We start from the raw sequence: 72,089 nt of genomic DNA on the forward strand, positions 1-72,089 counted from the left end.
ATAGACGGCTGATCATGCACATGCAACAAGGAATAATATGGATATAAAAGATAAAAACAATTATTAGTGAGGCGGGGAATTCATTTTAATCAAGCTTGCACAATATCATCACCAAGGAACTAATTCTACCGAATTGAGAAATTCAGCTTTAGAAAATCGAACCACAACCAGAACATCCAATTAGTATACCATGAGCACTTCTGTCTTCACCAAAAAGTATCAAATGGATAAGGCATGACAAGGTCAACCCTCAAAGCATTTAGGCATTACAACAAATTATAATACAAACAAATAGCATCAAAATTAATGCAAGACCCACACTTGTCACTCTTAGAGTCTTAGTTTAATCACATTACACACTCTGAACTCTTAATCTCCTTCATTTAATGAAAGTTTTGAAAACCATACATCTTTAAGTGCTTTGTGTGAATACCTATAGGTTAGTAACTCCTTGTTTCGCTCCCTTATTAAGTCCTTAGGCAAACCTGCCACAACATTAAGAACAAAAAATAATTAAAAACTCAAATTCAAGATATAGTTTAGACCACCTGCCGAGAAGCTTAACCAAATGTGAGAAAATCGTGAAAGTAAGTGGAAAGATAATCCAAAACAAGCATGTTGCCTCGACTGCTTCACTATTAGTTTTGATTGCTTGAAGCTCTTTCATTTTCAGCTCTGACTCATGTATAGCATGTTCGCCTTTCCCTATTGCCACATAAGGATAGTATATTACTATACCCTTTCAAATTTGTTATTACCATAGTCTAGTGGTAGCAACATTTACCTGCAGATTAATCGGGTTATTCAAGCTCTTTTGCCCTTTCCAAATCTCTCATCAGCTCAACCTCGATTTGTTGCATCATATGTGAGGATATATCATGAATTCGATGCTGCAATATAATAGAACATAATCAAGGCTTCCATCCACTGTGATGGAATATTAATCAACACTTGATTCACCCCATTCCCTGAAGAACCTCAGAAAGCATAAAACCAAAGTCAGGCTCTTAAGATTTAAAGTTTGGTAGCAAGATTAGCTTATACATAAACACATTTCCTACCCTTTAACATGGTAGCAACATTAGCTTAATTCAACACATCAACCTGGTCAAGGCAATCAACTTTTTAAGTGAGTGAGGAACAACACTACGACCAACTCTTCCCAAATACATATGCTAAGGAGGATAAATGAATAATATAGGCAAACAATCCGAACAACATTCAAAACAAGTGCCAAACCAAGCTGATTCAGTAGTTTCATGTTTTATAACAATAAATAAACAGAAAGACTTTTTGGGTCAAACTAACAACCTTCCCGCAATGTTATCCATTCACTTATAATGAAAATTTTATTTTTCATAAATCAGGTGATCAAGTTGATGTACTATTTCCAACAATCAACTGATTAAGAAGTCAAAATAGTATATGTTAAATGACTTCAGTGTCTATAGAATGAAAAAAAAAAGTAAAAAAAAAAAAAAAGGCAAATAAAAATCAAAGTCCATCTAATCCTCATATCAAGTATTTGGTACCCTTTTGATATATAGGGGAAAATTCATTTTCTTTAAAGCATTGAATCAAACACATCGAGTAATGCTAGAGAGAACTGTTAAAGCTCATATTTACAAAATAAAATACAACATATCAACTACCAAGAGAGAGACAAATAGGGATGTCAGTCATGCCCAAGAAACCCTATATAACTTCTGTTCCACAACCTTCATAAAAGTTTAAAAGGAGCTGCAACATATCTTATTTTTAGGTGCTAAGAGCTTCTCATTGTGCAGATATATATGCTCATACAAATAGACAATTATTTTATAAATACACAACAGACAGGGGAAAATCAAAACTCTAATATTTCATTATCGTACCAGATGACGGCCGGAATGGATATGAATCAGAACAGATTCGCTATCATCCACGAAATAAGGATGGGCATATTCTGCGACATGCCACTAAAAAAAAACAAAACAAAACAAAACAAAACAAAACAAAACAAAAACAAAACAAAACAAAATCCTCCCGACTAATTTTGAAGTTGCGACATGCCATTTCCTAGTTTTATTTCTTGGAAGAACAACAAGTAAATACAGACAGACCAAAGCAGCTAGTACTTGAACAGAAGCTTGAAACTCATAAAGTGACCATCATATTACACTATGCTTTGTGTTCCTAATTTATCAACCAAGTACCTTATGAATCCAAAAGCCTAACAAAAATGAATTTAATATGGGGTTCTTACAAGGGACTAAAGTGATAACCTCCAATTGCACCAAATTTTTGTACCAATAAAGGAAATCACTAAGATAATAAACAAAAGTTGCCATTGTGTTTGTGAAAAATTGTAGATAGCAAAACCATACCCCATATCATGTAGAATGTTCCAAAATTCAAGGAAGAGTAGACTGTAGAGTGAACATATACCTGTTGAAACAAACGACTACTTCACTTCTCAACAGACTGAAAAGAAAAATTGAAAAAAAAAATGAATGAGAAAATATAGAGAAAATTTTGACCTTGCAGTAACACATCAAGAAATTGGAAGAATACCCATGAATCAAATTTAAATACAGTAAGAAAAGGTAGCGAAAAACAAAAAAAAAAAAAAAAAACAAAACTAGAGCGGAAACCACAAAAATCAAAATTGAAACCCTCAGAGGAGAGAGAATAAAGAGTGATGGAGATGGATTGTAACGACGGTGAAGGAGGTGATTCAGTGGTGAGGTGTTAATCAGTGGTGGAAATAAGAAGAAAGGTTGTTTTTTTCCTTCCGAGGGAGAATGAGAGAGTGTGTGGGTAGCGAAGGTCATTCCATTCTTTTTCCTTTTTGTTTTTCTCTCTTTCTGTGGTTCTTTTACCAAAAACTTAAAACCATGGGTGGTAGAAATCAAAACAAAAAATGAAAAATGGGGGGGGGGGGGGAATGACGAAATTTTCAGCAGGGCTAGAAATTGTTTTTGCCCCAAAAAGTTTTGTTAGTATGTCGTGGTGGAAATACTACGTCCCTGTGATGCTAGTAACGTCGCCAATTATGCTTATAATTTTTACTTCAAAACAATATGATTTGCCTATAATAAAAAGTGTTGCAAAAGACATAATATCTAGAGATGATTTTGTTAAACGTCGAAGATATATTATCATCACCCACAAATAATTCATCAGTGATGATAAAAAGATATTTTCGACATTCTTTTCGTCACCAATTTTTTTTTTTTTTCTAATTTTAACATTTTCAAAAAATTTGAGTGTGGTTTTTAACAACATAAAAAGCGTCGCTAAAAGCTTATTATTAATTGTAAAACAATGTAGATATGGCGATGATAAGAATGTCATTGAAAATGATCATTAGCTACGTTTTTCCATCGTCACTAAACGTTTTGTAGCTAAAAAACCAATCTGTTGTAGTGTTGAAGCCTTGGAGTGTTTCCTGAGTTTTTGAGTTTTTGGACCTTTGAGTTGACTTTGACTGTTGACTGTTGACTCTGACCATTGACTTTTTGACACTTTTTTCTAGTTGTTCCATAAGGTCCTTTTTAGTCTCCTTTGTCTCCTTTTTGGCTCTAGAACACTTCTTTTAAGATATTTGGTCCAGAATAGACTTGTATCCTGAAAAGGCAATAAGAATATGAGTTTTCTATATTATTTATTATAAAATTTGACTAAATTGAAACATTATAAGAGAATAAAAATGCATATTTAGGGACTGATCAGTTGTCTACACATTATTTTTAGTTATGGTTTGTTCCAAAGCGTTTACTAGGTTTAATAGAGGGATTTGGTTGAATAAAAGAGAGATGAAAATCAAGAGTTGGGTATTATACGTATTATTCATGGTATGTTCTCAGACACTTCTCCTTTTTTATTATATGTATTTTTCTTTTTTCTTTTTTAATTTTATTTTTCTTTGCTTATTATCCATGCAGATTTATGTTTGAGTGCTCTCTTTCTTGTCTATTGTTCAACTTGCAACTATATGTATATTTGTTTGAAGGAAGCTGATATTGCATGGTACGTACTTCAAGAAAAATGCCAAGGAACCAGCGATCTTTATGACATGCAGCTCAAGGGAGAGGAAAGAATTGGTTGAATTCATGCCACAATCACAAGTTTAATTTGCTAGGGAAAGTTGTATAGGACACTAGAGCTAAAGCTTCGGGTGATGCAAATTGAAGCATTGGTGAGGATGCTAGCCAACAGAGAAAATCTATAGTCATGGTTATGCAATATTAATGTAATATTTTGAACTGTGAAATTTGATTCGTGGTTGGCCAATGTTTACGGTGACCATGATGCCTGATCAGAGAGTAGTATGGTGAACTGTGAAATAATAGTTATTACAAACTCACAATATACCGATGGATGCATGTATTTCTCAATCCTGTGACCATGATGCTTGATCAGAGTGTGGTGCCTTGGAAATCATAGTGAATTCACTGTTGCTTCAGCACATGAGGATATTTGATCCAAGAGAAACAAGATAGCATGGCATAAAACCCTATGGAGTAAACATATTCATCCAAAAACTGTAGCTATTTTATGGAAACTAATGCACAACTGTGCAGATACAGGAGAGAAAATGCAAATAATTGGTTTACCAACTGTGAGGAGGTGTTGTGTCTATTTAGATCCATGTGAAAGCTTGCAACATCTGTTACGGGAGAGTGCCCATTTGCTCAACAATTGTGGAGTTGGTTGGCAGAAAAATTTCAGTTAAGTAATAACTACAACTCTCTAAATCAAGCTATTAAAATGACTAGAAGTAGAAGCTCATTTATGAAACACATTTGGGAAGCAACTGTTTGTGGTGGAGGACGTCTATGGTTACACATGAACATGATTTACTTTGAAGACTCCAAGGCCAGCTTGAGGTTTTGTAAAGTATATATGTTTTCTTGCAGATTAAATGTGCAGCTCACTTGTCAAAGGGTTTATTGAGGGATTCGGACCCAGACAAAAGGCTACTCAATTCATAGGGGCTCAACTATAAACTTGGGTGTGCACCACATATAAAGCCTTGCAAACGGTTAATTAGTCTGTCTCCCACATATGATGAAAGCAAATACCGATGGTTCTAGTCTTGGAAATCTGGGTCGAGCAGGGTGGGGAACTACATTCAGAGATGCAGAAGGAGTTTTCAAACTGGTATATAGCAAAGGCCTTGGTCTAAATGACAACTACTTTACAGAGTGCTCAACTATACTGGGTAGCATGGAATTGACAATCGAGAGGAATTGGCGATATCTATGGATAGAATTTGACTCTCAAGCTGCCATCAAAACATTCACGTCAGATAACATCCCATGGCAAATGCAAAACAGATGGAGGAGATCCAAGGGGATGTTTATACAACTTCTTCTATCTCACACTTGGCGAGAAGCTAATTTTGTTACAGATTCAGTGGCAAAAATAGGAGCATCTTTAGGAATGAATGAGATATTAATGTATGAAGGTATCCCCCCATATTTGCATAAATGGGAGAACCCAAATGTGGTGTATTTTCGCTTTGAATAGAATGTGATATGTTGCACTAAAGGAAGTTCTAGTGAATAGAGCACAAACCATGTAATTCTTTATTCTTATAATATATTCTGCTTATCTTACCTGGCAAAAAAAAATTGTGACCACTTAAAGCGCCAACCAACTGCATCTGGTGGGTGTTGCAAACCTCAAGTCACATTACACCCAAAAAAAAGGTGAAAATTGAGGTTAACTGTACATTCATCAAATTTAGATGGCACATTAAAAAGCTAAGCTATCAATTGCACGACACAAACCAGAAATAGGGGTGTCAAAGGTCCAGTTCTAGTCCGGTTCTTAGTGTTGTAAGAATAAAAAACTATTTAATTTTATGATTTTGGTTCTGGTTTTAGTTCTGGTTCTCCGCGGTTGTTAAAATTGTGGAACCATACCCATATCTATCGGTTCCTAATGGATATTTCCGATTCCAATTCTTCATTTAGGTTCTTAAAAGATTCACTATTTACGCACACTTTTTATTGGTCTTATTAAAAATTGTGTACTAAAAACATAAAAATACCAAACGAACAAGTTGTTTTTAAAATATTAATATAAATAATTATGTCATTCAATAATAAGTTAAATAAAATCATATATTTAAAATTGTAAGCTATATTTTTATATTATTTATAACATTAAATACTATAAAAACTTTATATTATACTAATAAATAAAATTTAGTAATATATAAATGAACTTTCGAGTTTCTATATTCTTTATTTCAATATATTTTATGTTAAAAGTACGATAATGTTTGGTTCCGGTTCTAGTAGGGTTTTTTTGTTTAAAAAACTATTGGTTCTAGTTCTATATGATACGGTTTTTTTTAGTATTTATTTTTTAAAGATTTCTAAAAATAAGAACGGAAACCATAATTTTTTCTACGGTTTGGTTAAACGGGTACCCATCCACACCCTTAACCAGAAGTAGGTTCTACATATCCTATCACTTCCCTTCATAACATGTAAGCGGCACCGATTTGTGTAAACAATACAACAAATGAACAGAAGAGTTGTTTTCCTTCACTAAATCGCACCAAACAAAAGTTAGAAGTATAGAACAATAGATCAATATTAACCACACACGTTGCCACGTGCATTCTGCTTAAGAAATTGGTTGGCATATGTAAAAGAATCTTCCATTCTTTCACTTTCAGCCCCGTTGGGCAAAAGAGTAGATCTTACGCTCTTTTTTTCGTTTCTTTTTTTTTTGGGTAAGTAGTAGATCTTACGCTCAGCATTGCCAATTATGTGTGGGGCTACAATCATTGTGTACCGTAAGCTGTACTCATTTCTCTACATGTATTTCACGTGAGTTGTACAGAAAACTGTGTCAGCTAAAAACAGAAGGGTATACAGTTGGGTATCTGTTTTGATAACATTTCCAAATGCAACCAGACCTGGAATTCTTGCTGTCACTATGAGTTCCAAAACGAGTGAATCTGAAACCAGATTTTCGGATCCATGTCCAATATCTATCTCATTTTTTGTTCAATGAGATCAAATGACTCCAAATTGAGTAATCCTAGAGATTATACAATCATATAAAGACGATCATTTTCGATTTAATAGTAGTTTTTTTTAAATATAACCTAAAGTAGACCATGGATAAACGTAGTACTACTTTGATTGTAGTTCGCCTTACGAAATCAAGAATGTTGCATGTTATTCCTACTCCGTATGCCGACGAAAATTGCATCAAGTTCCTTGTGTCCATCGTCATATTTGATATTTCTGACAGATTCTCGAGAAATGTTTGGAACTCCTCATAGATGAATCTAAGAGGAACTCGATAAATAATAAGAAATACGAACAGTGACACCTGAACAGTGACCAATACTTTAATAGTGATAGTGAAATCACAACAATGGACGACTGTTTTTCCTTTAAGGAGTCGTATATATAAAATTTAGAATAATCATGTAAAGCTAATTTACTTTATTACATATATATGGTCAATCTTATATTCAAGTATTCAGTTTCATGCTCATGTAAAATTCCTTTGATTAAACCGATTGACGCCCTGCAAAAGTAATATATTGCCAGTATGAAGAATCAATCGAGATCTTTCAATCAAAGTTAACTGATGTAAACTGTCAAACCAATTCTGTATAAAAGGGCAGCTTTATCCCTAAATCAAGAAAGACAACACTGAGAAATTTCAGACTTTGTGTCAATGCACCAGTGCACCACTGTACATAATAATGTGCGTGGAAGAAAAAATAAAGCTCTTCAATGATGAGATGAGATTGGAGTTTTGGACTCTATTGGACTCTTCCCTTCTTGTAACTCTTCCCTTTTTGAAATAGAAAACTCTGCTCTCTAACACTGATCCAACAATCTGTATAGCACCAGTTTGGCTTCTTATTTCCAATCCCCAAATGCCGAATTCGATCAGCTGGAGAACTAGTATTGGACACTGGAGAATCCCATTTATCGATTTCGCTTTTATAACAATTATAAGACCTTGAAGAACAAGACTGAGTCGAACTCCAATCAGGAAAATCGTAAGGACTTCTTGGTGATGGAGATGGTTGTTCACAATTAGGCAATGTAACAGTTTCAACATCAACAAATGGATGATTCAATAGCATATCAGCACTCCATCTCATTTTTGGATCTCTAACAAAACATTTTCTCAAAAAATCTTTCCCGTCTTCACATAACACTTCAGGAATCTCAGGCAACTCTTCACCAAACCCAATCTTAAACAACAAAGCACTAACATTAGCATCAAGCCTACACTTCCAGGCTGGATTACCTGTAACCATCTCCACAACAACACACCCAAGTGCCCAAATATCCGAAGGCGCTTCTTGTTCGTTTCGAGTAATCGATTCTGGTGACATATAAAGAGGAGTACCCTCCAAATTCTTCTTCTCCCCAGCTTTTTTTGCCAATCCAAAATCCGCAATTTTAACTTCAGTACATCCATTGCATAGTAAAATGTTCTGTAACTTGATATCACAGTGAACATAATCTTTCTTATGTATACTTTTTAAACCTTGAAGTATCGATTTCGTGTAATATCTGACATCGGATTGCGATAAACCACCTCCAGAACTCCTCACCAACTGGTGTAAATTACCTCTTGGCGCAAACTCAAGAAGCAGATTATAAAATCCATCTCCATTTTCAATAGTATAATCTTCTCCGAAGCAATGAAGAATTTGAGGACAATCTAAGAACTGGGACAGAATCTCTTTCTCTCTTTGAAGTAAAGATGATTTCGAAACTGAAGCAGATTTCACAGCCATTAATGGATGACTTTCATTGAAATCTTTACTTGGGGTTGCTAGATATACAGAACTAAAACTTCCTTTACCAATTATCTCTCCTCTTACCCACTCCATCAATACAAATGATTCAAGCTTTTTCAGCTCTCTGGATGGTTTTTAAAACAGAACTAACTCAAATGTGAACTGTTCCAAGAAGTTTGGTGTATGTTTTTTTTAAGCACGTGAGATTGAAGGATATTTTCTCACATTGTTCCTAAAAAGTAGCTTCTCACATTGCGAAACGTGGTGGATTTATTCATATATGTTTAGAAATTTGATGATGTAGTTTGAGAGAATTTACTATGTGACATAATAAACAGAAACACAATTAAAGAAGTTGAGTTGAAACTCAAGCGTTGATTAAAGGAATTATTGCTAATTAGTAACATAACTCAACCGCTTTATCAACCGTTCGGTATGTTTCTAAAATTGGTAGAAAGGAAATAATTAGGTTTCTATTAGAAAATGCATTTGCTCAACGTGGCTCAACTTTGTTCATTTATTTGGGACTGTCTTGAGAATAAGTGTTTGAGTTTATAAGGATTTGTCGGTTTGAATTCTATTTTGGAATTAATTCTACTCCTATGTACTTCTAACACTTCTAAGTTCTTCATGGCAGACCGTTTTAGGAGTTAAATTCTAACAAAAATTGTAGAAAAAAAAAAAAAACATATAAGGTGGTAGTATCACCTTTCAAATTCTTCAAATTTGTTTTCAAAACTCGGAATTTTACGGAATTCCAACTTTAGGTGGAAGCAAATTCGGTCGCATAATCTGTCCAGCCGCATTCTTATTCGCAAATTTGGCATTTCGGATGCGGATGCGGAGCAACAGTGGTAATGTCTCGTGCCATTACAAATGTCGCCACAATTTTTTTATTTTTTTTACTTTGACCAAGGCGCCAGTAGTACTGTCGCGAGCAATTGCTAATGTCGCGCGAGTTATTTTTTTTTTACTTTTTCAATTTGGTGCGATAGTGGAAATGTCGCGCGATTTTTTTTTTTTTCAACTTGGGGCGACAGTATCAATGTTGCACAAGGTACCCCTATTCACCACTTAGAGTTTGTCAAAATTTGCGTCCAATTTCTCCAAATTTTGCCTTCAAATTTGAAAGAAATAGTTCTAAGATTTCAAGAGAATGTGGAATCAAACCTAAAAATGTAGAGACCAGAATTGAGGTGTAATAAAACACAATGTAATTCATCTAAAACAATCAAATTTAGGACATACAGACTAATTCCATAACCAGAAGTAAACTGGCATTTCCACCCTATATAAGTAAACTCTATTTAATTTACATATGCTCATTTGATGGACAAAGAAATCTATCTTCAGTTTGCCAATACCTTTACTGCTTTACAGTACGGAATATAGATTGTATATTGATGCAAGAAATGAAATACTGTATTTGAATAAAATTTGTAATCAGTATTCAGTACCTCAGGGGATACGGCATAAGACTAAATGATGAGGAATAGGTATTTCAATTGCACATGTTGATTAAATTAATTTTACCGAAAGAAAAATGCCGATTAAACTAATACATACATCTAGTTACCAAAAAAAAAAAAAAAACTAATACATACATCTATAGTTGGATATAGGGATCTAACCCGGTATGTACTTTTCTCACCGCATAAGTGTAGAACACTAATGAATGACCGATTTGATCAACCAATTTTTTGAGGATGTGGCACATTTGATGACCACCTAGAGATACTCTAGAAAATGTCTTGTGTCAATTGGGCGGACCGATAATCATTAGTTTTCCAAGTATATAATACTCAAGCAGAACAACAATGCTATTATTATTATTATTATTATCGGGAAAAAACAATGATGTGAGATGTAAGAAGAGAATAAATAAATATTACTAAGTTTTTTTTATTCTATTAATGGTGGTTTACACTGTTTACCTTTTCTGTCTCTGTTTACATAGAAAAATAGAAAAAGTCAAAGTGTGTGAATATGAATGTCTCCTCTTTCTTTTGTCTCCAATCTTTTTATAGTTGTTCTATGTGTCTATTCTTATCTCTTTTCTTTATACCTGAAATTTATCATGAATATATTGCCTCTCATGCTGATATTATATTAAAATTTGAGGCCAGATCTTCTCCGCCCGGGTGTAAAAGTGGCCCTTTTACACCTTACAAAAATATAGTGACACCTGTTCACCTGTTTAACACCCATAACAAAGAGGTCTAACGGTGTTAGATAGAAGATACCAAAAAAATCAAAACAAAATCGCTACAAATAAGGAAGAATAAGACAAGATTCTGTACGTGGAAAATAGGGGGGAGGGAAATCTCCACAATCTCGCCCTCTTCTTCAACTCTCTATCCGAAAAAAAAAAAAAAAAAGGTTTTATTCATACTCCCTCCAAAGAAAAGAAAATCTCTTTAACTAACAATGGAAGATTTGTTATATGAGGGATTGATTTTTCAATCTAAGGAAGAGGCATATGCAAGTTATAATTCCTACGCTCGTAAAATCGGTTTTAGTATTAGGAAGGACAAAATATATTATAGAGCAGATAGAACAGTGAGGAGGCGGTTCTTTGTATGTTTCAAGGAAGGTGTGCGTAAAAAGGATAAGCGGAATGAAAATGTGAAAAATGATCGTAACGAAACAAGAATTGGTTGCAAAGCTCGCATGGCTGTTTTGAATGTAAAAAACGAATGGGTTGTTATTGAGGTGGTACATGAACATAACCATGAGTTGGCAACCCCATCCAAGACGTATCTGTTGAGGTCTCAAAGGCGTGTTAAAGAGCCACAAGGAGCAGAAATTAGTAGTTTAGATGCTGCAGGAATTGCGCCTATTGATGGTTATAAATATATAACGCATCAAGCTGGAGGACTAGAAAATGTTGGTTTTACATACATCGATTATAAAAATTATCTCCGTAAGAAGCGTGAGCAAGAACTTGGCAAGCACGGAGATGGGAATGCAATTATAGAATATTTTAAAAGGAAGAAAGCCGAGAATCCATCTTTCTTTTATGATGAGTTGCGTGATGATGAAAATCAACTATCAAATATGTTCTGGACAGATGCAATGTCAGTGATGGATTATAATTACTTTGGAGATGTTGTTGTTTTTTATACGACTTACAGAACAAACAAGTATGGACGACCGTTTAGCCATTTGTTGGTGTCAATCATCATATCGCGATCTATTATATTTGGGGTGCGCTTTTGATAGATGAAAGTGCCGAAGTCTTTTAAATGGTTGTTTGAAACCTTTTTACAAGCAATGTCGAAAACCACCAAAGACTATTCTTACCGACCGGTGTCCAAAGAATGGCGAAGGCTATCCCAATTGTTTTTCCCAAACACAAAGATCGCCTTTGTTTGTGGCATATATATCTAAATGCTGGAAAGCACCTCCACCATGTATACAGAGTTCCTGGGTTTCTAAACGACTTCAATAAGTGTGTATACAATTGTGAGACAGAAGATATTTTTTTATCAAGATGGGACAAGATGCTGTGTGATTATGATCTTTTGGAAAATAAGTGGTTGGTTGAATTGATCAAAATAAAGAAGAAATGGGCATTAGTGTATGGGAGAGACATTTTTTGTGCAGACATGACCACTACTCAGCGTGGAGAAAGTACCAATAGTCTCTTGAAAAATTATGTGAAGAGAAAGTATAGTTTGACTAAGTTTGTTCATCGTTTTGAGTGTCTACTTCAGTCTCGACGACAGGCAGAAATTGAAGCTGATTTCAATTCATCTCAGATGTCCCAAAGGTTATTTGTCTCTACACCCATGCTAAAGCAAGCGTCTGATATGTACACACATGCTGTTTTTGAAATATTTGAAGTTGAGTATAAGGAACATCTTATGTATAACATCAAGGAATGCAAAGGTTGATAGTACAACATACACATATGAAGTTACTAGAGAAGTGCGTAAGAAAGGTCGCAATTGATATGTCTAACTTTCGTGACCGAAAGTGTAGTCACTGCAAAAATTTGAGTCCCTTGGCCTTATTTATCGTCACATATTGAAGGTATTTTATCATAATAATATACATACGATTCCTAATCAATATATACTACAGAGGTGGACTAAAGCAGTGAAAGTCGGAGTTGTAAGAGACAATGGTAGCAAACCAAATTTGTCAAATTGCAATGCAGTTCAATCTTTGCGATACAATGAGTTATGTCATTTGGCAATGAAGCTTGTGACAAAGGGCGCAGTCAATGAAAATGGATATCTAAAAGCTAAAGATGCACTCCAAAAAGGGATTAGAAGAAGTTGAGCAGGTTGTACCAATGAAAGAAATATATCTAAGACAATGTTTGAAGTCCAAAAGATTTGGTGTTGCCACAAATGTTGAAGAAAATGATGACGAAGTATTAGTTGTTGCATCCGGATCTGAAAAAGGGAGACCAATGAACGGGACTCGACTGAAAAGCGTATTGGAGCTTAAAAAGAAAAAGAAACAAACGAACACAACACAAGTGCCTTCAAAAAAGATAAAGAGAAACAAGAAAGGTTTGTCATAATTCACGTACATTTTTATTTTGCCCATGTGATTGCATATATTGTCTCATTTATTTCTCATCTAACATTTTAACTTGTCTCATCTTATTTTTTTAAGAACAAGGTGATATAAATATTACTCAAGGACTACCTGATTTAAATGAAAGTGTTCATCCTGAAGAGAATACTATTGGAACTCAATACAGTCAAGTATGTTTATTTTTATATCATTTTATTTATTGTTGCTGAAATGTTTTACGTGCCAATACTTATATTTTGGTTTTGTAGCAATGTAGTTTATACCAAATTGGAGGGCAATCACAATCAACCAATATGTGGGGACTACCTGATTTAAATGAATGTGTTCATCCTAAAGATAATACTATTGGAACTCAATACAGTCAGGTATGTTTATCCCGATATCATTTTATTTGTTGTTGGGATATCTCTTTTACGTGCCAATATTTAGATTTTCATTTTGTAGCAATGTAGCTTATATCAATCTCTTTACTAATATAGGCTTTCAAATTTGAAGAATATCAATTACCACCACGTAGAAGGTTGGACTTCAGCAATAATGAATCTGTATTATTGGGGCTGAGTGGATCGCCTAATGACCTTGACTCATTTAGCTTTCAAGAACTCCTTGACGGAAAATTTGATTTGGAAGACTCTCAAATTGTCAGCAATAATGACGACAAGAAAAGAGAAGAGACCAAAAGAAAATTGAAGAGAAACAGAAAAAAAAATATTGGGTCGGAGATAATTCTAAAAAATGAAGACCTCGAGCATAAGTGGGAAAATATTTTGCCCGACTTTAATCCTTTGATCTGCGATATGATTAAAGATTTGGCTGAGGTAACCCCGGATGGGCATTGTGGTTATAGATCCATAGCTACACTGTTAGGATATACAGATGATTTAGCATGGCGATGATAAAGGGATCTTATCTTTGGAAGAGTTGATCACGAGATGCAGATTACTATCTGAGTTGTAATGGTAATGACGGGTTTGAAAACCACAAAAGAAACTTAGAGTGTACCAAGTCTTCTACAATGAATGAGAAAGAATGGCTTGATCTCCCGGACATGGGTTCCTTAGTTGCAAGTGCTTTTAATGTTGTTTTGTCACTATAAGCCACCAAAATTATGTGTTTCACGTATTTCCCGTTGAGGACAGTCCGAAGAAATGTTCGGATAATCAGCTGTTTGCCACATAAATGAAGGAACACATTTTGTGCCAATTGTGCTAAAGGATAATGCTCCTCTACCTCCGGTTTGCCCAGGTTGGCGATCGTTAGATGGCCGTAGCAACAATGTGGGAAACCTGTTCTAAAAGGAAAGTTGGACAAGTGGGTCGGATCGGGCCGACCAATATCACGAAAACTACAATATGTTTATCTAGATTAGTTTTAGTTGTTGGAAAGAAAAAAAAAAAATAGTGCTTGCTTTATATTTCATTTATGTAGGAAGTCTTGATTTGTAGTTAAATGAGAAAACTTACGTACTTACATTTTGTTTTTATTTGTTGTTTGTTTAAAATTCGAACTTGTAAACCGAAAGTGTTTTCACTCTAACTCTTGTGTTCTTGAATTATAACAATGGTATTTTGGACAAATATGACTTGCCGATGATGTTATTATACTGCCTTGGGATGCTACTAGCTAATTAGTGTTTTTACCTAAAAGTGGAGGGCGGGACATGCTCAAGTATCAAATGCAAACGTACTTTTCCACTTACAGTATCTATTTGGTGTTCTCTCCAGCTCATAAGTCTGCAGGCCCTAAAATGGACATTGCTTTGGAAGAAGATGGGTAGCAGACGTGTTTCCTTGCTTCAGATGTCGATGAGTATGCTGATGCTATCCTCCAACTTCTGGGTTGCCAGTAGCAGAGAGACTTAAGATGGCAGCAGCTGCAAGGAAACGTGCCAGCCAGTTTTCTGAGCATCTTCCCAATCGTGTCCTATTCCAAGTGAAGAGTGGGAAAATTGTAAACATATCATATCAACGTTTACATGAAGAGTAGACTAATCTAACTTGTTGCAATTTTTCTAGAAGAATGCGGTATGGCAGTATTTTAGATTCTCAAATGCTTTGCAATCCCCTACTTTCACTATTAAGTGTTCTTATTGGTGGACAATAATCTAAGTTTCTTTATCATTACGTTTGCCTTGTTGAAGAGCACTATATGTACTTGTTCATCTAAATACCTACCAGAAGCGAATTTCTTACAATGAACCTCAAGTCTATACGGTTAGCAGCTTATACATAACTAGAATATCTACAGTAAAATGACTACTAATTAATGATTTGACATTTTGGAATCCTATCATAATGCACGACTCTTATGGAGGAAATCATTTCAAGTTATAGCTTAGCTCATTCACTATCTATGCACACAGCTAATGCTACACAGAAAAAATCCGTGGTCCGCAATCTCATATAGCTTTCCAATTGCGATGATCGAAAATTCCAAGAGCAATGCAAGTTTTCATCATTAAAAAATTACAACACAAATAAGAAGGCAACACGGCTAAACTGAAAACCAAATTTGGAATTTCAGAAAAGGTTTGCATCATTATTTGGACTGCATAGTTCCTAATTTGTCCTCGATTGACATATCAGAAAGTTCCATAGACATCCCTGTTAACTTCCTTATAGGCATGAGCAGCAGCAGTTGTCCAACTGTGCAAGCACAAGCTCCAAAGAATTAAATTTCCACTTTAATTCAGCACCCCCTAACTTACTGAACAACTCTCAAAGAATTAAATTTCCACTTTAATTCTGTCAAGGCTCTCCGTCAGCACATCTCAACACCTATTTTTATTTTTATTTTTATTTTTATTTATTTGATGAAAAAAAACTTTATTGATAAGAACCATATATATAAGCTATAATCAACTAATATAAAAGTGTTTAAACCAGGAAGGACAAAGATAACTTACCTATACCGAAGTCGACATAAAAGGCCAAGTGAGGGAGATTTTCATAAACCCAAGCCAACAGACATAACCCCCTGTAAAGGACCAACTCCTACTTTACAACAATCGCCGAGATTCACTGCGAGGACCCCAAAGCAACACAGAACCACTAACAATTCAACGCGAGCTATCAAGAAGCACAGTCCCTAGCTCCACGCCTTGGCTAGTTAGACAATCTTTCTACAAATCATTGAAGGATCTTGGTGGACTTGAACCACCATCTCTTGAGATACATTGGAGACATGGTCCAATTCTCAAGCGCTTTTTCCATTTAAGCTAAAGATCCATTGCACATAGTTGTTAAGTACATAATTGTAACGCTACTGCGGCATTTACTGTATTTTGTCTCATAGAGGAGTGTGCCACATACTTGACAAGTACAACAGACCATATTATTGCAGCCCTTAAGGAAGATATTGATACTTGAAACATAATTGGCTAAATTACTTACTTAGGCCACGTTTAATTATTGTATCTATCATACTTAAAGACTCCTGCTCCTCTAAATATGAAACACACAAAAGGAACTTGTCTATTTATATAAGATTATAGTCAGCTCACAAATTATAATAGCATAACCGAAAAAAAAAATACACAAGAAAATTGAAAAAGGCTTACAGGATGGAATATCTTTTTATCATCTCAGCAATTGAAAGATCTTTTTGTCTCATAAAAGAGAATTCAGCTTTCAGAATTTGGTTCTTGACTTTCTGACAATCTTCTTCGGCATCTCTCATCTTTTGATTGAGTTCGACAATAGTCTTCTCTCGATGCCTCTTCAAGTCCTGAAGCATGGCAGGCTGATTATGACCAAATAAGTAGACTTTCTCACTAGCATCATTTACCTAAACCAGTTGGGCTCAAATAAAACGACGAGGCAAAACCATTTAAAACCACTGCTACTTACTAAGCATGTTTGTACCCAAAAATAAATAAATAAACATTAATACTTTAGGACATTCAAGAGTTAGTACCTCATAAATTTCTTTGTTTGACTCTACAGCCCTCACCCTCTTTGCGAAAATCAAAGAGCAAGTAGTCTCCCCAACATCTTCTTCACATGGGCTAGTGTGAACAAGCATTAACACTTTTGAACCATCACCTAACAAGTTAGAAGGAAACAAGTAAGAAAACGGGTAACACGAACAACTACATATAAACTCAAAGTTGCAATATCCTACCAAGTGAATCTTTGAGAATTTGAGTTAGCTTATTGTTTCTGCAAACAATGAAATAAACATGTTAAGCTAGACTAGAAGCATCAAAGCAAGAACAGATCATCATCCTCGTAGTAGGAACTCACAACCCAAAGAAAGGAATATAAACAATTAATTTAAGTGATAAAACCCAGTTGAGAACTTGCCTATACGGTACATGACCACGATTTCTTTTTAGAGCAAAGAATAACGCCCCCAAGTCTTGAGAAAAGATTTATGGCTCTTCCTTCATCAAGTATATAAGGCTTACCAATTAAAAATTGATTCAACTGGCAACTTCATAATACAAATGGAGTTTCACATTTCCGCAATTTTTTGGGGACAAATTATAAGGCTTAAGTACAAGTATATAATTGTAGTTAAAAAAGTGAGAATAACATACCAGTAGAGATGATTATTCGTTTTTTCGGAGAAAAAAGTGAAAAACGGAAAGAATATTGTTCTCTGTTCGAGATTATTTTTTTACTTCAAGATCACTTTTCGAAAGAGAGAGTGTGGAGATAAACCACGTATAGAATCTTCCTAATTTGTGGCCGATTTTTTTTTTTTTTTTTGGATTTTATGTAACACCGTTAGTTGCGTAAATTTTTGGGGTTAAATGAGTAGACAGGTGTCACTATAATTTTGTAAGGTGTAAAAGGCCCCTTTTTACACCTGGGCGGAGAAGATCCGGGCCTCTTAAAATTTTATTGAAATAATGGCAATATCTTTATGTACAATATTTGGCCACCACAAATGGTATTTTTCTATTCAAAATTAAAAATACAAAAAATAAAAAATAAAAAAAAATTATACATAACAATTCGTCTACCGATCCGTACTTTGAAGGTGAAAACAATAAAAGAAGGTTATCGTTAGACATTCTTCCAAGTAAAGTGTACTTCTGTTCGAGCATCATAATACATATATAACCAATATGCAAGGGTAGGTTCTAAGCACCTTCCGATATATACATTGAGTGAAGCTACAGATTCCCAAGGGGAAAAAAAATCACGTTTTAAGCTTGTCACTCAATTGAATAACCCACGTTAATTCACAATTTCCTCACAGCAAACAAACACAATAAACTATCAAAACAGCTTCCAACACTCAATAAAAAACAGCGTTTGACACGTTAAGGGTTAAGCATTTCATGTAGGAACTACCTTCGTGGTCTTCATTACGTGTGTTGTAGTTTGATAGCCAGATAGGTTGGGTCGAATAACCAATCGGATCGGAGTATCTATAATGCAACTGATTACCTACCATTTGAATGTGTGTATCAGTTAGGACCTCGTCTAGATTTGAATGGATCTTGTGTTTAATTTATTAAAGCGATGAGTCCCAACCCAACCACTGCACCCAGCTAATTTCTCAAGGGGACACTGAAATTCTTCTTAGGCGCTTTATACATACCATCAATTAAATTGGATTTATTCATTAGTTTTACGGACGAAGAAAAAAATGCGCAGATCACGTAACATGGTTTATCATTAAGGGGGCGGGATTAACTAGACACAGTCGATCAGTTGAGTTTTTCTTTTTTTATCAAGCATTTTTTTCGAATAAAATCGCATAGGTTAAACTGCATTGCTTCTGAGTTAGTGAATGTAAACCAAAGATGCGCATGCACAAGTGCACAACACTTCATAAGGTCGGACTATATAGTGAAAATTGTATCTTTAAATAGAGCATGTTTGGAAAAAAAAAAAAATGTTCTATACCCCATTGGGACTTGAGAGCCTTGTGTACCAGAGTTATTGTTGGATTTAATAAACTTATTTTTTTCACTATTTTTCCGCTTGAAGTTACAAATCGTCACGTTAGAAATAGTTAAGTTGGTGCGTAGTGGCTAGATATTTCCCTTGGGAATGAAAAATCTCAGTCATAGTTAGAAACAACTGGCTGCTTTGTCTATTTGATAGTCGATATTATAGTTAAGTGACAATTTAAGTAGTTCAACAGCTAGAAGTTGCTTTCAATCTTGGGAACCAATGGTGCGTTGCCTAACATATGAACTTCCAAACTTACAGTTCACATATACGGCGGATCAATTGTAGTGTATGTCGTGTCTTCTACACCGTCAGTATTTTTTTTTTCCAGACCTCTGGTATCATCACCCAAAGATTTTACCAACTGTCATAGTTAGAAACAACTGGCTGTTTTGTCTATTTGATAGTCGATACTATAGTTAAGTGACAATTTAAGTAGTTCAACAGCTAGAAGTTGCTTTCAATCTTGGGAACCAATGATGCGTTGCATAACATATGAACTTCCAAACTTACAGTTCACATATACGGCGGATCAATTGTAGTGTATGTCGTGTCTCCCACACGGTCAGTATTTTCGCTGGTGATAACAATTCTTTCGTAGGATCTCTTAGTGGGCTTTTATAATCTCACGTGATTTTTTCCCTTCTCATTTTAAAGTTTGGACCCACTTATTTTTATTCGCCAACCATGATAGGTTATCAGATTATGACATAAGATCTGCTTGAATGCTTGAAGTATCTTTTAACATATTGCAATTCGAGTCCGGTTTTGCTGTCCCAAAGGAAGCAATCCTAGCTGTCCATCCAATAGGAATTAAGCATTTGAAGAGGTCTCAGTAAATTAAACTTCTATATGTTTATCCATAAGTAAAAGTTCCTTATAATATACCAAATCTTGGGAGATTTCCTCTAGATAGCTATCAAAAATAAACAAACTCAACTAAGAAACAACGAGTGAAAGAGGATTCTCACCCAAATACTGATTCCATGTTTGTTAAATTTTCCAAATACACCTCGCTTGCACAAAAAATTGTTTTCTTCCATTATTAGTGGATGGATGTGTTAAGTATCTTTACAAGTATCTTTATTTTCCTTTTGTTCTTCAAAAGAACGTAATCTATAAAAGCAAAGAGAATGAACAATGAACATCTACTCTAAAAGAAATACAGAGACGAGTGTAGACTAAGTACCAACAAATGTGAAAAGTGCGTTTAAAAACGAATAGCGGTGTTCCAACTTCGGATACAATGTTTGATTTATTCAATTCATAATGAAAAAAAAAAAAAAAAAAAAAAAAAAAAAAAAAAAAAAAAAAAAAAAAAAAGTCCACAGCTAGCTTGAGACAGTATGAAACTGTGAATCCTTATTGCTACACAAACCCGGCCACTATTGCTAGCTCGCTAGCTCGCTAGCTCTTCAAGTGTTCCCAACCACGTTTGTAGTAGTCGATCCTTTTGCGCCTATATATTAGATAGAAACAATGTCAAATAAAATGATAATTGTTTACTCACACTTTCACGTATAAGATTTGAAGGACAAATATTCAGATATATAAATTGAAGAATACCTTAGTTTTGAGACTCCGATGGCCTTGGAAATCTACTATCTATATACTAAAACAGAGACTTTTAAATGAGGATTTTCTCTCTCCTATGTGGCACTCTAATATGAGAGTTAGCTATTTCTCTATCCTATGTGGCACTATAATATGAAAGATAGTATTTTCTAATAGCTTACAATCCTACGTACATAGAACCTCTTTGGAGAGTTTGAGTGTATTTTCAATTCTTATATATTTGATCAAATAAAAAAAAATTGCTAAAAAATAGGTGATTTGTAGAATGTAATTTCATATTACGAATCAAACACTTTTATTGTTCTAATTTTTATATATTTGATCAAATAAAAAAAATTACTAAAAAATAGGTGATTTGTATAAACTAATTTCATATTACAAATCATATAATTTTAGTGTCTATGAGACTATGATAAATCACCGACTTATTTCGAATATATCCTTAACACGTAACAATTATACAAAAAATAACATCACAAAATATATAATAGAAAATGAAAAAAAAATAATAATAACGACAAAGCAATAATAACATATTTTAAAATATGTATAATATTGAATGAAACTAACGTAAAAAAACAATCAATGGGGAACCAAAAACTGGATGCAAATGTATCGAACTAACCTCAAATAATATTTAACGGGAAATCGGAAACTGAATGCAAATATAAGCATTAAACTAATCTTATAAAATAATTAATAGAAAATCGGAATATGGATACAACTACATTAAACTAATCTCAAAGAATAATTAACGGAAAATTAAAACTTGGATGTAAATACATCAAACTAACATTAAAAAATAATTGTCAGAAAATCGGAAACTGGATGCAAATGCATTGAGCTAACCCTCAAAGATTAAATTAACAGGAAATCGGAAACTGAATACAACTGCATTGAACTAATCCCAAAGAAAAATTAATTATAAATTTGAAACATAATGCAAATGCGTAGAACTAATCTTAAAAAATAATTAACGGAAAATCGGAAACTATATGCAAATACAACTTTATCAAATAATAAATCAGAAATCAGAAACTAGATGCAAATATATTAAATTAATCTCACAGAATAATTAACGGAAAATAAAAAACTGGATGCAAATGCATCGAACTGACCTTGAAGAATAATTAACAGGAAATTGGAAATTTGATGCAAATATATTAAACTAACCAAAAAGAATAATTAATGAGAAATAAAAAACTGGATGCAACGGCATTGAATTGATCTCAAAAAATAAATAACGATAATTGGAAATTGGATGCAACTGCATTAAACTAACCTCAAAATATAAATAACGGAAAATCAGAAACTAGGTGCAAATGCATTGAACTAACCTCAAAACATAGTTGGATTATATGTTGTGGGAATGTCTCGATAAATATAGTTTTGTATTTAAAATGGTGTTTATCTTATCTCTTTCCGTATTCAAGTGGCTTCAATATATATGAACTTCGTCTTATTAGGCAATCTCACAAAACATCAATCAAACTTCTATTATTAAACAACAAAATGAAGTCGAAGGGTTTTATCAAATGTGAATTTTTTATTTTTAATGGAGAGTGAGGTTTTCACGTTATAAGAAATTTGGTTTATTGATTAATGTAATATTAATATATAATAGTTATGCATATTTGCAAATATTTTTCAGAATAATTAATATAACAACACACGTTTGTACATAATCTTTGAAGATCGATTCTACATAGTGAGTCATGCATAATTTAAATAATAATTAACAGGAAATCGAAAACTGAATAATCTTCGATGATCCCACATAGTAAATTAAGCACTTTTTATGTCATGTTTGCAATGACACTACAGATGGATCAGTAGAAGTTGGTATTACACACCACATTAGATAATTATAAGAAAATCGAAAATTGGATTCAAATACATAACTGAGCTCAAAGAGTAATTAACGAGAAATTGGAAACTTTATGCAAATTGCATTAAACTAACGACAGAGAATAATTAATGGGAATTTAGAAATTGGATGCAAATCTTTGAAAAATTTTAACGAAAAATCGGAAATGGTATGCAAATACATCAAACAAACCTCAAATAATAATTAATGGGAAACCAAAAACTTGATGCAAATGCATTGAACTTAACTCAAAAAATAAAAAACCGAATGCAACTGGATTGAACTAACCTCATAGAATAATTGGTGGGAAATTGGAAACTAAATGCAAATGCATTGAAATAACTTCAAAGAATAGTTAACGGGAAATCAGAAACCGGATATAATTGTATCGAACTAACCTCAAAGTATAAATAATCAGAAACTAGATGCAGATGCATTGAACTAACCTTAAAGAGTTATTAACGGAAAATTGGAAACTGGATCCAAATGCAATGAAGTAATTTCAAAGACTAATTAACGAAACATTGAAAAATGGATGAAACTGCATTGAACTAACTTAAATGAATAATTAACGGGAAATTATAAATTTGATGTAACTGCATTGAACTAACCTCAAAAAATAATTAATGGGAAATCGAAAACTTGATGCAAAATGCATTGAACTAATCTCAAAAAACAATTAACATAAAATCGGAAATCGGATGCAATTGTATTGAACTAACCTCAAAGAATAATTAACGGAAAACCAAAAACTGGATGCAACTGCATTAAACTAAAATCAGAGATTAACTAACAGGAAATCAAAAATTGGATGCAAATGCATTGAAATAACCTCAAAAAATAGTTAACTAGAAATCGGAAGTCGGATGTAACTGCATCGCACTGACCTCAAAGCATAAATGTCCATTTTTTTTAGCCTTCTCACATGAGTAATTACGAGTAATTAGGAACCCAAAATGAAAGTGAGTTTATAAAAATAGACTATTACATGTATGCAAACTGTATAGAAATTGTAAATTATCGAACTAACATAGAAAAACAATTAACGGAAAATCATAAACTGGATGCAGATGTATTAAACTAACCTCAAAGAATAATTAACGGGAGATTGGAACATGGATGTAAATACAATGAACTAATCTCAAAGACTAATTAATGAAACATCGAAAATTGGATGCAACTGTACTGAATTAACCTTAATGAATAACTAACAGGAAATCATAAAGTGGATACAATTGCACTGAACTAACCTCAAATAATAATTAACATAAAATTGGAAACTTGATGCAACTGCATTGAACTAGCCTTAAAGAATAATTAATGAAAAATTAGAAACTGGATGCAACGTACTACATTAAACTAATCTCAAAGAATATATAATTAATGGAAAATAAAAAACTTGATGCAAATGCATTGAACTAATAACCCTAAAATATATTTGTATTATATGTAGGGAGAATAAATGTCTCGACAAATATAGTTTTACATTTTAAATAATATTTATTATAATTTTTTTATTCAAGCAGTTTCAATATTATTTTGGCCACATTGGACATTCTCACAAAACTTTAATCAAACTTATATTATTAAACCTAACAATAAAAAGAAGTCGATGAGTTTTATCAAGGTTTGGTGCTTCCTTTTTATAGAGAGTGGTGCAAGAAATTTAAATGAGTAATTAATATAATTTTCATTTTTTCATAGCTATGCATAGTTGCTAATATTTTTTAGAATAATTTAATATAATGACACCCATTCATAGGACACATTCATATGATAAATCTTTTCAAATGGGAATAGTGTATTTTTTGATGATATGGAAATAATCAATCTGTTTTAGTGATTTGTACACATTATTACGTAAGCTGAACGGTGATGATTTACAGCTAAATCACCATAAATCTAATAAAACTATTATACAACCTAGATTGAGTTTAAGATAATTCCATTTGAAAATTACGGATTAATATTCTAAACCACAAAGTGAAGATGCTATCTCAATTTAATCCCTTAGTTTCCAAGTACTTATGCACCATAATCGCTGCTCATTAACGTATTTCGGTTTATTTTCAATAAAAATATATTATGATTCAAAAATTTGCCGCTAAATCACTATAAATCTAAGAAAACTATTATACAAGCTAGATCGAGTTTAAGATAATTCTATTTAAAAATTACGGATTAATATCCTAAACCACAAAGTGAATAGGATATCTCAATTTGATATTTTAGTTTCTAAGTACTTATGTACTATAATCGCTGCTCATTAACGTATTTTGATTTATTTTCAATAAAAATATATTCTGATTCGAAAATTTGTGTGAAACATTTTGTAAAGCCTTTTCAGCACACAAAATATTTAATAGATTCCGGGCATATGCCCGGGTCCAAAATCTAGTAATAGTCTACAAACAAGGCGCATTTCAAACGGCACATTATTAACACCCTGTACAAAAAAATAATTTCATTTTAAAAGATTGAGTGAATTAGATTTCCACCCCCAGCAACTTTGCCAATTAGACTTCCACCCCCCAGTTCTTTCAATATTAGATTTCCACCCCTAACTTCACACCAAAATACATTCCGCATTTTTTGTCGCATGTGCAAGTACACATCTACCCCTCACACGTAAAATGACAAATAAACCCTTTGACTCCCCAAGACCAAAACTCATCCAATTGCCACGTGGCATCATCACACCCATCTAACTCCATCTAATCCAATGAACCTAAATTTTTTTTCCTAAAATGACGCCCACTACCCCTGCCCCACCTAAAATTCCCAAAAATAACCTCACTCAAGTTTTCTCAATGGCCACGGTCATCATCCTAACGAAATCTATCAATGGTGGAGAACAAAACATACACAACACGTCTCATCAGAGAACATTTTCAGTGGCACATGTTACTCTTCTTAGCTAAGCTAAGCTCAAGAAAAAAATCGTTGAATCATCCTAAGTAAAGCTCCAACATTTTCATTGTGAACTCCAACATGATGTAAAGCTCCATCTTGACAAACCCAACTTTATCTAGTTTACTAGACAAATCCATATGAACAAGAACTCAAAGCAAGTACACTGAAGCAAGTAAGTAGGTGGTAGCTGGTTTACTTACACTTGATCTTACAAAAACTTCAAGGTAAGTTGCTTAAATTTCGCACCTTTAATCAGTTTTAACATGTTTTTAGGTGGTTTAAAGTGTGTCAAGTGAGAAATGTAAAACTTTTAGTCCAGTGTTTAACTTTCATGATAATGTTATTGTTAAAAACCTATGTTTGAGTACAATCTATTTAAGTTTTTGTCATTGTAACATGAGTTATTGTTTATATAGTTGAAAACGTGTATAATGGTGGAATGTTTTGTTTTATAAATATGTTTGATTCATGCTTGTATTGTAAAATTTGGATATTTTGTTTGTTTGGTTGTTATAATAATCGATGGAAAGGGACCGCTTTGGCTAAAAGAAACTTGATCCTTCATTATCATGGGACATTTCAAGAGGCACCTGATGGTTCACTATATTCCCAAGATAATTATCGAGGTGGTGTTATGGAGAAAATGAGGAATGTGGACGGGGATAGGATAAATTTTATGGATTTAGTAGATGATATAAAGGAGAACTATTTGTTTGATATTAGTGTAGGATTTGAAATATTGTACACTTTGAATGGTGAGAAGGTGTATGTTAAGAATGACAATGATTTGATGCAAATGTGGGCTAAAATGGAGGTAGATATAAGGGGGTGGAGTCATGTATTTGTTGAACTTGAAGGGGAACTTATAGAGCTAGTTGAAACTATGATTGTGCCAACTCCACAAGTTAGAACTCCAAAGTGTAGGAAGCCTACCAAAAATGCAAAGAAAATGAGTACAAGGAGAAGAAGTATCACTAAGAATAAGTCTAGCATTAAAGATAATGATGATTTTTACTCAAAGAAGTGTATTGGTGCATTAGATGATTCTAATGGAGAGGATGACTGAATGAGGATTTACCACCAATAGCACCTCTAAGTTCAGGTCCACAAGTTGATATATTAGCTCCACAAGCTGATATATTACCTCCACCACCACATACAACCAATGCATCTACTCCACATATTTCAGGTCCATCCTTTATATCAGATTCCACAACACCCATTTCACATGCACCAACACCTTTTTCACCTCCACCACCACCACCACCAAGACCCATAGATGAGATTGAGGATGATGAGGGGTATAAGAGTACACATTCTTCTGAGGATGAGGAGGACCATGTCATTGCAAACAAAGTAGACTTTGTTGACTTCATTGTAGGGACTGACAGTATTATTGATATAGATGAGGGAAGTAAGCAGTCTGTGAACAAACCATTAATTTGGGAGGTGGGAATGGAGTGGCCTAACATTGATGTTTTGAGAGATGATATACAAGATTTTTGTATAGGAAATAAGTTTGCTGGTGACTTAATCAAGAATGGCCCATTAAGAATTAGAGTGGTTTGTTTAGGGAAAGACAGAAATAAGGTACAATGTCCATGGGTAGCTTATTTCAGGATAGATGAAGATGGATTCACAATGAGATCAATACAATCGGGCCAATACATACTTGTCAGTGATTTGTGATATGTTGCATAGAATGGCCAATGCAAATTGGGTAGTCAGAAAAATTCAAGATCAAATGAAGGTTAGTTAATTATAAGTGTGTGGAGTTTAATTATCTCATATTTGTCTTTTTACATTGTACTAATGTAGTAACTCTTCTATTGTTTTGTCCAAGGTTCATTTCAAAACCATGACTCTCGCTTTCATAAAAAAGAAGAAGTCATGAGGGTTTTTCATGTCAATATAAGTTATTGGACAGCTTTGGAATGCAAGATTCAAGTCTTTACAACAGATTTATGGTGATTATGAGGAAAGCTACAACATGATCCCAGTGTTATGTAACATGGTATACACTTTATAAATGTTTACACTTTGTGATTTCAACCGGCCAAATTGATTGTACTGAATAATTGCATGTTTGTTGCTTGCTTGTAGATTCATGAGAGTAATGGTCTATCAACTATTGCAAAATACTCAAGAGATGTTGACACACTTCAGTTTGAAGGAGTGTGTATTTCATTTGATGCTTGTATTCAGGGTTTTTCAGTTGGTTGTAGGCCATTAGTGGGGTTGGATGGTTGTTTCCTTAAAGGGAAATATGGAGGCCAGGTGCTTAGCATGGTTGCTTTAGATGGAAATAATGGTTTATTTCCATTGGCTATATACATTTGTAGATCTGAGTGTAAGCAATCATGGAGTGAGTTTTTGAGTATCATGGCTGAGAAGCTAGAACTACACCCTTGGCCTGTTACCTTTATTTCCGACAGGCAAAAGGGTTTGATTCAAGCTGTTAAGTGCATATTTCCTAGAGCACAACATAGGTTCTGTTTCAAACACATGTATAAGAACTTCAAAAAGTTGTTCAAGGGTGAGTATATGGAACAACTTGTATGGGCTGCCTCAAAGGCATATAAAAAGGAAGACTTTGAGAGGTGGATGGAAGTGATAAAAAAAGAAAACATTGAAGCACATAAGTGGTTGCAAAAGGAGGAATATGAAACATGGGCTAGGTCTCATTTTGCTGAGGAACTTAAAGCTGAACAAGTAAGTAGTAATTTCTCAGAGTCTTTCAATAGTTGGATCTTGGAACTGAGAGACCTTCCAATTACCTGTTTACTTGACAAATATCACATTTTGTTGATGAGTTTAAGGTACAAGAGAAAACAGGCTTGTAAAGAATGGGATCAAAATGGATTGGTCCCTAGAGTGAATAAATATATATCCAAGATGATTGAAGTATGTCCCCACTACACATTTGAAGGTTCAGATGATCATCTTTTTGTGGTGAAAAATTACCATGGTGATAGGTGGGCTGTCAATATTGTGGACCACACTTGTGAATGTAGGGCATGGCAGATGACTGGGATTGTGTGTGTTCATGCGGTGAGAGTGCTCTTACCAAGGAGAGTTGAGTGGGTTGAGTACTGCAGCTCTTACTTTTGGGTCTCAGAGTACAAGCTAGCTTACACAAGTAATGTCAAACCCATGAAAGATGTCAAAGATTGGCCTAAATCTGTAAGTATGTATTTATATATGAGTTTTATATATTTGCCAAGTTTAATGTTCTTCAAACAAATTTATGTTCTTTAAACAAATTTGTAAAGTGTTCTATTTTCTTAGGATCCAACCAAACATGTGAAACCACCTCCTTTGGTGAGGGGTATTGGAAGGCCTAGAAAGGAGAGAATGAGGGCTGAGGATGAAAATGAAAATGGGCATGTCTATAAAAAGAGGAAAATGACTTGCAGCAAATGTCAAGGAGAAGGGCATAATGCAAGGTCATGTAAGGGTCCTGCTGCATCAAAAGTATCAAGCAATGGAAGTAATGGAAGCAATGCAAAGAAAACAACATCAAGACTGAAACCTAAACCTTGGACAAGGTCTAGAACTGTGACAGGAGAGTCCACTGTCATGGACAGGGAAAAGTAAGTTGTGATTGTACTAGGTTAGTCATTGTTACTAAAATGATACCAAATCTAAATTGTTTTTGTCTTTTTTTGTAGAAAAATTGTGCGGAAGACTCAGAGTGGTATTAAAAAGTCAAAATACAAGGCATTAAGAAATGGCAGTGATGCTCCTGCAAGTGACCCTATAGCAGAACCACCAAACAATGCACCGGCCAGAGTGGCACCACCAAGACATGAATACCCAAGGAAGAGCCAAAGCAATGGACATACCTTTTCAAAGCACCGAGAGCACGCATGACATATTATGGGTGACTTGATCATGAAGCAAGGAGAGGGCAAATGAATAGTGTAAGTGTTTTACATGCTGCTATGGGTGACTTGATCATGAAGCAAGGAGAAGGGCAAAGGAATAGCGTAAGTGTTTTACATGCTGCTATGGGTGACTTGATCATGAAGCAAGGAGAGGGGAAAAAGAAGAAAAAGAATAGTGCAAGTGTTTTACATGCTGATCATAAAGAAAACGAATATTGCTAGTGTTAGGGCTCCTTTCAAGGCACCAACAGTTGTGAGAGTAGCTACTAGTGTTAGGGATCCTTTCAAGGCACCACCACATCAAGCCAGGTGGAGAAGCTATCTGTGAAGCCTGTACAACCTAGACCAAAGTTCAAGGTGGTCAGTTTAGTCTTGTTACTTTTGGAGTTACTTTTGGGATACTTTTGGAACAATGCAACAAGAGTACTCTGCAAATCAATGTATAGTTGGATGAATGATACTTTTGTAAGTTAGTATGTTTGCATTTGTTTTGGTTGTTTTTTACTCATTTTGGACAGAAACATGGTGTATCTTGGGTTTTAAAACTCATTTTGGTATGTGTCAATGTATAGCTTATTTTGGTTACAGACTGATGGATTAATGGCGTATCTTGGGTTTTAAAACTCTTTTAAAATTGGCAGTTATGGATTTATACTCTTAAGTTAGCAAGTTAGCATATTAAGAAAGAAAGTTGTGATATTGTGTTTGCTTATATAGGAAGAGACTCATATAGAAATGAGTACTCTATAGAAATAGAAATATTGTGATGAGTTATTGTGATAATTTTACATCTGTTTTCTAGGGAGTTTTCTAGGTCAAGAAGTCAATGCCTCGTGAATAAACATTGTTCATCTCTGTTCTATAAAGGCATAGCCACCCCCAAGCACAACTCACATCACCAATCACATCTTTCATCTCCTCACACAAAAATGCAAACAAAACAAACTCAACAAACAATGGTGAAAGCAGGAACAATGAATAAATTTGAGTTAGATAGCAAACAAATTGAACAATCTTTTGAGCAAATCAAGTCATTGCTCAAAGACAAGAAAGATCAGAGGGTGTTCTTGGAGATGATGGAGAACGATGGTAGGTTAAGTCTCAAAGTCTGTAAGCACTGCAATTGCATGTGCTATTTACAGTTGGACTCTTATTTTGGTCGATGTGAAGATGAATTAGGATCATATCCTCCACCTGGCTTTGCTCCAAAACCAGGGTTTGCTCCTCCACCACCAGCCAAGGGATTTGATTTGAAATTTGCATCACAACCAGAACCACCACAACCAACACCACCACCAACAAAAGCACATCCTCTTCTTCTCAGGCGATCATCAAGAGTAGGTGGTCCAGGACCATCACAATCACCTGGTCCATCACAATCACCTGCACGTCAAGCTAAAGAAATTGTCTTGGCACTAGAATTTGGAGTCTGCATGAGCAAGAAGAAGTCCAAATACAAGAAGAAGTAATCTCAAGTTTGTCCTGTTTCATGGTGTGCTCTATGGTTGAAGTTCAAGCATTCTATGTTTGAAGATCTATGTTTAGAGTCAAGTTAGGAGTTCAAGTCAGTGTTAAGTGTCCTATGGTGAGTACTCTCCTATGGTAGTTCCAATGTTTTGTCCTATTAGTTAGTTTCAAGAGTCAAGAGTACTCTAATTTCAATGTTTAGAGTCAGTGTTAGTTTTCTTTGGTTTTTTCTCGAGTCTATTTTCTCTGCAATACTGTTTTACTCTTTTTGTTACTACTTTCCTCTGTTTTCAAACATACACTAATTGATTGAAGACTGACAAACATACTCTCCTCTGCAATACTGTTTTGCATACAGTTCAACATATTTGAGAAGACTGATTGATTGAAGAGTACTCTTGATTGAAATTGAATGAACATTTACAACATAACTAAAACTTGAGTAAAACTTCAGAGTACTCAAAACTCAAACTTCATTAACAAACTAAAACTTCATTAACAAACTAAAACTTCATGAGTACTTCATTACCAAACTAAAACTACACTTCAACATTTAAAACTAACGGCAAAACTAAAACCTTAAACTTGGCAGGATTACAAGATGACTCTTACAAGATTATAACTAAAACATCCAAAACAAAACAACAATATCGATAAAACTAAGAGTACTCTAACAAACTAGAGTACTCAACAAACTACAAACTTAACCCTTCTCTTTCCCTTTCACAAATACATTTGCCTCGAACCCATCACACAAATTATCCATTTCTATTTCAATTGAAACTCTCCACTTCCCATTAGAACTCCCTACGTAAGAGCTCCCCCATCTACGATAACAACTTACTAGGTTGTTGCCGAGTTTGTTGCTCGATTGACTCCTTCGAGCATCCTTCATCCATTGAAAGCCTCGCACTTTGGGTTTGGGGCAACTCAAAAACTTTTCACCAAATGAATGAGGTTGTTGTTGTGAAGTTCTCACAACACGACCAACATCGCATCTCTTGCAAGGAGAGCTGCTCCAGGGACAATTCTGAATCCAATGATCAAGCTTTCCACATGAGAAGCAACCACGATCCTAAAATTAACAAAAGAGTACTCTTAACAAATAAGTAACAAGAACTAATAAGTAGCAGTACTCTAAGTAACAAGAACTAATAATCTAACACGCAAGTGTACAAAGTGGAAAAACCTTCTCCAACGTTGCTTTTGACGCGACTATTTCTCCACCACCTCCCATTTTTTTCAGTTTTCTTTCTTCCAGCTTCTTCCCTTTGAGTTTCTTCCATTCGTAACCATTGTTCTAAGTGAACAATGAACAATGGTCACGTTTTTAGAACCAAACGGCTATTTTTGCCACGTGGCCATTGAGAAAACTTGAGTGAGGTTATTTTGGGAATTTTAGGTGGGCAGGGGTAGTGGACGTCATTTAGGGAAAAAATTTAGGTTCATTGGATTAGATGGAGTTAGATGGGTGTGATGATGCCACGTGGCAATTGGATGAGTTTTGGTCTTGGGGGAGTCAAAGGGTTTTATTTGTCATTTTACCCCGGTGAGGGTAGATGTGTACTTGCACATGCAAAAGCATGCACGGAATGTATTTTGGTGTGAAGTTAGGGGTGGAAGTCTAATATTGAAAGAACTGGGGGTGGAAGTCTAATTGGCAAAGTTGCTGGGGGTGGAAATCTAATTCACTCTAAAAGATTCAATTACTTTTATTCCCATCCCGTAATGACTATGAAAAACGCATACGTTGTAGATGTTGTTGAATTGCATTGAGGACAAGGGAGAAGGTGCATATTGATGAATTGGGTGACTTTGATTGACTAAAACTCTTGGTTGTTCAACACCATTCATTGCAAGAAAAGATCGAAGCCGTGCTCTTCCATTATTTAAAACCTTGTTGACACCAAACATCATTTGTATAAGCTTTTTCAGTATATTACTAGTACATAAATAAAATAAAATTTACCAGTATATAAACCTGATTTTTAAGGACCATATTGTTGATAGGGTTATATACTAAAAACAATACTTTTGTATTAACTCTAATTCTTTATATTTTGAATGAGAATCATATGGGCAAATGTTATGCATATTATATATGTTATTAGTTATATGCATGTGTCTGATACTTTATGTTGTAGATGATATGGTGTGTGGTGACACACAGAAGATCATATCATCAGTACCTTGTAAAGTATAAGTAAACGTTCACAACCTAGATGGATTTGGACAAACCATTGGTACGGTTGTAGTATAATCTAGTATTAGTCTATCTTGACTACAGGATTACATTAGTACATTTTGTGTATATTGAACAAGACCAAGTGAGGTTATTTCTCTTTATACTTACTATATAATAGAACAAACACCTATGTTATTATGGATAATTGTCCTCTTAATCCGGATATAATAACGGGCACTTACGTGCATTATACATTGCTTTAAATCATCAATGAGTTAGATTCATTTGTGAATCAACAAACTCGATGGATTGGGTATAGTAATGACATTGTATGTAAGGTGTACTGTTGATTATAGAAGGAATCTGTGACCCGCAAGAAGTCGGGTTGATGACGTCCCCTTGAGGAGCTCATAAGGATTGTCATATAAACCCTGCAGATGAATTTAATCCGACATGACAATGATGTTTAGTGATACTACTCAAGGACATAAGAAGTTAATTAATGTAGTTGTCAGTAACTTGACTTAATCAACAAGCATTTGATATCTTAAACACGGGGAGATCAACGAGGATATAATATGGAGCCCATAAACGTAACACGTAATTTGGGATTAGGGTGGTAGTGCAACAATGGCCTTTAGTGGAATAAACCATTTGTTGACGGACTTGGGCCATGTGTTCTGGGCGAACATGGAAAGCCCAAGCCCGTCAGGGGGCCCAACCCGAATTTCTCCTCATGGTCCCTATTGTAGCCTATAAATAGAAACCCTTCTCTCCTGGCTGAATTCACTATTCATTTGATTGGAAAAGAGAGACAAGGAAAGAGAAAAAGAAAGGGTTGGTAGATTGTTGCCCACACAACGTCCATTCTAAAGATAGGAATACAACAGAAGATCAAGAGGTTGCTGATTCATAGAGCTTGGATTCTCAGAGTTATCACAGCTGATCTAAATGTATGATTCTAACCAAACCGTGAACACCTTTTATTCTGCTACGCATGGTGTTTCGCTGTTCTTATTCATTCGATGCGACCATAACGGTTCCTACAATTGTTTCTAGACTTGTCACCATGAAGTGGCACAAATGCATCTTTAGGCGGTAAATCCGGTTGTGTCCCTTCCTTTCTAGTCTATGTTCTAATAACTGCATCGTATAAATGAAAAGTTGGAATAATTAACAAAATATATAAAGAAAATTAGAGTATGCAAATTATTATAAAATAGAACTAACCTTTGTTTGATTGCGGTGTAGGTTGAGTGCTTCTCTTCTTCCTTATACTTTCGACACAACTCTTTTTTCTCTTGCTAGTTTGACCTTTTGGCTTCTTACGAACAGGATCTCGTATAGTGATAGGGGCTGAGGGTTCTTCAATTCAAAGCTCTCTCTAACTGTATTTCCATAATTTCGAGAGCTGCTTTGTTTATGCCTACTCATATTAGGACCAGGAGTGGACTCTATTCTCCTCCTCATTTATTGAAGTTCTTCTTTGCCTGTTTCAGTCAACTCTGGAGTTCTTGCACACTTGATGGCCACAGCTAAAGCAAGACAAGAAAGGTCACTATATCTTGTTGTAAAAAATGGATCCAAATCTACTATAATTGGTTCTCTCTGTGAACCACAAATTTCACTAATCTCTCTCTCTCTTTTCTTTCTCTATTTTCTTTTTTCCTCCTCTTTTTTTTCTCTACTGTTCTTTTTATACCCTCTTCCACTCTCCTCCTATCCATTGATCCCCCATCTCATCCCCTGGCCACTATCTTCCCACCTGTCTCTTTAGGGTTACTGCGGCCTTGCTACTGTGTTTCCTTTCTTTCTTTCCTTATCTCGCGTCCGGTCTCACTTGGGGATCCTCTTGACGTCATTACCTGCTAACGTCACTTTAGGGTTCCGCGGACGTGATTCCCTGTATTGCGCTCCTATTTCCTTACTCTGCTCTGGGCCAGGTCACCTGCCACCTTACTAGTCATAAAATGGGTTGATACAGATGCCCCCTCTCAGCCCTCAGATAGATATAGGTCCGTGGGTCGAGACCTAACAACTGGCTACTCGTAGAGTTGTCTTGTCTGTGACTCTTTGTTCCAATACAAATCATTATCTTCTCTGACAGCCATGTTCTACCCCCTGTCTTGACCTTTAAGCCCTTGCCACATGTCCCACGACGCACACCTCACTGTCCTTGCCAGCCTCTTCGATTCTCGCGAAGACACGCGTCCACATTTGGGTGGTCAGTGTCTTTACTTATGTGTTTTTCTATGCCTGTTTTACCCTTGCCTCATCAAATCCCACCCAAACGCCTTTTCATGCACTCTTTCATTTCCCAAACTCTACCTTTCTTCTTTTCACGCACTGCCCCTTCATTTTCCCTTACCTTCTTCTCCCATTTTCTCAACTTTTCCAACCTTTCTCCATACTCCCACCGGTGAAGCTATCTCTGCACATCGCTTCTACTCCTCCCTCGTTCCTTGCTTGGCGACTACTCTACCCTGATCAGGTTTGTGTCTTTCCCTCTCGTTTCAATTTTGGTACACATTAGTTGATCGCGTTTATTTTTCTGTTTTCATTGTTCGTTCACCTTTTTCCTCACCGGGTGCCATACACCTGTCTTGCTTCTCTTCTCCTCCAACTGCTGGCTCTTACCATGTCTTACTCTGATTCTAGTGGCTCATCCACTACCAGATCTGCCAGATCTGTGTCCTCGTCCCCCAAATCTGTGTCCTCACCCCTCAGATCTGCTGACTCCTCCCCCAAATTTGGATCTTCTAGCCCCGCTGCTGACCAATCGGAGTCCCCTTCTCTTGAGCCCACTCATCCGTCCACTGCCCCTTCCACCTCTGGGAGACAATCTGCGCTTCCTCCCCCACCATCCTATTATTGCTGACCTAACCTAGCTGCGGTCCAAGCGACTTACGACATTCCTGATGATGTGGTCTTAGAACACGTGCCTGTGGTCTTAGAACACGTGCCTGGTGTCACCCATTTTCCTCATCTAATCCCACCGCGGCCAGGTTATCTAGTAGTCACCGTGGGGCAGATAGCCGTCGGGTTACGTTTCCCCCTATCTCTATTAGATGTTGAGGTTTGCAACCACTTCAATATCCCGCCCTACCAGGGCATCGACAACTTCTGGCAGATCATGTATGCCGCTAACTACTACAACAAGTCGCACACTCTGCAGATTCACCACCATGATATCACAGCCCACTACTTCCTAAAGAAAAGCACCAAGTTTGGGAGCATAGGATACCAATCCTTCTGTGTACGTCCGCGGAAAAAATCTTTCGTCCTCCGCGTGACCACTTATGATAAAGTCTGACACCACTACCCACTATACGTTTTGGGGAGCTTCCTTTATGTGGACCTTCCCCCTGAAGTATCCCTGAGGCAATTCCACTTCCTTAGAAGCGGTGAGTGTGGCTAGTTGTTCTGCTTGTTCTCCTGAGAACCCCACTGTACTAATGTGTATCCTCTTTTATGTGTCCCAGGTTGGATTCCAGATTCGCTGTCTCGGATATACGTCGGTGTCTCTTATGATATTTTCTCTAAGCTCCGCGACCTAGGGAGTGGCCAGTGCAACGTTCTTGGCATCCACCCGGATAAAGGCAGCCCACTCCTCCTTGATCCTTCCCTTAAAGACAGTGGTAAGTACTAGGGCCCTCTTTACAGATTGCCGCCACCTAAAGAAAGGAAACCCAAGCCTTCTCTGCCCAAACCGTGCAAAACTAAGCGCACAGCTCATCGATCCTTTGGGTTCACAACTAAGATCTCTCATTCCAAAGCGCTTGCCCAGAAGGCCGCCGCCAGAGCTTCGACAAACGCGCCCAATAACATCCCAAAGTCGTACTCCTCCCTCGTTAACTGGGAAGATGATTTTGCCAACCCCCCAACCAGCTCTGCTGCCATGGATGTTTCCAATCTCAAGCTTTGGGATAGTGATTCTGATGGTGAAGTGCCCACCGATTCCGCTGCCAAAGGTCCTCCCGCTAAAAAGGCTAAGGTCACTGCCTCTACCTCCTCTGCCAGGGACTCTCGGCCGGCTTCACCGCGGCCTACAGCTCCAACACACCACTCTGGGAAAGAGGCAATTCCTATTGGTCCCCTACCTGCTGGGCCCGTGGAAATCTGGCATCCGCAATTCAAAGCTAGGGACCGGGACGTCACCACTCGCGACTCTGCTCTGGACAATCCGGCGGTGGCCGTGTCTCTGTTATTCAGCTCCCACCTACCTAGGGATCAAGCTTATGGGGATTCCGGCTCCTTTGCCTCCCATCGGGCTGCGATCTATATAGGTTGGGAAAGGGTACGTCCTTCCCCTCTTTCTTTTTCTTTTCTTACAGCTACTTTTCTCTAGCTAACTTTTACCCTCCCCTCCAGCTGAGCCTTGATGTTGGTTACGACATCCGTGGCCTTACCAATACCTTGGACGCTTTGGAGTCTGTAAAGGCTGAGATCCATGGTCTAGATGGGTGGAGGGCGAAGTATGCACAACTGGAAAAGGAGCGAGATGACATCCGCCTTGCCGCGCTTAAGCACCATAGGGAACTCCAGCGCGTTGAGCAAGCTTACGAGGACTATGTGGTCGGTATCACCTCCAAGATGGAAAGCCAAAGGGAGGCATATAGGGTTGCTACTCAGGCCGCTCTAGACAAATCTTTGAAGGAGGCCGCAAAGCATTTCAAGACGCTGGTCTCCAAGAAAATAGCCAGGGAGCTGAAGCAACAACTAGACGCCTTTGCTGCAGCAGGATGTCTACTCCCTACCCCGTCTCCAGTCCCTGTCATTCCAGACTCTGTGGCCCCCTCCACAACCCCTGATCTAGAAGCCGCTATCCATCCCGGTGAGGTGACCTCCCCTATAGATGTGGATGAAACCGCCACTGAGGGGGACGGGGGCCATCAACAAGGAGATGCGTCCGAGGGTCCACAGTGAACATCGCTTGTGTCAATGGCTTGTATATGTTTCATGGGCTGCCTTGCTTTGGTCAGCGCCTTCTTGTGTTGTTATCATACAATTTTGCCTGTATTTCTGGGTACTCCTAGTAGGTTGTACTAGACATGGTTTTTCTTGTCGACCGACAGTTCTGATTATGTTCTCTTATCTATGCATTACTTTGCTTATCGCATTGCCACTTAATATCATTTCATATGTTCATCATGCACGCATGTGGCCGCGGAAATGCTGAGAGCCACCCAATTTGCTCCCAAGTTGACTAGGGAGATGGTGGGGGCTGATCAGTTTAGCCCCCAAGTGGAATTCGGACATCATTGTCCGCGAAGGACTAATCCACTTCGTTGCCATGGAGCTGTTGGGGGCAACTCAGCTTGTCCCCAAGTTGAATATGAAGATGTTGGGGGCAGATCAGTTTAGCCTCCAGGTTGACCATGGAGATGTTGGGGGTAGCACTATACCAAAACAGGACATTCCTAACGGTAAAAAACCGTTACTAAAAATATTTGTAACGATTTTTTTGCGTCACAGTTTTGACGTTTTTAATGCGTTATTAATATTCATAACGGTTTAAAACCGTTACATAATTATTTATTGTAACGGTTTTTTCCGTAACTAAAAATATTTGCTAACGGTTTTATTTGCTTAATTGTGTTACTCTTTTCTAACATTAGTAATGCTTTTATAGAGTTCGTAACGCTTTTTGACCGTTACTATTTTTTAACAACAGTAACAATTTTATAGTATTAGTAACACTTTTTTGTGTTACTCTTTTCCAACAACAGTAACGGTTTTAGAAAGTTAGTAACGTTTATTTATGTAATTGATTTATAGAATTTGTAATATTTTGGCAACAGTTTTGTTGCTTCGTAAGTGTTACTTATTACAAAGCTTAGTTACGGTTTTCCACCGTTACAAAACTATTTCATATGTAAAAAAAATAATTTCTCCCAAAACCACTTTTTTTGGGAGACTACTAACCTGCATAAAGATGTCCCCACTTATTGGGTATTCTACATCGTCCATAACATAAACAAGAAATCTCACAAGTACATCTAATCACATAATCTTTTATTAAAATAACTGTAACTACAAGAATTACACCCTCTGGAATTACTAGTCTCTTCTCTTCTTTTTTCTTTCTTTTCTCCCTATCTTCTTTCACTCCCTTTTGTCCTTATACTTTTCTTCTTTCTAACCGCTCTCTCTCGTCCGTCCATCCACCATGATCCTACGTGCATCAGCTTGCCACCTGTCCCACAACATACACCATAGTTCTCGGCAGTTAGGGTTCCTCGGCTCCTATCCGATGCACCATGTAGTACCTTCATTACTCAGACTACTACCCACTCACCACCCCTGCCATGCCCCGCAGTTCTCGGCCAATATGATGCTGCGGCTCCGATCCGCTGCACCCGGTCTTCTCATCAATATTCTGCATACGGACCCTTAGCCACCATCGATGTCATAAGTCACGAATTTGACCCCTACAATAACATCACCAAAACGTCTTTTCATAAATAGAACTTGTCACGAATGAAATATACATTGTTTTCCAAATCAATGGGACTTGTCCCTAAACTCAAGCTCTCACGTCATTTGTACAGAACTCCCACTTTCAATAGTTGCAAGTATCAGGGGATGACTTTGGGATGGTATCATCAGAAAAGTCCTTTTCATCATATACACCAATAGAAATAAATAAAAAGGAGTCAGGCAGTAGAAAACAAATATGTATAGATATATACTTATATCATTATATCTTATTCTTAAGTAGTAGCTCCTTATACTCAAACTACAAAATTCAGAAAAGAGAGTATGGTAATAGACTAGTAGCAATAGAAGCATAGTATTGAAAGTTTATGTAACGCCCCAAAACCCTATAACTTTGTCAGACACCTTGACGAAAGACATAAAAATTTCGGCAAAATCTCCTTTGTATTTTCAACATTTCATAGACATAAATCTCGTCATAACTTGAAAATCAAATAATATACTTTCATAACATATATTAAAACCTCAGACCTCGGTCGTAAACCTAACAACTCAAATATATATTGATTCGTAGAACCAGCTACTTAACCATCTCAACCAATGCCAGTTAAGTCAAATAACTAATCCTCGAATCAAAATGACACTATATACACTAATATACTGCATTGCAGTGGGGGCATGAGCGGAGCGGGGAAGATTTTTTTTTAGGGGTGGGGGGTTTCAAGAATATGAAATGTCCATCTTACTTAGGTTTAAATGGTTTTTATGCTTTCATACATAGCTTGACTGGATGGGATTGGAATATCAATAAGCTACAAAGAAATCATGAACATACCTTAAGGAGTTTTCCAGCACCCATAACAAAACCGGCATCAGTGTTTCCAATTCCACTGGCGAACTAGCCAAATGCACCAGCATTGCATATGTGTAAATCAATACAAAGCAAGACCTGCAGGCAAATTAAATAAAGTCATAAAAGGGACCACAAAAATAAAAGAAGCCTATTGGGAGAGGGAGAGAGAGAGAGAGAGAGAGGCACCTCCCCAGGCCTACAATGATGACATACCTTTATAATCCGGGTTAGCCTGCAATACGATTGAACAAATACTTGATAAATATCAGCAGAATATTAAATTTACTTAGTTGGAAAGATACAAGCACTTTCATACTTAATGCATAAACATCCTTTTAATTTCTAAATGCAAAAAAGGGTAAGAACTTGGCCTATGTGGCTTGTGTGTGGGCTGTTAGTGGTTTGCAGTGGCTTTTTTGTGGCATGTCAGTAGTATACGCTTCAGCAGTAAAATGTTAGCTCATAACTCAACAAGACTTCACAATCTAAATTATGTATACTTCCTACAATTTGTGGACACCTTTCTAAATGCAAAATATATATACTTTTGACCTTGCACGTGTGGCACTAAGAGTACAAAGCAATATCTATATATTAAGCACTTGGAAAGTCCGAAACATATATCACTTGGGAACTTATAGTGCAATGAACACTGCTATGCTTGGAAAAGGCTGAGGCATAATCTCCTGGAAAACCATGTCTTTATCTTTTATGGTGGTTGTTTCAAGCTTGAGGCATAATCTCTGCAAAACCATGTCTTTCTCTGCAAATATGTTTTAAGTCGAGATCAAGAGCTTCTTAAGGTAAAATTTGAGTTTCAAGCAAAAAACATGTATATATATAGCCAACTGTACACGCAATAAGCATATAATAGGAAAAGGAATAACAACGAGCACACAAACCTTTTTAAGTGATTCAACAAGTTTTTTTTTTTTTTTCCTGTTAAGAACCACATCATCAGGCACATCAGTTCCTCAAGTAGCAAGATTTTTGTTTTCTACATGTGTAAGATCCTCTGTAAGATTTAAGACATGTTAGGCTACACATTGCAAGTATTTTTAAAAACGTCAAAGAAGACAAACAAAAAAAACAATTTTCAATGGAGATTCCTTCAAATTTTATATTCACAATAGTTTAACATCAAACGACAATATTCAATGTTCGGTGAAATTATAAATACAAAAAGAATGCAATTACCGACCAGATAAAGATTAGATATGGTTCATGACAATTCTGACCACACTTGTAAAATCAATTTATCATGACAAACCCTTTGGTTTTTAATTCTTTGATTTTATAATTTTAGCAACTTAAAAGCATGTCTATCTTTTATAGAGCGTAGACTCACCTTGAGTGGCCTCTTTACGAGCAATGTTAGCTTTCAAAGATCTCAGAGTCGCTTCGCGCCTCAATTCCAAATTGCTCCAGGCAAGAGTCGCTCTCGATTATTTGCTTGCAGCATTTGTAACCCCACTAATGATCTTTCCACCAAGAACCCCATACACATGTATGGTTGTTAATATAGACATTCTCCTCATACTTCTTGTAAGTGCTGTCTTCAGCAAATACCATATATATGTGAGAACAGCTACATCTCAAAATCATCAAAATTTAGAAAAAAACCGAAATACGAGAAATATCAGAGTTGTTACAAATGATAGACTGATAGCCCTAAAATAGATTAAGGGGCATTAATCCATAAAAGGATTTAAAATCACTAAATATAGAGCCAGGATCATAATCTGACTGCACATCATATTTAAGGCAAGCGAATCTAAAAGGGACCAAAAAACCTGGAAACCATAGATCACCTAAGTAGACAACTGAGAACTCAATTAAGTTGACCATTTCAACTATTTCATACTGTCCAATGAATGGAACTTGAGAGTTGAGACCCATCAGACTACATTGACCGCAGAGTGCCAACAGCTCTGCTAGTCTGCAGCTTAAGTGAATAAGTGAACTAAGACAGATATACCCATCCATAGAAGTTTAATTTGCAAAAAAGGATGCCATCCAAATTGAAGCGGGAATGAAAAGTGTTGTTGAAGACTAAAAGGGGTTTCCAAACACTAAGGCTCGGCAATCAAACAAGGGAACCAATGAACATATACATGAATAAATGTTAAACAACTTACCTGGCCTTTAATCACTCTACCAGCACGACCAATTATACTGCTTCTTCAAGTTATGGAGGTCCACAGCTGCTGAAAGGGTTGTGACACGAGCCTCACATGAGGGGTATAATTTTTCTTCTGCTTTTTTCTTATATTCATTGTACCTCTTACCCAAATCAGGTTCTAGAAAAATAGGTGGTTCAACATCTTCGGCTTGACTTCCATCGCCTCCACTCAAATCATCCACTAATTCTTCATGCATGTCATAAGCAACATCAACAAAATTCCTTATCCCTAGTCCTTCCTCACTATTTTCTTCTTCAACTCGGTTTACCATTCGATCCTTATATGGGTTCTCACCATGTAAAACCCATACACGATATGTTGATTCTATACCGTTATGAATCAAATGTTTTCTAACTATATCATACGCAAACCTTTTCCTATTTCGACATTTGTTACATGGGCAAGGACACGGGTCGACGCTTTAGCCTTTTGCCACTAGCTTAATAGAATAAAATCGAAAACCCCCGCCTATACACACTCCCAAGTCTGTCATTTTCATTCATCCAATCTTTTGAATCGGTTAAGACATTCTCAAGTAGCACATCAAGTAAACACAAGGAACAAGTGATAGGGTCAATGTCATTTCCTACTAGCCCGGCTTTTAGCACTATCCGCTTATGAAAATTTGATGCATAACGCTCTATAAATATTGAACTATCTCGGTAAACAAGCTAAACGGTGCCTACATTTTAACCATTAAATTGCTAAACATGATCAGATGTACTTCAATTGGTAAACACAATTAGATACGACCTACTTGGCACTGGAAGGATTAAGTGTGGACTGATTTCAAACGCTTTACTTTGAAGGCATTATAACATATAAGCATAGAATGCAAGACAAAATAAAAGACTTCTCATTCCCCCCAACATGCGTACACTCTACTCAAGATAATTGCCTGAAATTCAGTCTTAAAAAAATATAAATATATGCTATCGGTTTGCACGTATATACAAACTCATGTAGTTCATTGTAGATTTTATTCCAAAGGCTCGGCCAATAGAATGCAAACTGTCAAATCACTTCGATATAAGTTTGAAAATTTTGAAGCTGCTTCAAATATGAGTCTGAACTTCAAAAAGAGATACTTTGTGTGCCAGTTCAGATTTTATCTATTAAAACCCACAGTTACCAGAAACAAGACATGGGTTATTCTTTGTTTAAATATTTCAACCTATTCCAGCATGAACTCTAGAAAACCCTATCCACGCTATCTAACTAAAAAAAAAGGGAGTTAGATACTACTAACAATCTAACAATCCACAAACCAATGCTGACAATGGGTAGCTTTAATCCTGTTATATGGGATGATAACTGGACGGTTGTTACATCAGATGGGAGTCTGTCAGCTCAGTTCGAGCATACCTTGTTAATCACTCAAGACAGAGCTGAGATATTGACCCAATGTTAGAATCATTCAACCAGTGAAGGGGAGGACACTAACAGATGATACCCTTTTATTCAGAAATTTGTCATCAATAGGATTGGTGGCCTAATAAAGTACCCTGTCTAATAGGCACCAATGGTATTCATTATACAGACCGTGTGTGTGTTTGCTAGCATGAATATTAATCTAACAATCCACAAACCAAGAAAAATATAAATCATAACATAACTAAAATAAGTAATTACTAATTACATATAGAAGAGCAAAATCAAACCACAAAAATCAAATTTTTTAATGAATAACACAAGTAATAAAAATCGCACCTTTGGTTATAACTGTAGCCAACTAACACCCAAGTTAATTTCAGTTGTGATATCACCTAGTAGTAGTGTGAAAAATTGAAAAAGAGATATGAAATGATGAAAAATTGAAAACCATAGAAGAAGAAGGCGAAGGAAGTACGTTACCTGATAGCGGCAGCAGCGGCGATCGGTGCTGACTCCCAAAACTTGTTGAACGATGAAAAATATGAGAAAGGCGATGAAAAGAGCATACAATATAAAGTTGTTCATTAGTAATCTTAAATAGGAGAGAAGAACGCGATAATTTTGGTCTTTCCCTCTCACCGAAAATTCTTCCCTCTCACCAAAAATTCTTATTTAGAAATCTTAAATTTTAATTTAGCTATTATTTTAATATTATATTTAATATTCACGATTTATTTACGCTTTTTGGTCCAAACAAACAATTTAAAAATGTAACAAATTAATTCTCAGATTTGGCAAAATTAACGTAACACTTTATATATAATTGTAACGCTTATAAAACGTTAGGAACCTAGTTACACTTTAAAACCGTTACTAAGCAAAAAAACTAGAGCGTTACTAATATCCTGTTTTGGTGTAGTGTAGATTAGTTTAGTCCCCCAACTTGAATTCGGGCCTCATTATCCGCGAAGGGCTCGCCTCCTCTGCCGCCATGGAGATGTTGGGGGAAACTCAACTTGCCCCCAAGTTGAATATGGAGATGTTGGGGGCAGGTCAGTTTAGCCCCCAAGTTGATTATGGCGATGTCAAGGGCATATCAGTTTAGCCCCCAAGTTGCACGCGGACCTCCTCGTCCGATGCCTCTGGCCTACGCCAAATATAAACATATAAACAAAGATCAGATGGAGAACATTTGCTATCATTTTCATTGACATACTGAAAGGCTCAAAATATCATTACAACGCTAGATGTTCACATATCATGCAGCAAATAAACTTTCATTTGGTTGACAAACTATACACAAAGTCATTCATGGAACTTTTTCAGCATCCGGACATTCCATGGTCGCTTAACAGTCTCTCCCAGGGGAGTCTGCAACCTGTAGGTCCCGGACGTTCCAGCCTCTACCATGATGTATGGTCCTTCTCAGTTGGGGCCCAACTTTCCATCTGTCTCCTTCTTGGTGGCAGGGGTCACCCGTCGTAGTACACGATCACCCACATTAAATGTGCGTAGCTTCACCCGCTTGTTATATTGTCTTTGCAACCTCCTGTGATACTCTTCTAACCTGAGGTGCACGGTGTCCCTCCTTTCCTCTGTAAGATTCAGCTCCCCAGCCAATATTGTCTCATTAACTCATCCTTAACAACCTTGGTTCTAGTTGTCACAACCATCATTTCCACAGGAATCACCGTCTCTACTCCATAAGCCATAGCGAACGGCGATTCCCCGGTAGAAGTCCGCAGAGTCGTGTGGTATGCCCAAAGTACCTTGTGTAACTCCTCTGTCCAGGATCCTTTGCGCTCCTCCCCCTCCAACTTCTTCTTCAGGTTATTCATTATAGTCTTATTCGAGGACTCTGCCTGCCCATTCCCCTCCGGATTGTTGGGGGCCGAGAACCCCTGCTTTACTCCGAACACTTGGAGAAATGTTTTCACCATTCATCCTGTAAACTGTGTACCATTATCTGCGATGATGGTGTGTGGGAGTCCGAACCGGCATATGATATTCTCCCTTATGAACTTCCTTACCTATTCCTCCTTCACCTGTTGCAGAGCCACGCCCTCAACCCACTTTGTGAAATAATCTATCGCGGCTAGCAAGAACCTTCTTTTGCTGCTCGTCATGGGCAGGGGTCTGACAATGTCCAACGCCCACATAGAAAACGGCCACGGACTATAAACCTAGTGTAAGTCTGCTAGTGCGTGTATCAGCGGTGCAAAGCTCTGGCATTTCTTGCACCTCTTGGCATGTTCTGTTGCATCCCTTTTCATGTGAGACTAAAAGTACCCCTGTGTTAGCAGCCGATGCGCAGTAGCCCTCCCCGCCAAGTGGCTCCCACAATCCCTTTCATGAATTTCTCCTAACACCTCTTGTGCCATCTGCGGTCCCAGACATTTCAGCAATGGTCCACTGACACTTCGCCAGTACAAAACCTCGTCTAGTAATGTGTACCTCTGTGATACCTGTTCCATCCTTCTCTTTTCTTGCTTGTCTTCTATCTCTATCCCCGAAAGAAAACTTTTGACGGGCACCATCCACTCTAGCTCTTGCTCAGTAGTTAGCCATACCCCCTCTTCCTCTGCAGTACTCGGTTTGCTCAGCACCCTGACTTTAATGGATCTACCCTCGGTTCCAGGAAGTACCGCAGCAACATATGCTAATGCATCAACATGTCTATTCTCTCCCCTGCCTAGATGAGCAAATCTGACCTTTTCAAACTTGTCTGCCCTCCTCCTCAGTACCTCCAAATACTTTGCCATCCTTGGACATCATGGTGTGAACCCTCCGTTGACCTGACATACTACCAAGTTCGAATCTGAATATACTACCAGCTCTTTCACCCCTAAATCCTATGCCAAGTCCAAACCTGCTATCACCGCTTTATACTCAGACTCATTGTTCGACGCAGCAAAACCCAGCTTCATTGATAATTCCAAGCTAGTATTCTTAGGTGTGACCAGCACCACCCCAATTCCATTCCCAGTATCGGTAGTAGACCCATATGCAAAGACTCTCCATCCGTTCTGCATGTCCCAAGGATCTAGGGGGTCGTGGTGTTGGTCCACTTCCTGTTCCATAATCATCTCCTCCCCCCAGGTGGGATCCTCGGCCGAAAACTCAGCCAAGAATTCAGCCATGGCTTGTGCCTTTTCCGCGGTCCTAGCTTGGTACTCAATATCATACGAACTCAGTATCACCGCCCATTTCAGCATCCTCCCTGATTTCTCGGCCTTCAGGGCCTACTTCAGCGGCAAATTGGTCACCACTACCACCGAGTAAGCATCAAAATACGGCTTCAGTTTCAGCGCCGAAAAGACCGAAGCCAAGGCAAACTTCTCAATCCTACTGTATCTTGTTTCGAATTCTAACATAGTCTTGCTCTGGAAGTACACTGGCCTCTCTGCCTTGTCCACTACCCTTATCAACACTAAGATAAATGCATACTCTGATACCCCCAGGTACAAATATAGCCTCTCCCCCTGCCCTGGGTGCAACAAGATCGGAGCCTTTCCTAAATACTCTTTCAACTCTTGGAAAGCCCTCTTGCATGCAGCAGTCCACTAAAAGTCGGTCGTCCTCCTCAAGAGTAGGTAAAAAGGTCGGCATTTATCCGAGGACTTTGATATGAACCTATTGAGCGCCGCGACCCTCCCAGCCAATCTCTGCACCTCTTTCACATTTTGTGAAGACAACATTTCCAACAGTGCCCTTATCTGGTCCGGGTTTGCTTCTATTCCGCGGTAGGTGATAATGTATCCCAAGAACTTTCCGAACGTACACTTTTCTGGGTTCAGCCTCAGTTTGTGTCTTTGCAGTATCGAGAATGTTTCCCTTAGCCTTACTAGGTGCTCCTCCTTGGTCATACTCTTCTCTACCATGTCATCTATGTAGATTTCCATTCCTTTCTGATTTTGATTTCAAATATCTTCTCTCCCACTCTCTGAAATGTTGCCCCTGCATTCTTTAACCCAAAAGGCATTCTAGTATAACAGTACATTCCCCCCTCCACTATGAACGCGCTATTCTCATGGTCAGGTTCTTACATCACCACCTGATTGTAACCCATCGTTGCGTCCATGAACGAAAAAATCTTGAACTCCGCGGTTCGGTCCACCAACTCATCTATTTGCGGCATGGGGTAGTAGTCCTTCGGGCACTCCTTGTTGACGTCTGTGAAGTCCACGCACATCCTTCCTTTCCCGTTCTTTTTGGGGACCGCTACCACGTTTGACAACCATTCTGTGAATTTGCATTCGCGGATGATCCCTGCATCCTTCAACTTTTTTACCTCATCCCAAATTCCTTGTGCATACTGCGATTTCACACTTCTCATTTTCTACTGGACTGGTCTGGCCCCTTCCCTCATATGCAATATGTGGCATGCAAACTCTGGATCTAGCCCCGCTAAATCATCAATCTTCCATGCAAACACATCACTATTCTCTATCCAGACTGCAATCAACTTCGCTTTCCAATCCTCTAACAAACTTTTCCCCACATTTACAAACTTCTCCTCATCCGCGACCCCTATATTCACCACCTCAATCTTATCCATTGTCTTGGCCACAACGAGAGACTCATTCCCGTCGACCATGGTCTGTAATTGCTATGCTGAGTTGTCATCCTTGTCTGACGCCTCTTTCTCTGGGGCGCGGACCAAATCTCTCGCTGTCACTTGTTGTATGTTCTAAGCCGCGACCTGATCACCCCTTATCTCATATGTTCCTCCATTAGTCTGGAAGTGGATCACTTGATAATAAGAGGATGGGATGGCCTTCATCTCGTGAATCCATTTTCTGCCCAAGATTGCGTTGTATTGTGAGTTGGTATCTACTATCATAAACCAGGTAAAAACTGTCACCGGTCCTGCCATCACCAGTAGCACCAACTCCCCTAACGGCTCCATCCTGCTGCCGTTGAAGCCGAACAAGTTAGTTTGGGAGGGCTTCATCTGCTTACTTTTTTCAATGCCTATTTCTTCCATCACGCCCTTGAACAACAGGTCCACTGAGCTTCCACAGTCTATCAGGACCCTTTTTACCATGTAATTACCCATCGCGATGGTGATCACCAGTGCATCCTCGTGAGGAGAGGTCACTGACACCAGATCCCTCGGAGTGAACTCTATTCGGTCATTTCCTTTGCCGGCCCTTGGTACTCAGACTACTCAACACCTCATTTATCTGCTGCAGACTGGATGTCCTCCACACCTTGTCTCTATGGGCATTCCTCCCCAGTGTTTCTCAACTGAAAATAACATTAATCGTACCCAGGATCCTGGCCGCGGCTGGAACCCTTTCGACCGGATGCACATCCTTGATAAACTACTTCAACTTTCCTCTCCCAATCATTCTCTCCACTAACCATTGCAACGCAAAGCACTCATTGGTGGCATGATTCCGGACCTGGTGATATGCACAAAATGGCTTTCCTTCTATTTCCCTGGGTGTACTCCGCGGTGCTTCATAATACTGCTTCCCATTGATTAATGGCAATATTTCTTCCAGCGGCTTGTTCAGTGTGGTTAGCTCTGTTTCGTGGTAAGGCTTCCTCTCCCTGTATTCTCTTCTGGCTTGCTCCCTACCTCTTTTTGCTTTCTGTGTTTTCCCCCTATAGGCTCCCCCATCTCAAGCCGCGGTCCTTTCTCAGTCTCTCCTGTCCTCCACTCCCACGACATGTACTAACTTCTCAGGCTTCTTGTGTTCTTTACTATTCCTCTGTAGAATATCCTCATATCTAATATATCTCTCTACCTTCAGATACAAAGCGTGTAAGGTAGTCACCTCAATCTTGGATACTGACTCATGGACTCTGGTTCCTTGTTTCAACCCATGCTGGAATGCTATGACCGCAGTGCGCTCATCCAGGTTCTCCACCTATAGTGTCTCTTCCTTAAATTTGCATAGAAAATCCCCAAGTGTCTCGGTGGTTTTCTGCTTAACATTAAAGAGGTCCGCGACATCTACTACCCTCTTTTTCTGATGGATGAAGTGATTTATGAAGGCCTGCTTCAGCTCCTCAAACCTTCGTATACTCCGCGACTCCAATCGATAGTACCAGTCCGAAGCTCACTTTTTCAAACTGGTAGGAAACATCATATAGCGGAGTCCGTCGTACTTCCCCTCTTGCCATAGTGGCATCTGCTTCCTGAAGTGGTGTAGGTGGTCCACCAAATCTCCCTTTCTATCATACCTCTCGAACTGAGGTTGCGTGAACCTCTTGGGTACCTTTGAATTCCAGACTGAGTCAGCTAGTGGGTTCTGATTTAAGCTAGCCACCACTTTCTTTGCCACACTGTGTTTTTCTTTCTCCGCCGTGCGGTTAGCTTCTCTGTCCCTTTCGATCATCGCTTGCACCATTTCCATGGTAATGCCTCTTGTGTTGTTCGCTCCAGGCTCATGAGGGATCTCCACGCCTTGTCCCTCCACCTCACTAACCACAAGTTCTGCTATTTCCGCTCCCCCTTGAGTGGATTCCCTTTCTGTCCTCAACTCATCATTTTCTTCTCTGAGCAGCTCTATCTCCTCTTGGAGCAACCTGGTTGAGTCCGCCTCCGTATCTTCGACCTCCTCTTCTGGCATCTCCTCATTCTCAATGTTCACCGATTCTTCCTCCCTGGCCTCAACTCTCACTCTTCTGGGTCTTCCCCTTCCTCTTCCTCGTCCTCTCCCTCTTCCCCTCTTAGCTGTAGGAGCCATGCTCTCACCTTTTTTTTTCTTACTAGGTCGTGGACTATCTCGTCCCCACAGACGGCGCCAAATGTGTGAACCACAAATTTAACTAATCTCCCTCTCTCTTTTCTTTTTTCCTCCTCTCTTTTTTCTCTATTGTTCTTTTTATACTCTCTTCCACTCTCCTCCTATCCATTGATCCCCCATCTCATCCCCTGATCACTATCTTCCCACCTGTCTCTTTAGGGTTACCACGGCCTTACTATCATGCTTCCCTTCTTTCTTTCCTTATCTCGCGTCTGGTCTCACTTGGGCATCCTCCTGATGTCATTACCTGCTGACGTCACTTTAGGGTTCCGCAGATGTGATTCCCTGCATCACACTCCTATTTCCTTACTCTGCTTTGGGCCAGGTCACCTGCCACCTTACTAGTCATAAAATGGGTTGATACATTCTCCATGAGCATCAAACACCTCCCCTTTTGTAGCATCTTTTGACCACCTCTTCAAACCGTATTGTGACAGTAAGCTTTTCAAGTTCACGTCATGAAGCACTTTAAGAGCATGTGAACATAATATCCTATCAAATTCAAACTTTTTGCAACTACATATGATGGTGTTATCTGAAAGAACATAAGTAACCTTCCGTTCTCAACCTCATACAAAAGAGGAAATGGTGTACGATTTACTAGTGTCATCAGCTACATCAAGAACTAACCTCAGATCAACAATTTTTAGGTACTCCTGTTGAAATTCTTCAAATATTTTTCTTGGTATATACTTTTGAAGCTTCACGTTTGACTTCCTATCCAGAATGAACATTAGGTATTGTTTGCATTGTCCTATTTTCTTCATATAGTTCATCGTCATTTTGATTTTTTATTGCCTTCTCGTACTGATCTACTATCTCCCATAATATTAAGTCATTCATAAAAAATCTCTTCAAATAATGGTTCACACTTTCACTTATTTGGGTAGTTGTCATTCCAGCACAAAAATGTTATCTACCATAAACTTGTGCCCATTTGTCACTTATTATATACAAAGATAGCAACCATTTATTCTCATGTAGATCATACTCTGTAAGCAACTTGTCCCACCATGACTCAAACTCCTCTACGGTTTCAGGATTGTAAATGCAGTTTCTAAAATCATCTGGGAATTTGATTGGTTGGTGAAAAAATGAGGCAAGTGTTTTTTAGCATTCTGACAGATGTGCCATAAACATAATCTATGATGAATTCCTAGAAATACTGCATAGATCGCATTAATTATGGATTGTGCTTGATTAGTGAAGATTACCTTTGGCTTTTTACCACCCATTGCTTCAAGGAACCTCTCAAACAACCACACAAGGCTACTTGTTTTCTCATTTGACAATAATGCAACACCAAAAAAATATGTTTGATGATGTGAATTAACCCCAACAATTGGCGCAAAAACAAAATCATAACTATTTGTACCAAACGTTGTGTCGAAACAAACAACATCACCAAAAAAAATGGTAATCTGACCTGATTTTGCATCAGCCCAGAAACACGCACAAAGGTGATTATCATCATTGTGTTGCGTATAGTAGAAAAATAATTTGTTCTCTCGTTTCTTCTTGCAAAAAAAATCGAGAAGACAATTAGCATCTCCTTTCTTTAAGAATGTAGTATGCACTTTTGTTACATAATTTTTGACATCTAATCGAATAAAATTTAAGTTTTGAGATTCTATAGCTTCCTTGCGAAAGTAAGAATGAATTTCACCTGTCTTTATCCCTGCAGCGTGTATATTTGACATCAAAGCAGATTGAGTAAGCTTAACACCTCTTTGTGATTTTAATAAATGAACTCTAGTTGGAGGGACCAAGTCGTGATTGTGACCTGGATTGAATTGTGTTATGTGATATTTTCCATTTTCTCCAATCTTAATCTCAAGTATAGCTGGACAACCAGTTCTTGACACTGCTCTATTTTTTTTATTGGAGTTCTTTTTTTACTTGGTTTTCCTTCAAATGAACAACAGAACTGTCTTCGAATCAGCTTGCCATTAGGAAGTTTGTAGAACTTGTGTTGCCTTATACGGAAACCAACGTCGCATCCGTACAAATTGTAAAAGTCATAAACATCTTCTTCTTATTGGAAAATCGTTTCCAATTGAATACTAACATCGTCTCCCATTTTGTCTTCCATATTCTTGTCAAGACCATCTTGTCTACAAAATTCACCCGACTCAATACCATTTTCATCAAACATATGCTCCTCCTCATTAAGATTATATTCTGATTCGTCATCGATTTGTTCCCCACACTACAAGAAAATAAACTTTTGCCCACGGATGCTCGGTATTTTTACCCACGGCCCAGAACCCTTGCTTGTTTATCAACAGATAAGGACCATGGCTAGTTGACCAAGGTCCGTGACAAGTTTCTGGTGCCAATAGCCACTGATGTGCAACGGTTGGAGCCGTGGGGTGTTGCCACGGTCTTTACACTTGGATACTTGTTGGAATGTTTTCCAACATGCTTTAGATCTTTGTAGAGTTGTCTTGAACCGTAGGCAAAAAGTCTTCAACCCAACGAAGATAAACTCCATCAAACTTGATCAAATTAGAAACCCTCGATCGCAACTCTGAACTCCCTTTCTCTCCCAACGTTGACCGCTATCGGTCTGAAGCTTCTCTCACTGATTATTCTTAGTTAAAAAAGGATGAATTCCAGATCTTTTCTCTAATTTTCTCCCCCCTTTTCTTCAAAACCCTAACTTTAGCAAAATTGAAAGTTGGAAGAGCGGTGAAAGCTTGAAATTTTGCCATTGAAGCAAAAAATACAATTCAATATGTTTTTCTTTCCTGAATTGAGATTCTTCTGTGTAAAAGTGTACTAGATAGTTGGAGATATCTTGCATTCATTTCCAATTTGAAGGTAAGAACTTTTGCTTGCTTTGTCCCTTTTGATTTTTGTATCTGTTTATTCTTGCGTATTTACTTCTTTGTTGCATTTTACATTTTGTTGTTGTTAAATTCTATCCAATCATACATTTTGTGTGTGTGTGTCAAATATTTGGGCGTGCCTTAGATCTGTCAAATGAAGTTCGGGTATCATAGATTATTATTGTGGAATATTGAGGAACTACTAAAATTCAGGATGTAACTTCCTCTTCATTTCTATGGATTGACATATATACGGGGATGATTATTTTAAAATATATAGAAAATAATACTTCGAATTTGTCTAGTATATCGATAAGTATGTTGGCCTTAATAGTTACGTAATTAAGCTATAAATCACATATATGGATGAAAAGTTGCCCTTCATAAACAACAAACTACATTTTCTTAGCTTTAGCTTTTAGTTGTCTGGGATTGCATCAAGTTTTCTTATAAGTTGGTCAATGTATATCTTTGTTCTGTTCTCTATGAGCTACTAAGTACTTGCAAAGCATTCTTTACTTGTTCAATGCCTACTCTTATGCAAAAGCATTATTTACTTGTTCAAAGCCTACTTTTATTCCTTTTAGATTGTTTTAGAATAAAGTCAGAAATTAGTGCGCGGGTGATGAGCCCCCAGAAAAGGGGTCAATGCCTGACTTTTGTATATGAGATAGGTATGATTATGTATAATATGGGTTATAGTTGAACTGATTTCCCTGTCAATGTATGCATTTATCTAGGTCATTCACCCGAGAAGGTTTTTATAAATGTCTTAGATATAATGTGATTGAAGGGATGATCAGTATAATCACTTAGTTTGAAAAGCATTGGTTACTGTGTCATGTTGAAATTCAGTGGAGACTAAAGGTTTTAAAAAAAAAGTTGAATTTGAAGACCAAAATTAACTCACTATTTCTAAGTTTTATTGCTTGTTTTCCCTAAAGCGTTGTACAATAATCAAGTGTCCCTATAGTTTATCCTTTACTTATTTTTTTGATTCACGAGTAGTCGCCCAATTTCTAGAAGAATCTTGATATGGTTGAAGATTTAGTTATTGATACAACTATTGTATTCTTGCAAAGACAGATATGTACAAGGTTGTAAAGATCTACAAGGCTATAGTAAAGATGTGAAAAATCATTGATAGTCATTGACCCAATATTTACTCCTTTGGTTGAGATTTGGAGGTAACATATAGCTATTTTGATTAACTACTATTTAATTTAATTACCAATATTGCACATAAGTTTTCCATATTGATAACTCGTAAAAACTAAACTAAATTACTCTAACTTCATTCTTACGGCATCAATTATTTTTTTCTTCTCTCACATATATATTCATTCAATATATAGAGTACGGATTCGTTCCACTCTTAACTCTCAAGACTTAAACAAATTCAATTAAACAAACACAAAGAACAATGGTGAGAGTAATGTGTGATGTGAAATTTCTATACTATCATTCCCAACACAAGAACAATAATAACAAGTCATAATTTAATAACTAATTTAAACTCTATTAATCTATTTGAACAATAACAATAATGATTCAAAATGAATTAAAACTAATTTAGAACTAAGATTATGAATAACTACTTATCAAATTAAAACAAACTAATTAATTGAATGTAAAAACTAGATCTAAACTAAGTTATTTGAACTCCTTAATGGAATCTAACCTCCTTTTCTAATCTAGATCTAGGTATCTTTAAGAGTTAAGTCTTCTCCATACAAATGGAGGAGACCAGATCCACTTTTTCGTGCATGGGCTGAGGAGCCATGTTTTGGGCTAGAAAATCGAGCCCAAAACTCAATCTCTTCAGTCTATAGGGCCCTTTTCAGGTGGATCTGACTTCAGCAGGCTTTTCGTCCACTTTTGCTCCTCTGATTGGGTCAAGGCTTGGGCCATTAGAAAGCGCTTTCCGAGTCGGTCGTTTTGACATAAGGTAGGCCCAATTCCAAGGCCTGAGTCCAAAGATACGGTCTTCAAAAGTTCTGCTGACTTTTGTGTGATGTTTCTGCCCGCATTGACTCTGACTTCTCAGCTTCTAACCGGGCTTTACAAAGGCTTTTTCTCCTTAAATCTTGGCCTTTATTCATAGAACTTCTTAGCAACCAACCCTTGCTCCTTTATATCGCCAAAGTGGCACATTTCTGTACAAAATAGACTTCAATGCCTGAAATATATAAAAACACGTAATCAACATTAACTCTTATTTATTACTCGCATAATTGGTCTAAAAGTATTATTGTTAATGGGTTAAAACTACAATTTTGGGCTCTTATCAAACCACCCCCACACAGCATTTTGCTTGTCCTGAAGCAAATATGAGAAATTAGCATAAGTGACCAAAAATGGAGTTCTAACTAATCTCGTTTCGCCGAGTGCGATTGCATTAACCATATGAAACAAGGCCTTAAACCACTAGGAATACCCTAGTGGACGAGTTATGGCCTCATGAGAGTTTTCCAGTGAAGTTACTCACAAACTTCATCTATACTACAACGACTAAGAAATAAAACTATTGTTTTCTAATTTATGCTCCCAATTATCTATATATCTCACTAGCAATGGATACAGAATAAACAAGTTGAAACCTAAGCTAATATATGCATAATAATCAATCATTTATGAATAAACATATATACAATGAGTAATACTATGAAAAACACTAGTAGGTCCGTTTCTGAAAACTCGGAATAGCGTCCTTAAGTAGGTCCTCACATAAATGTCAAGACAAAAACCACTCTAATTTTTCCGCTCAAATTTCGCTACTCCAGTGTGCAGTGGGCACACTTTACCTTACAATCTCAATGACACGCAAGGAAGCCGGAGTCGATCAAACACATCTGCCACTTTCTATCACACTAACCTATTCCTAATTGAGCTAGAGGTCTTTATTAGGTGTTGCGGGGATTAGGAGATGGTTTAAGAAGGAAGAAAATGGATATTCTAAAAGGAAAAGTCTGAGATAATAGAGTCTTCATATTATGTAACTAGAGAAAACTTGTTCTTTACTTTTGCTTCTATACTTTGTTTCCATCCTTAGCCATATTTTTCTTTTTCTTTGGCTTTTGACTCCTTTGATTATATTTTTGGAGTTCTAACTCTTTATTTTTTTTATTTGGATGGAAACTTTCTTTTCTTATTTGAAGCGACTAACAAATTCTTGATTTCAAAGGTCTTTCTCTTTTCTATTATTCATCTCTATTCTCAGACTCATTCAAAGAATGGGTAGGTTGATTTTTTTTTTTTATTTTGTTTTGTTTGTAACAGAGTAAAGGATTTGCGGTTTATGAAAGGCTAAAGAAAGGCTCAGAGGAGGCGACTAGTGGAAAATAATTTATAAGTTGGAATTCTGGCTATATCGATCAAAAGAGGGCCTAAATTCTCGCTTAGGATATGGTATAGTGATCAATCAAGTGGACGTGTGATTTCTCTATCCGGATTTTACTTCTCCCTTGTGTCATTTCTTAAATGTTTCACTCATATAAAACTTTAGGCTATATTCTCACAGGATTTGTAGAATAAGTACTCTAGCCTAGGTTTCAGAAACTTACTGCCAAACAATCAAAGATACTCATGTAATATATTTATAGATAAATGCAAAGATTATTACCTACGTATTAACCTAAGTTTCTACAAATTATTCTTATGCAAAAGCTACGTGAGACTTCTAGATTATTCGGAGCATAGAGAAAGAAAACAATACCAATATTCCTAAGTGTATAGCATAACTTTTATTTATTTACTTTTTTGAAATTTTTGAATTTTTAACTAGACAACAAGTACATATTATACATATCTATATCCTAACAAATGTCTTAATTACACGTGTTTCTATGCCCCCCCCCCCCCAAACAAGAAGCATGCTTTGTCCTCAAAGTATTTAAATAAATAGGGTAGAGAAATATCATTGAAACGCGTGAAATTTTGGAACATCTGCAAAACAAGGTTATAACATACTAATATAGCAAATAAAACTGACGCAACTCGATATGAGTTCCACCCGTTATGGGGTTAACAAGAATCAAATTGCTTGGGACATAAGCAGACACTAACTGAAATAAAAACTAACCTTAACTCCAGCGTTTAAACGTTGTCAACCTCTTCTATAAAGAAATGAGGTTCCTTCGCATCCTAACTGCAAGATCCTTTCGCGGAACCAATGTTCATAAGTCTCGCTTCCCAACAAGTGTTCGAAAGACTTCTCCGGTATCACTATAGGAGAATTCATCACAAAACTACTCTCTAGAACAGCTGCAACGATCCTGGAACAACCCACAAAAATTTGGAATTTTTCGTGCCCACGGGTCGGTGGGGGGGGCAAACTCAACCTATGCCCGGTAGGTAGCGGGTGCTGGGTGAATTTCTAGTTCCAGGCACTTGGGCGCAGGGCGCGCTCACTTTTTGTCTTGGTAGAGCTGGTCGCTCAAGAAATTTTTTTGAGTTCCAGTGTGCTTGGTAGGTAGTCACGCCAGTTAAATTTTGACCAGACAATGCCTAGGGCGTGAGGTGCGCCCGAGGTCTTTGAAATCTTTTGAAGTGAGAAGGAAAAAGAAAGGAAATTTGGGAGTGAAAGGTGAGAGATGAATGTGATATATGTTAGTTTTGTGTGGACAATGAATGAAGTTTATATAGGTTTGAGTTTCCAAAATGAATTCGGAAGTTTCCAAAACTTTTTAAGGCAATTGCCAGAAATAGAAATTTCCAAAATCGGAAACGAAAACTACCATATTCTTGATTCTAATACAAACCTAATATCCCTTAGACTGAATTTAGAATAGTAACTTCTAAACTCTTATAACTTTTATCCTACCACCATATCTAATCCTAGGCATACCCATATCGGCAATATTCTCAACCATCACTCCAAAACAACTTCTAAAATGGAGGATCATATAACAAATCATGCTAGAGTAAATAATACCACCCCCAAAAAATTCGGGAAGGTGGGATTAACAATAAAAACAATGCACAATTTGAAAAGAACCATATTATATTAAAATTGAAATTCAAACAACATTTAACAACCAAATTCAAATTTAACTACGGAATTCAAAATTAACATCCGAATTAATAAAAACAATAATGCAATACATGCATAATTCACACCATAGAGAAACATTACTCAAAAACTAAGAAAACATGCAAGAGTGGAAGACATGAATTATGTTAACCGTGGACTTAGGATCCGGTACTTCCAGCCACACACTCCCTAGGGAGGGCCCGGTTACCTGAATGGTGCACTTATCAATATATGGAAGTGAAAGGAAGTACACCGAAGAATAAAATGAGTCTTTTATAGTCAGATACTCAAGACTTTATCTAACACATATGTATATAATGAACATGTAGTTTAACATATATCAATAACCGAAATAGTTGTGGATCGTTCCATAAATAATTACCGTGGAATGCACCCCCAAACAGAAACAAGCACTAAGATTTTCGACGACGTAACTTAGGGAAATGAAAGCGAAGTCTGATAGATCTAGAACGTAACCGAGCATACACCTTCTTTTTCCTCCAACGAAGAGGTGGCCAAGTGAATGAGTGTGAAAAATTGGATGGTTGTGGAAGATACTTGGAATGTGGATAAGTGTTAGAAGAAAAGGGTGGGAATAATGATTAGATTCTGTGAGGGATTAGCTCAGGTAGTTGGTGGTAAGGTGGTGCTCTAGGCAATGCTTAAGAGGGTGGATCATCACAGGCTCTTAGAAACTCGTCGAATTCCTCATCTAGGTTGTTCGCATCCATATAATTATGGTATTCATCTCCATCTTTGAGGAATTCATCAATCTCGTCTATTGTGAGGTTTACTCCATCTTTTGTAGTGCCGGAAGGTAGGGTGGAAATTTCTTTCTCTAGTTCAGTTATGTTCAAGGAGTCAAAATTGTGATCTTTATCTTCTTCCATAAAAAGGGTATCTACTAGTGTAGGGACGAGATCGTTGGAAGCACCAATGTGATATACCAAACTCTCAATAGACTTAACTTTACCTTCTACAGGAAAACCTAGTTGTATCTGCTTTTGTCTAAACATGTTAACTTCCATAGAAAGATTTCGAAAAGAAAGAGTCATTGAGCCATCCCGGCAATTGATTTGGGCATTGGCAGTTGCCAAGAAAGGACGCCCTAAGATGATGGGAATAGAATCATGAGCAACTTCTGTGTCAAGAATAACAAAGTCGGCTGGATAGTAAAAATCCTGCACTTTAATGAGAATGTTTTCAACTACACCCTTGGGATACTTAATAGAACGATCGGCTAACTGCAAAGTCATTTTGGTTGGTTAAAGTTTTGTTAGACCCAGTTGTTTATATAAATAAAAAGGGAGTAAGTTAACACCGGGCTCCCGTGTCTAATAAAAAGCGCTTGTTATGAAGGTATCACCTAAGGTGCATTGTCTGATAGGATCGACCGGGGTCCTTGTACTTAACAATTCCGTTATGTTCGGATAAAGAGGGATATTGTTGTTTAAGAAGGGTTCATTAGGGTATGTTGGTTTTCCTCTTATTGGTGCACAATTCTTTTTAGAAACTTAAGCGTGTCCGAGTAAACTTTTTATAGCATCTAGAAAAGGTAAGTTTATAGTCAGATTTTTAAACACTTCCCTAATGTCATCAAAATTTTCGTCCTTTTTAGACATAACTAGTCTTTGGGGATATGGTGGTTTATCTCTATATTTAGCAATATTATTAGTCTTTGCTTTATCTCTATCCGTTTTCCATCTAGGTGTCCATATTGGAACCTCTACAGTGTAGGATCATCACTTTCTATTATTGGGTCTTGTAATGTTTTCCCTTTTGGTTGTGGTTTAACCGGGTACTTCTACAAATTGTAGGGTCTTGAGTTTCTATTATAGTATTTGGTATGGTATCATTTTTAGTTTGGGGTGATCTTTAAACATAGTCACTTGGTTATCAACTACTACATACTGAGCGAAGGGTAGTGATACTACTGTAGGTCCCCTTAGTTTATATTACCATTACTGATGAATACTATTTATTTCAAAAGCGGTGTTTGTTGACTTAGGATTAGGCTTTTGACTTGAAACACACCGGTTTGGTTATTATTTTGGTTAGAAGACATGTCAATAACCTTTTGGCATAAAGACTGCATCATTTGCATCGTTTGTTTCATCATATTAGAGTTTTGATCATGTTGATCTTTCATCAAGTTGGAGTTTTGTTGCATAATTTGATTTTGTTTCTCCAACAAGGTCACTACTACTTTGTCTGTAGATGGTTGGACTGGAATTAAAGCTTGGTGATCGTTCATGTCTTGATGTTGATAGTTGTGGGTCATGGGCACTAAACCTTTATTTTGGTCACCTAAGTTTCCTTGTCCTTGATGTTGAGTTAACTGGTTAAAGTGTGATGGTTGTGGTGGTGGTTGTGCATAGACAAGAGGACAATAGAAGTCAGAATGCTCAAGACTAAAACAGACATTACAACGAGTAGAGTTAATCTTCATGACTGGAGTGGGTTGTTGTTGAATAGAGAGGGCATCTACCTTTTTAGTGAGGGCATCGATAAGAGTTTTAAGCTCGAGATCAATTTTAACCTCAAAAGAAGAAGGAGTGGAGCGGGAAGATTCGTTACCTCCCCAATTGTTGTTCCTCTTAGATTGATCTTCTAAGAATTTATAAGCTTCCAAGGCTCCTTTACTAAGAAAACTACCCCCAGTCATGATATCTAGAACCTCCTTATGATTATGTAAAAGCCCCTTGAAGAAGGCACGAACAAGCATGTCCTTCGCAAGATTATGATGCGGGCATTCAATGAGAAGATCAGTGAAACGATTCCAGACCTCTGAAAAGGATTCATGAGGATTCTGGTGGAAGAAATGAATCTTTTGAAACATTTCATTTGTCTTCAGTGGTGGGTAAAACTGTTTCATGAACAATTGAACAAGATTAGCCAATGAGTCCACAGAGTTTGGCGTTTGGGCAGTTAACCAAGACGCCACCTTGTCGGCTAGGGTGAATGGAAACACCCTAAGTTTAACTTGATCCGTACTTACGCTAGGATGATGGAATGTAGTGAGAACTTGGTCTATCCTACGCATATGCTGGTAAGGCTTCTCATGGTCTAAACCATGAAAAACTGGTAACAAGTTAAATCTACTGAAAAACTGGTAAGGCTTCTCATGGTCCCCCACTAGGTCTGCAAGAACGATGCACGACTTAGGGCCATCGTTTAGGGCATTATAAAAATCAGAGAGAAGAGTCTCTTGTTCTTTAGACATTGATGCAGGTGTAGTGTGTAAAATTCTAGATAGGCTTGTGGTATTTATGTCTACGAAAAACAAGCCTGATTATACTAGAATTAAAACTCCTCTGACAGAAGAGGCGAGGAGTGGAAGAAGGAGTACCTAAATGCCTCCTTGCTACGCGTTTGAATAGCGCCTTGTATACACGATCTCAGTGTTTCTATGATGTTAGAAACACTGAATAACTTAAAGAAATGAAAATTTGACTGACACATGTGAAAATCGGGTCGCTCGGGAGAGGGCGCAGTCGTGCTTTCGAAAATGGCCTTGGTAGATGCGCTCAAGGCCCTATCTAACTCAAGTTCCAGGTAGTTAAGCGCGGGCACGCTTGGAAATAGGCTACCTAGGGAACGGGTCGTGCTCGTGCTTGACACAATGTCCAGGCGGTTGAGCATAGGGCGCGCTTGGAAATAGGCCATCTAGGGCGCAGGGCGTGCTAAGGTGGAATTTGGAATTCCAGTGTTTTGGGCGCGGGTCGCGCTCAGGTTTGGCCTTGTATGGGCACGGGTCGCGCTCTCCAAAAAATTTGAAAATTTTAGAGTAGATTGCTAAGACGTCTATCAAGTAGCCTGCACAATTTCAGATCAATCGGAACTATGAAAGTCCTTCTACTGCCCTTCAAAGTTTGGGAAACAGTGTTCGGACACAATACAAACCATTGAATGGTTAACCAATCAAAACAGAGAAAAAAATCGCCAAAATTTTACTGGAGACTCCTAACAGATCATGGGTATTTCTGTAAAAAATTTAGAGTAATTGGAGTTCTACAAACTCTCCTTATAGGCTGTTGTTTCAGAAATTAAGTGTTTGCAAAACTGCAGAAACACACTGGAAACACTCCACTAGTTAGGAAGTCAAAACAAATAAAAAACTCGTCAAATTTTTACTGCGACCTCTTGACTAATGATAGATACTTCTGTAAAAATTTTAGAATTTTCGGAACTGCTTAAGTAATCTTACTTGTCTGTTTTTCAAAAACTTACGGTTTGAAAACTGAAATGCAGCACTATAAAGATCGTATTAGTTCACTAGGTAAAACAACTAGGAAAAATCTGAAAAGATTACAGTAAATCAATAACACCTTAAGAATTATTCCTGTAAATTTTCAGAAGTTTTCAAAATTTACAAATACTTTTACTGCAGTGTTTTCTTTTGTGAATCCGCAGCCCCAATGCCTAAAACAGTGAACAGTTCCAAAAATTCAAGAAATAAGAATGAAAAATTAAAATGGTGGGTGGGTAGAGAATAGGGGATTGCCCCTTGAATTCAAGAAATTGAATTCTTGTCTTGAACGAGATTAAGATGGCAGCGACGCTATTTGATAACCCGTAAAAACTAAACTAGATTACTTTAACTTCATTCTTACGGTATCAATTATTTTTTTCTTCTCTCACATATATATTCATTCAATATATAGAGTATGGATTCGTTCCACTCTTAACTCTCAAGAATTAAACAAATTCAATTGAACAAACACAAAGAACAATGGTAAGAGTAATGTGTGATGTGAAATTTCTATACTATCATTCCCAACACAAGAACAATAATAACAAGTCGTAATTTAATAACTAATTTAAACTCTATTAATCTATTTGAACAATAACAATAATGATTCAAAATAAATTAAAACTAATTTAGAACTAAGATTATGAATAACTACTTATCAAATTAAAACAAACTAATTAATTGAATGTAAAAACTAGATCTAAACTAAGTTATTTGAACTCCTTAATAGAGTCTAACCTCCTTTTCTAATCTAGATCTAGGTATCTTTAAGAGTTAAGTCTTCTCCATATAAATGGAGAAGACCAGATCCACCTTTTCGTGCATAGGCTGAGGAGCCATGTTTTGGGCCAGAAAATCGAGCCCAAAACCCAATCTCTTCAGTCCACAAGGCCCTTTTCAGCTGGATCTGACTTCAGAAGGCTTTTCATCCACTTCTACTCCTCGGATTGGGTCAAGGCTTGGACCATTGGAAATCTCTTTCTGAGCCGGTCGTTTTGACATAAGGTAGGCCCAATTCCGATGCTTGAGTCCAAAGATACGGTCTTCGAAAGTTCTACTGACTTTTGTGTGATGTTTCTACCCGCATTGACTCTGACTTCTCAGCTTCTAACTGGGCATTATAAAGGCTTTTTCTCCTTGAATCTTGGCATTTATTCACAGAACTTCTTAGCAACCAACCCTTGCTCCTTTATATCGCCAAAGTGGCACATTTCTGCACAAAATAGACTTTAATGCCTGAAATACATAAAAACACGTAATCAGTATTAACTCTTATTTATTACTCGCATAATTAATCTAAAATTATTATTGTTAAGGGGTTAAAACTACAGTTTTGGGCTCTTATCACATATATTAAAATTGTGAATGTCCTTGGTTAATTTAAATAATTGTCTTTGTCTACCATTGCTGTTATAGGAGCTTAACAGGCTGCAACTATCCTTTGATCAGTTGGTTTTGCAAGAAATATATGAATTTGCTTTTTCACCAAGTGTAAGTGGTATGATCATTTTTGTTTGGAATGGTGGTGTTTAGGTGAGCGAATACCTTTTGAGCAAGCAATTCTTCCAAATCTGTTTGTTTGTGATATACCACCGCTTCATTTGCCAACAAGTTTGGTTTTTCCTATCTGGTCTTTATAGTTTACACTACACCATAACAGGCTATTTGCAACCGCAAAAAACCGTTGCTAATAATTTTTGCAACACTTTTTAAGCGTTGCAAATATAGTGTGGGTAAAGTGTTGGAAATGTTTGCAATGGTTAATAAGCGTTCCAAACAGAAATTTCCAATAGTTATTAACCGTTGCAATAATTATTTGTAACGCTTTTTATAATTATTTCGTACACAAATTTAAAACCTTTGAAACGGTTTTTTTATTTCACAAACACTTTTTATGCGTTAGTAATTTGTTAAAAATATTACCAACGGTTTTTAACCGTTGCAAAGTTGTTAGTTAATTTTGAAAAAATTAATTTAAAAGTCATTTGTATCGGTTATGAACGGTTGCTGATAAAAAATAATAATAAATCATAAATTTACAAAAAGACGCCCCTCTTGCACTATATACAAAAATCATAAATTCTTATTTAAGCTAAATTTATCCTATACACAATACATTTTCATACTATTTTACAAAGAAACCATAATATATATGGGAAAAAAAACTGATAAAGTACAAAACTAATCCAACCATATACATTCACAACTTTGAGCGATTTTCTAAACCTCACAAACTTATTGTTGGATTATTACCATAAAAAATGTTTTCGTACTATGATCCTAAACAAGAGATAACAGCTTGCGTTGTTGAAAACCCTACGCCCATTTACTTCCACAAATGCTCCAAAAGAGGTCCTAGCTTTAAGATAAAATAGTCGACCAAGAAATGATCATGAAGCGGACAATAAGGGGATTAAGACCAATTCAAAAGCTAAATACTGATAATCTAAGGTATAGTGGATTGAGCTTAATAGTAAAGAAGGACTAGGGATTCTCACCTCTGCATCAAAACCCAAATGGAGAATCATGAAAGATTCACATTATCAAGCACAAACTTATCTCTCAGCAGCAACGTCTGGAACCGGTTAATACCCTACAATTGTAGATGATAGGGCTACAATATTTTGCTTCTTACCAGTGGATACACCATGATTAGCAGCTAAAGACTGGATTATAAGCGCAAAGATCAATCCAATGAGAATTACCCATAAAAGCTGGCGCAATGGAGCAAAATATAATGTTATCGTAACTTCAATAATATTTCAACAATTAAAAGCAAAACTTTGTTTAATCTTATAGTATATTACCTCATATCTGTGTTTAGCTCCAGCTTGTAAATCAATTTCCATTGCACCAAAAACACATCAAATTCCTTAAGCAAATAGTCCCAAAACAAATCAAGTTCTTGCAGGTACGCATACACCTAATGTTTATTTATCTCTCTTAAGAAAATTGAACATAAAATGACATCGAAATTCAATCATTTCTGTTTTGTGTCAGATGGATCATGGAAGTGAGCTTAGAAACTAATAATCATCAATATTATAATAAGGATTCAACTTTAATACCCTACTAAGTACTAACTAACATGCGATTTTGACAACTAATAAACGCAACTGTTTTACTTAAATACAACATATGAGATCAGATATTGTCTTTGTATTCCATAAAAACTAAAAATGAGAATAATCTCAATCCCGTTTCAAGTCCTACATTGCTTCTAGAATTACAATCAGCTACCAATACTAACCCCCTAAAAAATAGAACAATCCTAATAAGACTATCTAGCGAGCTCATAACAAAACTTACCCACATCATAATAATTTACTCAGTACCAAGAAGAGCTGAAATTTTTGCATTTAACTTTAACATTGCAAAATAAAGGATATTTAAAACTTACAATTTCCAGGATCCAAATAAGCCAGTGATACTAAAAAACTAGGCCCCACAAACGACAAGAAATTTCTGCACGCATATTTCTAAATATCTAATGGGAGGATAACGAGGCTAAACCCACCTGCCCTGCACAGCCTTCAGATTAACCCACCATCGAGCCACCTTATTTGGGTGAAATGACCACTCAAACTACTGACACAATAAACGCACCCTCACGCAGCACAAACAGCTGAACCGACATATTCTTAAAACTAAATATTTTCATCATTTATGCATGTCCTAGATAGAACCATGAGAACTTAAATGAATCAGACACAAAGTCCTATTAGAATATATATCATCACAACACACTAAGGGAAAAAGAAAACAATCTTTCTTTCTTTTTACACGTGCGACCAAAAACAATTTACAGAGATATGAACCATTTCAATATTTTTGAAACAAGCATTAATTAAATTAACAAAACTAGGTTTGTCAATATAATAAAGAGAAGCAAAGCAACCAAAGAAAATAATCTTTTATGTTCACAATCTACAATCTTAAGTGCGAAATAACTGTAGTGTAAAAAGAACAAAGAAATATAGGCAAGTAGACCTGCATAACTTTCTACAGTAATATAAAAATCTCTATGCGGTGTACTGTGGGAACATTTCCAACCAATTGACAAGGAAAATATATGCATCTTCAACTACAAATCCAAATACCCCAAGTTATCCATTTCAAACTAAAATAGTTAAAATCACATAACCCCTTTCATACATTAATCACATAACAATAATCAAAATCAACAAAATTTAAGCTTTCAACTTACCAATTCTTTGGTCACCAGAAGTATACAAATCCGAACTAGTATTAGTATACGAAAACCTAACACCAGCAGGTGAATCAAGAAACAGTACATTTGCCACTGAAATAAAAAAAAATTAGCCCATCAACCAACGCAACATAAAAAAGAGTACAAGAACAAGAAAATTGGATATCCATATGTTCTAGGCACCATAAGCAATGGAAAAACACCCGGGACCACCAAAATTGAATAGACAAAAACCTAATTTTAATCAAAGTTGATACAGTGTCAACCAAAATTTAAACAAACAAACAAAAGATATTCATAAAAAAACGCACCTTTGAGTCGAAACGAAATCGAAACTAAGCGGCAGAAACTCTAGAAACAGAACCCCTAGTTTTGTCAGAGAGAGATCGAGTAGAGCAACTAACTTCAAAAGTGGAGAGAGAGAGAGAGAGAGAGAGAGAGAGAGAGAGAGAGAGAGAGTAGCAAACCCTAGTTTTGTGAGAAGATGAAGTACGAGAAAGAGAGTTGGGCTTTAATTTTGGAGGAATTACTATATGAGCGTGACTTTTTTTTCTTTTCCCTCTCTCCACAAATTTCCAATTTGTTCGATTTTAGAATTTGTAACCCTTATCACACGCTTAGAAAGCATTACAAAGTAATTCAAAAAATCATCCGGAATTAAAGTAACACTTAACCATATGTCCAACGGTTATAAAGCGTAGGGAAGTTAGCAACGGTATAAAAGTGTTAGAAGATAAAAAAGGGCAATGTTGCAAATATCCTGTTATGGTGTAGTGTTATGTTTGTTGGCTATATATACAAGAGGTAGTAACTAATATGGATGACAAAGATGTAGAGTAGTTAACTTGGCTTCTGAAGGGTTATGATATTTAACTCCATTTACCTTCTTATTTTGTTATAGGGACAGTACTATATATAGTGTTTATCTCATATTTAAGTGAGTTACTACACACATGGTGCTATTTGTTCTTACTTGATAACCCGTAAAAACTCAATTAGATTACTCTAATTTTATTCTTACGATATCAATTATTTATTTCCTACTCTCACATGTATATTCATGTAATATATAGAATACAGATTCGTTCCACTCCTAAACTACCAAGACATAAAAGAAATTCAACTAATTAAACAAGGAAACAATGGTGAGAGTAATAATTATGGACGTGAATTTATACTACGAGATAATACTATCAATTGATTTTATGCTAATATTAACTAAAGTAATTATTTATAGGTGAATCAAATATGGAGAAAACTAGAGAGAGATTAAAATCCATTTTTGGTTTCTTAACATGCTAGCATAGATTTGTATCGAAAATCCTAGTCTAGATATTCTCACACAAGGTTAAAATATAAAGACTAGACCTTTAACGATCCCTAATTACTTTATACTCTCTCTAGTCATAAACTAATTAGTATGAGAGAAAGCTTGTTCCCATTCTCATGGCAAACTCACTATTCTCTAGTTTAGATTAAACTCTTCTTATCTTTAAGTCAAGAAAAACCTAAACTTAAAATCCTAAACAACAAATCTATACTAACAAATCAAGTCCTCTCAAAACTTCATTCAAACTCCCTCTAATGGGAGTTTAGCTTTGATTCATGGTACTATCATGAACAAAAGAATGAAAGGAAGACATAATGTAAAGAAAAAGTAATTGAATTGAATAAACTAAAACTTTTATTAATAGATTCTAATGGAGGCTACAAACTAAACTAATTAACTAAATCTAACTTAAACTAAAGAGGGAGAGAGAGAGAACCCTAATTTAAAACTAAACTAAAGAGGGGAGTAGTCAAGTTTTGTTTTGCCTTAAACCACTTTATATAGGAGAGGGTTAGGTTTACAATTCCGTACATGGGCTTTGGAGCCATGTTTTGGGCCATGAAATCAAGCCCAAAACCTAATTATATATGTCCAAAAAGGGTTTCTCTATGTGAAATTATTTCAACACCCTTTTCGTCTACTTTTACTATTCTGATTTGGTCAAGTCTTGGACCATTAAAAATCTCTTTCCGAGCCGGTCGTTTTGACATATAATAGGCCAAATTCCAAGGTCTGAGTCCAAAGATACAGCCTACGGAAGTTATGTTGACTTTTCTGCTCTTTTTCTACTCGCGTTGACTTTGACTTTTCAACTTTGACTAGGCTTTAAAAAGGTTTTTTCTCCTTGAAACTTGGGTTTTAACCATAAAACTTCTTAGCAACCAACCTTTGCTCCTTTCTCTTACAAAAGTGACATATTTCTTTACATATTTGACTCCAAAACCTGAAATACACAAAAGCACGTAAACAATACTAACTCTTATTTATTATACACATAATTGGTCTAAATGTAATATTATTAACGGGATAAAACTACGGTTTTGGGCTCTTATCAAACCACCCCCAAACAATATTTTACTTGTCCTCAAGCAAATATGAGAAATTAAAATAAGTGACCAAAAATGTATTTTTAACTAGTCTCGTTTCGCTGAGAGCGACTGCATTGACCATATCCAATAAGGCCTTAAACCACTAAAAATTCCCTAGTGGACGAGTTATAGCCTCGTGAGAGTTTTCTAGATAAGGTACTCACAAACTTCATTTATACTACAACGACTAAGAAATAAAAGTAATTGTTCCCTAATTTTATCTCAGAATATATACGTCTCACTAGTATTTAAACAAGGATGATCATTCTAAAACTTAAACTAATACATGCATAATAATCAAATCATCTAAAGATAAACAACTATACAATGAACTATGATATGAAATGCAATGGCAGGTCCGTTTATGAAACTTTTGGATAGCGTGCCTAAGTAGGTTCTTACAAGGAATGTCTCAAAACACATAACACTATGATTTTTCCACTCAAGTTTGCTAACTCCAATGTGTAGTGGGCACACGTTTCCTCACAATATCAATGACAATCCAAGGAAGTCGAGGTCGATCAAACACATCTACCACTTACTATCACACCAACATATTCCTAATTGAGCTAGATGTCTTTATTAGGTGATATGAGGGCGTAGGTGTTGATTAAATAAGGAAGAAAATGGATATTCAAAAAGACAAGTCTGAAAAAATAGGGTCTTCATATTATGTAACTAGAGAAAACCTTGGTCTTTTTCTTCTACACTTTGTTTCCATCCTTAGCCTTTTTATTTTGGCTTTTTGACTCCTTTTATTTTATTCTTGGAGTGTTTATTTTATTTCTATTTTTATTTTTCTTTTCTTTGGATGGAAACTTTCTTTTCTTTTTCTTTTCTGAAGCAACTTACTAATTTTTGTTTACACAAGTTTTTCTCTTCTCTCTTCTTCACTCATCCTATTTCTTAGACTTATCCAGATAGGTAGGCTGATTTTATTTTTTATTTTGTTTGATTAGGTAAAGGATTTTTGGTTTGTGAAAAGGCTAATGAAAGGCTCAGTGAGGCGATTAGGGGATAATAAATTTTATATAGGTGTGAATTTCTGGCTATATCGATCCAAAGATGGCCTAAATTCTCACTTAGGATATGGTGTGGTGATCAAGCAAGTGGATGTATGATTTCTCTACTCGGAATTTACTTCTCCCTTGTGTCATTACTGAGATATTTCACTCTTATGAGATTTTTAGTCTAGATGCTTACAGGATATGTATTAAGTACTCTAACCTAGGTCTCAGAAAAATACTGTCAAATACAATCAAAGATGCTCATGCAAGATGTTCATGAAAAGATGCAATGACTATTATCTATATATTAATATAAATTTCAAAAATTAAATCCTAATTTAAGTAATACGTGAGATTTCTAGACTAATATCATCATGGAGAAGGGAACAATGCCATTATCACTAAGTGCCTAGTATAAACAATATTTATTATTTTTAATATTTTATAATAAAAAAAAAGTGCGTAATTTACATCCTAAAAGTGCCTAATTTTTTTCAAATGTTTCTATCCCACCCCCAAACAATCGAACACTTTGTCATCAAAGTGTAAAGAGATAAGGAAAGAATTTACCATAGAAACGAGGCAAAAATTGGCAGTACCTATAACAGAAACATTATAAAGATGATATGATAACATGAAGCACAATTAAACTGTTACGTACTAACTAAATTGGAGTAAATATGACAGACAATAGGTGGCAAAACGTTTTGAAATGAAATACCAAAATACGCCACCCCCAAACAAAATTAGAAAACTCTTTGTAAGTTTGAAAATTTTTGTTTGGCCTATACTCCAGAAAGGTGGTATTGTACAAAAAATTGGGTCTTTTAAAGTCAGATTCCTTAGACTTACTAATATATGTTTATGTTTTTATTTTATTTAGTTTTATATGTTTAATTTTTAGAAAAACAAAATTACGAAGAAGAAATAAAAAGGAAACTCACTCCATAGAGAAACACTACTCAAACAACAAGAAAAAGTACAATATATGAATGTGTGAGTCACATGAAATATGGACTAAAGATCCGACACTTACAACCAGTCACTCCAAAAGGAGGGTCTAATTACTTTAATGGTGCACTCCCATAACATAAGATTGGAATGAAGTACACTGAAGAATAAAATGAGTCTTTTATCGTCAGATACTCGAGACTTTATCTAATATATATGTATTAAAATGCAGTTTATCATATATCAATAACCGAAAAAGCTGTGGGTCTTTCCATAAATAATTACATAGAATGCACCCCCCAAATAAAATCAAACACCAAGACTTTCTACGTTGCAACTTAGTTGAATGAGAGGGTGTCAAAGTGAATGATCGTGAGAAAATGAATGGTTGTGGAAAATACTTGGAATGTGAATAAGTGTTAGAAGAAAAGGGTGGGAAGAATGATTAGATTTTATGAGGGATTAGCTCAGGTGGATGGTGGTCGGGTGGTGCTCTAGGTAGTTTTTGAAAGGGTGGATCATCACAGGCTCTTAGAAACTCATAGAATTCCTTATCTAGCTTGGTCGCATCCACATAATTATGGTATTCATCTGCATCTTTGAAAAAGTCATCAATCTCGTCCAAAGAGTCGAAATTATGATCTTT

The 72,089-nt window shown here is 36.6% G+C and overlaps 4 protein-coding genes and 3 pseudogenes across 6 annotated transcripts; 3 read left to right on the forward strand and 4 right to left on the reverse strand.

Moving 5' to 3' along the window:
* Positions 1–7,598: 7,598 nt before the first annotated feature.
* Positions 7,599–9,176, reverse strand: LOC147492179 (mitogen-activated protein kinase kinase kinase 20 pseudogene; annotated as a pseudogene). Its single transcript, XR_015199892.1, has one exon. The product of XR_015199892.1 is annotated as a mitogen-activated protein kinase kinase kinase 20 pseudogene (transcript).
* Positions 9,177–11,206: 2,030 nt separating this feature from the next.
* LOC147492180 (protein FAR1-RELATED SEQUENCE 5 pseudogene) lies at positions 11,207–11,998 on the forward strand (annotated as a pseudogene).
* Positions 11,999–12,099: 101 nt separating this feature from the next.
* LOC147492181 (protein FAR1-RELATED SEQUENCE 5-like) lies at positions 12,100–12,675 on the forward strand. Its single transcript, XM_086567432.1, has one exon. The coding sequence runs from the start codon at positions 12,100–12,102 to the stop codon at positions 12,673–12,675; it is 576 nt and encodes a 191-aa protein (XP_086423558.1).
* Positions 12,676–27,049: 14,374 nt separating this feature from the next.
* On the forward strand, positions 27,050–29,467 carry LOC147492182 (uncharacterized). The gene is made up of 5 exons (XM_086567433.1): positions 27,050–27,184; positions 27,522–27,608; positions 27,698–28,777; positions 28,883–29,187; positions 29,266–29,467. Exons 1-5 carry the CDS (start codon positions 27,050–27,052, stop codon positions 29,465–29,467), a joined length of 1,809 nt encoding a protein of 602 aa, XP_086423559.1.
* Positions 29,468–45,585: 16,118 nt separating this feature from the next.
* LOC147492183 (uncharacterized) lies at positions 45,586–45,921 on the reverse strand. The gene has a single exon (XM_086567434.1). It carries the CDS (start codon positions 45,919–45,921, stop codon positions 45,586–45,588), a length of 336 nt encoding a protein of 111 aa, XP_086423560.1.
* A 339-nt stretch (positions 45,922–46,260) lies between these two features.
* LOC147492184 (uncharacterized) lies at positions 46,261–46,743 on the reverse strand. Its single transcript, XM_086567435.1, has one exon. It carries the CDS (start codon positions 46,741–46,743, stop codon positions 46,261–46,263), a length of 483 nt encoding a protein of 160 aa, XP_086423561.1.
* Positions 46,744–64,948: 18,205 nt separating this feature from the next.
* Positions 64,949–66,494, reverse strand: LOC147492185 (metal transporter Nramp7.2 pseudogene; annotated as a pseudogene). The gene is made up of 4 exons (XR_015199436.1): positions 66,451–66,494; positions 66,258–66,322; positions 65,356–65,618; positions 64,949–65,212 (listed from the first exon to the last, which is right to left on the reverse strand). The product of XR_015199436.1 is annotated as a metal transporter Nramp7.2 pseudogene (transcript).
* Between the last annotated feature and the right edge of the window lie 5,595 nt (positions 66,495–72,089).

This window comes from Coptis chinensis, chromosome 6 (genome assembly GCF_015680905.1).
Source record: "Coptis chinensis isolate HL-2020 chromosome 6, ASM1568090v1, whole genome shotgun sequence".
Taxonomy (NCBI): Eukaryota; Viridiplantae; Streptophyta; class Magnoliopsida; order Ranunculales; family Ranunculaceae; genus Coptis; species Coptis chinensis.

Bases quoted from the DNA above. Each gene is read 5' to 3' on its own strand.
- LOC147492181 (XM_086567432.1), top strand. From the start codon at position 12,100: ATGGCGAAGGCTATCCCAATTGTTTTTCCCAAACACAAAGATCGCCTT.
- LOC147492182 (XM_086567433.1), top strand. From the start codon at position 27,050: ATGGAGTGGCCTAACATTGATGTTTTGAGAGATGATATACAAGATTTT. The intron at 27,185-27,521 runs GTACAATGTCCA...GTTATTGGACAG, and splicing joins TAGGGAAAGACAGAAATAAG to CTTTGGAATGCAAGATTCAA. The intron at 27,609-27,697 runs GTATACACTTTA...GCTTGCTTGTAG, and splicing joins TCCCAGTGTTATGTAACATG to ATTCATGAGAGTAATGGTCT.
- LOC147492183 (XM_086567434.1), bottom strand. From the start codon at position 45,921: ATGGTGAAAACATTTCTCCAAGTGTTCGGAGTAAAGCAGGGGTTCTCG.
- LOC147492184 (XM_086567435.1), bottom strand. From the start codon at position 46,743: ATGGCAAAGTATTTGGAGGTACTGAGGAGGAGGGCAGACAAGTTTGAA.